We start from the raw sequence: 58,527 nt of genomic DNA, 5'->3' as shown, positions 1-58,527 counted from the left end.
TGCATTTTTTTTAACGACCAACTTATGGTAAACAGCTTTCATTATTGCAATATCAGTGGTTCATGGGTTATTTTCTGTTGACTATTACTGTCAATTTTTTGTGTTGAGTTGCAGGTAGGCAAGGCCACAGGAGCAGTCTTTATGTGGCGCGTATTTCTTGGAACAGAAGTCAAGTGTGCTTTTATTAACCTTCATGCAACGAGTTATTGCAGAGGCGTCTGGCGGCAAGGCATTTTTGTTGAGTTGTGTCCATGCGAGAGATTGCCAGAGGCTCTCATTCTTTCTCACAATCACTAGTGCTAAGTTGAAGCATCAAACATGGCTTGCTAGTACTTTCCAGGTCTAATTGTTTAGTTGAGGTTAAAAAATGTCCAAGAGGACCATAATTTCAGCATTGAAAAGGCAGCCATTGTCGTTGTAGCTGCCATAATTAAGACCCAGGGGAGCCAAGATTTCCATTTCATTTCATTTCCTCCAACCGTGCCCTCAAAAATTATGTTTTCTGGAAAGTTGGCGTCATTTAATAGCGCAGCAGTCGCACCAAAATGATGAAATGACTGCTCCTCGTCTGTGGCGCTCAGTAGACTATAAAGAAAATCCCTGCACAAGTGAGACTTGTCACTGGCGCCGAAAGGGGATGAAAAGGAGAACAGGGAGGAGGGTTGATGTAAGTCGCACCGGTGCGTCCAATACTCATGCTGGAGTGGGAAAGCGTGAGGCGCGCCAACCAATGGCGGTGTAGGAAAAAAGTAGGTCAACAGAAGAGTTGGGTGTGAGAGGAGTTCGCATTAGCGTTGGTTGTATATAGGAAGCTTTGGATTAGTGGTTCCACACATTCCATCCCAGCTACAACTATGGGAAGACCACAAGTAGTGCGTACTCCCGAGGAAGAAACTGCCTAACGCAAGCGTCAGCGAAAGTTGGTTTGTGAACAGGCTCGTCGTCGCAGGGCCGTCCCCAAAGTGCGCGCCCAAGACGCGGAAACATTTCGGCAGTGCCGCGACTGCTTGCGAAGTTTGACTTGCATGGTGTAACACTTGGTGTAACTAACACAGCTTCGCTGTTTGACCATCTTCACGGCATTGAAGGGGCGGTGATTTTTAAAGCTGGTCTTGAAACGTGAAACTTCTTTTACAAGTCAAACCTTAGACTAAGCCTATATGGGAATAATGGTTAGTACATGGATTTACCTAAACTTCGTTCTTATGAAGGCAGTATTTCAGCGCTTAGTAAGGATGAGGACAAAATGTATGAACACACTTCCTTGTCCTCGTGCTGGAATACTGCCTTCATGATGAACCAACAATGCCATCTTGCCACTCTATTCGTCCTTATGGCTTCAATCGGCTTAGTAACATTGTAAATTGTTCATTTGCAATAAAATATTGCATTATAAGTGGAACAATTCAAAATTATGTATGTGTGCAAATTCTTATTGCCTTCTGTGCTTAGAAATGCACAATTTTCAAACTTCAACCAATAAAGGTGGATCAAGCGTAGCGAATTAAGCCGCAAGAACAAAAAATGTCGCAGTTTCACTCGAAAGGCGAAGCATTGTGATAGCAAATTAGTAGAGAGCTATACGGAGTAGGGATAGTAGTTTTATCAGCTGTGTAAACTTGGACATGTAGCAGCACCAGCAATGCGCGGAACTATTGTCGACACCGTCGGAATTTTGCCCACGTTTGCTGCGAACGCACGCGGCGTTGATGACTGTTGCCGGTGCATCTGGCGGCGGCTCGGAGGTTTTCGACGAGATCAGAACGGGACACTCATCGAGCAGCGTCTGAAGTCTTTACCACCTTCTCACCTCGCAATGTTTATATATAAATATGCATTTGATGCAGCAGCTAAACATGGCCTCCCCTCCCTCCCCCCACGGCCTTTCGCACAATGTAAGAAGTCGCGTTTGCTCTCCGCCGTGCGTTCGCTTCACGTGAAAACGAGCGTCCCTTGCGCGCTTTCACTCGCACATGCAGCATACGGCACGCAGTGACGATTTCATCGCCGTTGGAGTTCATACGGAACCTCTCGGCAACGGCGACGCCGATGGCAGAAATCTGCTTGGAGTGTCCATATAATTGCTATCGCAATAATATACAAATTTATGTCATCATCATCATCATCAGCCTATATTTTATGTCCACTGCAGGATGAAGGCCTCTCCCTGCGATCTCCAATTACCCCTGTCTTGCGCTAGCGTATTCCAACTTGTGCCTGCAAATTTCCTAACTTCATCATCCCATCTGGTTTTCTGCCGACCTCGACTGCGCTTCCCTTCTTTTGGTATCCATTCTGTAAGCCTAATGGTCCACCAGTTATCCATCCTACGCATTACATGGCCTGCCCAGCTCCATTTCTTCCGCTTAATGTCAACTAGAATATCGGCTATCCCCGTTTGTTCTCTGATCCACACCGCTCTCTTCCTGTCTCTTAAGGTTAGTCCTAAGATTTTTCGTTCCATCGCTCTTTGTGCGGTCCTTAACTTGTTCTCGAGCTTCTTTGTTAACCTCCAAGTTTCTGCCCCATATGTTAGCACTGGTAGAATGCAATGATTGTACACTTTTCTTTTCAACGACAGTGGTAAGCTCCCAGTCAGGATTTGGTAATGCCTGCCGTATGCACTCCAACCCAATTTTATTCTTCTGTAAATTTCTTTCTCGTGATCAGGGTCCCCTGTGAGTAATTGACCTAGATAAACGTACTCCTTTACAGACTCTAGAGGCTGACTGGCGATCCTGAATTCTTGCTCCCTTGCCAGGCTATTGAACATTATCTTTGTCTTCTGCCAGTGGCGCACCGACGGGGGGGGGGGGATTCGGGGGTTGTAACCCCCCCCCCCTGAGGCCGAGAAACCCCCCCCCCCATTTTTTTGTTTAACCCTTCATTCCTTGCGCCTTTGAGTACTGCAACTAAGATGTAAGACTCGCAATCGTCTGCACACTCGCAAACTTGCGCAAAAATCGAATTTTTTGACAATTTCCCGTGAAGAAATTGAAATTAGTGCTGTTTAGATGGTATTGGCAAACTGTCAACCCCCCCCTGGCAGAGATCCTGGGTGCGCTACTGTCTTCTGCATATTCATCTTCAACCCCACTCTTACACTTTCTCAGTTAAGGCCCTCAATCATTTGTTGTAATTCGTCTCCATTGTTGCTGAATAGGACAATGTCATATGCAAACCAGAGGTTGCCGAGATATTCGCCGTTGATCCTCACTCCTAAGCCTTCCCAGTCTAAGAGCTTGAATACTTCTTCTAAGCATGCAGTGAATAGCATTGGAGAGATTGTGTCTCCTTGCCTGACCCCTTTCTTGATAGGTAACTTTCTACTTTTCTTGTGGAGAACCAAGGTAGCTGTGGAATCCTTGTAGATGTTTGCTAAGATATTCACGTATGCCTCCTGTACTCCTTGGTTACGCAATGCATCTATGACTGCTGGTATCTCTACTGAATCGAATGCCTTTTCATAATCTATGAAAGCCATGTAGAGAGGTTGATTGTACTCCGCAGATTTCTCGATTACCTGATTTATGACATGGATATGATCCATCGTAGAATATCCCTTCCTGAAGCCAGCCTGTTCTCTTGGTTGACTGAAGTCAAGTGTTGCCCTGATTCTATTGGAAATTATCTTGGTGAATATTTTATAGAACACAGAAAGCAAGCTAATGGGTCTATAATTCTTCAGTTCTTTAACGTCTCGCTTCTTATGGATTAGTATAATGTTGGCGTTCTTCCAGCTCTCTGGTACACATGAAGTTGTGAGGCATTGCGTATAAAGGGCCGCAAGCTTTTCAAGCATGATATCTCCTCCATCTTTGATTAAATCGACTGTTATTCCATCTTCTCCAGCAGCTTTTCCCCTGGTCATGTCTTTCAAGGCCCTTCTAACTTCAGCGCTAGTTATAGAAGGAGCCTCTGTATCCGGTTCGTCACTATTTTGAATGAAAGTAGCTTGGCTGTTTTGGGCACTGTACAGGTCAGTATAGAATTTTTCCGCTGCTTTTACTATGTCATCGAAATTGCTGATAATATTACCATGCTTATCTTTCAGTGCATACATCTTGCCTTGTCCTATGCCAAGCTTTCTTCTTACTGATTTAATGCTGCGTCCATATTTTACGGCTTCCTCAATCTTTCCCACGTTATAATTTCGAATATCCCTTACTTTTTTCTTGTTGATTAGTTTTGACAGTTCAGCGAATTCTATCTGATCTCTTGAGTTGGACATTTTCATCTTCTGTCGTTTCTTTATTAGGTCCTTTGTTTCTTGGGAGAGCTTACCTACTGGTTGCCTTGGTGCCCTACCTCCCACTTCAATTGCTGCTTCTGAGATCAACCTAGTTACGGTTTCATTCATTACCTCTATGTTATCCTCATCTTCCTGTTCTAAAGCTGCATATTTGTTTGCAAGCACCAGCCTGAATTGGTCTGATTTTACCCTTACTGCCTCTAGGTTGGCCTGTTTCCTCTCGACTAATTTCACTCTCTCTCTCTTCAAATTGAGAGAAATCCTAGACCTCACTAACCTATGGTCACTGCACTTAACCTTACCTAACACTTCTACATCCTGCACTATGCTTGGATCGGCAGAGAGTATGAAATCTATTTCATTCCTTGTTTCTCCATTAGGGCTTTTCCAGGTCCACTTCCTGTTGCTGCGCTTCCGGAAGAAGGTATTCATTATTCGGAGCCTATTCCTTTCCGCGAATTCTACTAACATCTCTCCCCTTGCATTCCTAGAATCGATGCCGTAGTTGCCAATTGCTTGCTCACCAACCTGCTTTTTCCCCACTTTTGCATTGAAGTCGCCCATGACTACAGTATTTGCACCTTTCTCATTGCTAGTTCAACAACTTCATAAAACTGTTCTATTTCTTCATCATCGTGACTAGAGGTTGGGGCATAGGCTTGTACTACCTTCATTTTGTACCTCCTATTCAGCTTTATTACGACGACTGCTACCCTCTCATTAATGCTGTAGAATTCATCAATGTTGCCCGCTATGTTGTTATGCACTAGAAATCCTACCCCGGATTCTTTCTTATCTGGAAGACCTCTGTAGCAGAGGACGTGGCCGTTAGTCAGCACTGTGTAAGCCTCACGAGTTCTTCTAACCTCACTAAGGCCAATAATATCCCAGGAAATGCCTGATAATTCTTCAAATAGTTCTGCTAAGCTAGCCTCACTCGAGAGGGTGCGCGTGTTGAACGTTGCCAGGTTCAGTTTCCATTGGCGGCCTGTCTTGACCCAGAGATTCTTAGCACCCTCTGCCACGTAGCAGGTCTGACCGCCGCCTTGGTCAGGTGCTCCGCAGCCACTGGGAACTGAGGGCCATGAGTTAATTGTCGGAGTCATGAGGGAGGTAGTGGCCGAATACTGCACCAGGGAGGCCAATTCCTGTTCTGGTGAGGGAGTGACTTTGATGAAGCTTAGTGGGCCTTCCTAGTTTGGTTGCACCTGAACTAGTATAGCCCCACTAGCTCTCGGCGATATATTTTTTTTTCTTGCCGGTGTCAGGCACCACTCCATGCCTGAAAATGTGGTGGACTGGAGTAGGATTCGAACTTACGACCTTCATATTTGAAGCCGGGTATTCTACCTCTGCTCCACGCCACCACCTCTGCTCCACGCGAGCAGTCCACGCGAGCAGTGCACAAATTTATGTACTAACCATCATTCCCATGCGATCGCAGTGCCAGAGTTCCCTCTTGTAATTTTAACAGAAAACTCTGACACGGAGCAAAGTTTGCAGGAATTGTGTAGCAAAAAGGCTAGGTATGATGACATTCGTTAAAAAGAAAGAGTGCTGTGCACGTTTCTTTTGACTCTGCTCACACACTACAGCTGCAGCAATTGCAGGAATGTAGCGAGAATTACGAAGTCCCAACAGCTCCAGCTTCTGTATACCTAAACTGGTTTGTAGAAACAAGTTGCGTTCAATTTATTTAGGCCGGCTTGATATTTGCCAATTTATTTTTCTAGGGTTTAAAGGGTTTGGACGATCATTAAATGTAAACGAAATAATAATGACAGGTTGGAAATGTCCTGTTAGTACTCCTTGAACTGAGTTCTGCAGGTGGCACAGAAAGAGAATTGAGGGGTGTGCTGTTAACTAACTGTCGTCCAAGTCTACAGCTGCATTGTACTCGGACACATGGTACACAATACCACTCAGTTTCAGTGATTTGACGAGAACCAATGCAGTCGGCATGACACGACCATTTGGTCATGTGTTCATGCATCTCGGGAATCTTTATTCTCCTATGCTCCACACTAAGCGGTAATGAGAACACAAGACCATTAAGCTTAGATGAGCTGTCGCAGCAGAACGCACACCATGACACAGCTGGTATTTCAGCCAAGCTGGAAAGCAGGGAACGCCGACTTCTCAGGCTCCAGCATGTCGGCCATGAAATAGATGGTGCCTGCCATGCCTGTTATTTGGGGAAAAAAATAAAGAGCATGTAGCTTGTAATCTGGTGCACGACACAAAACGCCTCACCTTCAAAGAGGGAGAATGGTCTGTCTGCGACGCGGCACTGGTGCTGCCCATAGTCGAAGCACCATTCACAGAACTGCATTGCACAGGCATTTTTTCTATATTTTTGCACAATTTAACTACAAAACAGTTGACAAGGTCAAAATATCGAGTGACTGTAGTATGCAATAAAGGGCTTGTGAGTTTGAAAGACACTATATGAAATGATTTACAGAATTTCTGATTAGCCAAATGCTGTGCAAAATAAGATGGACAGACAAAAATGGCTCTTCTGGCTAAATCGCTAGCTCATTTGTGCAAGAATTTTGCACAAGATGTGGCACTTCATGGTGTATTTCATTTAAAAGGGTGCAGCTGAAGCACTTTTTATCGAAGTTGAGAAATGCATTTGATGTTAAAATAACTATTTCGGAAATACTTAGCAGAACCGGAGTTATTGGTAATCAAAGATCACCTTTGGCCCCCTTCACGGTACTCCCGGTCCTTCTTCAATGCCTTGCACTGCAAAGGCTACGTCCGAGCGGGGTGGTGCCCACAACACTCACCTACTTCCAATTTTGGCGCCTATGATGTGCCAAACTCGGGCTATCCCTCAGCTTACAGTTGAGTTTATTGTGAATCATTCCTATGCTGTGCTACTGTGTACTAGATAGCTACGCGCAGCTATTCTCGCACCGAGTGATATGAATAGCACATTTCCTTTTACACTTATCTCTATGGCAATCACACAATTTCTGAGGGTCATACAAACTTAATCTTCATGTTCGCTCATGCAAGTACGTCGGAAGTGCACACATTGGCAAATCGGTGGATGCCGCACTCCGGACTCGCGTTGAAAGGATTCCCAGTGTAAGGAGCTTTGACGATGATGGCGACACACCTCGAGGGTGCACAACTCTGGAAGCAGACGACCTGTTCATCAGATGTTGGTGCTCGGGCCTTGAGTCACATCACCCACGGATGCCAATCGGAACATGCAGTTGTCAGCGAGCCGCAGCGAGCGGGCTTATCGTGGCACCCTGCGGCGGCCGCGGTATCTATGCTACCCTGAAGACGCAGCTACATGCAACTGCAGTAGCTAACTCTGTGCACAACATTGCTGGAGTGCGCGCTAGCGCCCATGTGCTCCAGTCTGGCCATGCTATGTGGTGCAGACCTGCTTTGTCCTGCACCAGCTTGACCGACGGATAGAAGCGACATATATTTTGTGCATTTTGCGCAATAGCTCAATACAAAGCGAAGTCTGCTAAGGCATCTAGCCAGAAGTGAGTGCGCAATGGCAAGCATATCTGTGGTCTGACCATAAGTTTCGCGTGGTTCGAGGCTAGTTGAGTATTCAAAACTAATCTCAACGCTACAACACCCATAAACAGTGTGGCCCAAAGTTTCATTCCTACAGCAGGAGGGCGTGGCCGAGCGTTAGTGGACAATAGTAGAGTTGTTGTACTTCCAGAAGTATGTAATTATTATCAAAATTCGAAATGCAGATTTTCACTCACTTCAGCCTGTTTAATAAACTGCGTCAATAAATATACACAGTAACGGTAGGAAGAAGCACACTGATCTAAATGCCCTTCTTGATTGATAACAGCTATTGACCAATTAGCGGCTGCGGATGGGAATCTGCTATATGACGAAATATGGCTGCACCGAAAAGAGTGAGGAGAAGGCTTCTGTTGAAAAGAGAGCATACGGCGTGCGGAGACGATGTCACCCTTGGACATTATAAGAAACATTGCGGCGACCACGACTGCAGAAATGCGCCTGGAGTGTCCACATCATTGCTATCGCAATTATGTAGGAATGGCACCCATACGCTGGTGCGTGACCCCCGTTCACGGAGTGAAATGTCACTAATTTTTTTAAATCGCTTACCGAACGAACAGGTGTGACTTATACACTGGTGCAACTTATATACGTTTTCTTTCGGAAAAACTGCCGTTTTGAAGGGGCGGCGACTTATACAAAGGTGCGACTTATAGCCCGGAAAATATGGTACGTGTAAGCCGGAATAGGTGTAAAAGAGCTCTGCTCTGGTCACATTAGTGGGCGCACCACAGAGACCACCTGCCGTGTGGTCTCACCTTGGCTGCCCGGTGCAGGTACTTGCAGTCCCGAGTGACCTGGTACATGCGCAGGAAGGCATACCCATTGCCTGCTGTGCCATGGCAAATGCCATAGCCCTTCTTGAGAATGCCACGGTGCCAGATGACATCAGCACATTTCTTGGCCAGTTCCAGATAGCGGGTCTCCTTGAACGCCTGCACAAACACGCAAACCCAAAGAAATCCCTGAGATTAACATGCAAGAAAAACATAACTGTTAATCTGGAGCGATTACTAGGTACCACAGTTGATATGCACTCAGAAAAAAATTACAGATAAAGTAGTGCTCACAGGAAAAAGACATTTAAATACAGATGGTATGGCATTTGCAAACAGAAAGCAACATGCAGGACAGAGGTACTATAATATATTGTGCCATGCATGATGGCACAACTAAGAAGCACAAGAAAGAAAAAGAAAGATGGCTTCTGGAAAGTGCCAGCACAATAAATGAACGAAATTGAGTTCAGTAGGATTCTCATTGGATAAAGGCAGCATTGTAAATAAATTAGTATGTAGTGAACTTTCCACTAAGAAATAAAGCCGTACGTAAAGACATTGTGAAATAGCAACGACAATTTCTAAAAAGCGCATAGATGTCGATACCACATTTCTCACTTATAACCAACCCGTGCACATAACTAGCACTGACAATTCAGGCCTATAAATATTACTCCCCCCCCCCAAAAAAAAGGAACAGCTTTTAAACATCTGCAAGTAACTACACCCGACAATTAAACTGAGTTTCTCTACTGCTCACTGTTTATTCAAGAGAGTGCAAATTGACATTTTGCGTTCAAGTGCAGGCTTAATGGCATATGCATAGCACATTACCGTAAAGCTGTACTTGAGGACAAAATTAGCAGTAACCAGTACACATACTTCACACTTTGAGTTGGTGAAGTTCTTGTAGGGTATATACACGTGGAAATATGGTATACAGCCATGACCCTTTCCATGAAGTAGTAAACCTCTAGAAATTTGTAAAAGAACTGGCATGCATATTTGCGTGCCAGATCTTCTGTTTTGAAGCTGTTAATAAACTACTTTTTTCTGTTAACTGAGCGGTTCTATTAACATACTAAACACTTCAACAGGTAGTGGAAGGCTGGCAAGCCTGGGGAGCAGAGCAGAGGCAAGATTCTTGACCGATCTCTTTCGACAATGTGTTAATGTGTATAATGACGTATCATCCAGCTTCAGCACAGCAATAGGAATTTTATGGCATCATGACGACACTGCTGTCAATTCTGACAATACTCTTGACAGCTACATGATGGGACCATAATGCTGCCTAAAAGAGCACCTGCTCACATACTTCTTTTGGCACATCCATTTCATAGACAAGTGGAACAGGCTAATAATGATATTCCCAAAAAAAGGCCAACTGAGAATCCAACTTCTAACTTGCACACATACATCAGGAAGACTGGCCCCCATATTTTTCAACACTCCTTCATTTGAGGTACAACCTCAACACCTACGAATGGAGAGCAACACCTCCCTTCAGTTAAGAAGACGCTTAATTTACATTAGGACTAACTTCGATTTCCTTATTCAAATATGTAAAATGCAGACATGCTCCCATTACACAGCCACTGAACTAACTTACTGCATTTGAAAGAGAAAACGAACTGCTACTAACTGCGAAGAGACATAGAACCTTAATTAGCACCTTGGAAAAACTACTTAGGAATGATTAATTTCGTAAAAAATTGAAGCATGAAGTTAATGCATTAATCACAGATATCGCAATTATGTAAGCTGCATCCGTAAGAGCGTCAGAAGCGGACAAATGTGATGCATCGGCTCACAGCTACATGAAATTGATATATTGTCAATGGGAGGCTTTATAAAAGTTCCATTCACGAACAGCTGTTATAATTATATCAGTTTTGTCTGCTATAGACGTGCCAACGGACATCATTTATAGAGTTGTATTTTTTTTCTCTCTCTCTCTTTCTTTTTTGTTAAGTTTGTTAAGTTTTTGTTAAGTTCTAAACTTGGCTCTCAAGATTTTTAAAATTGTGCTACATTCAGTATTTTTAAGAAAAGAAATGTCATTATGGCCTAGATAAAGATAAATATGCCCCCGACAATTGGTAGCTTTAGCTTTTTTCTTTGAAATGCAACAAATCTCAAATTCTATGCAGTGGACGCTGGCTAAGACGATTTTTTCACTGCCATGTATATATTTTTTCACTCCCATATAAGCTGCAAAGATGAAGCTTGCTCGAGAACTGCACGTCAATAATGCTTCTCTGCAATTTCTGAAGTACAACATCGCTAACTATCACTTTCAGCATCTACTGGAAAGCGTTGGAACAGACGGGTGGTCCTAAAGCAATTCCTCATCACAAGAGTCGCTGCGGAGTGTCACTGAAGCTCATTAACTGCATCAAGTGAGGTGCTGTGTTGCTCTGCGCTCCCAAAAGTTGAAGCTGCGCCACCTGTGTAGGAATGTCAAACAGAATACAGCGGTGAGACCATACACACCAAGTGTGCCAGCAGTAGCATGTGGATAGTGCCAGGAGCCCCATGGCACCAGTGAACCAGTTTGTCGGTGCTGCTTCCAATCGAGGAGGGGTAGTTGCCAGACGGGTACTGAAGTGCAGACAGCCAGTCAATGCTTGGTTGCACGAGCCTCGTCAGCTCAGCTTCAGTAAGCACGGACTGCACCTGGAGGCCATAAAATGCCCTGTAGACTATCAGCATGCCACCACTTGCCTCTAGTAATGGTTAACTCCTGTAATGGTGTACTGTTTGAAGTAACTGCTCTATGAGAGAGAACATATGTTTGTCTGACTGATAATGTTCAAAATTGCACATTTCATCAGCACATTACATAAAATCGAATTGAATGCCTGCTAGCCTGTGTGGCTGAAATTTGGAAGGAAGTCATGCAATGAGTGACTGAACAAAATATTATAGGCGTAACACTAAGAAACAGGAGAATGGCAGTATAGATTCAAGAGCTAATGCGAGTAGCTCACATTCTAATCGAGACAGATTAATAGATAGCAGTTAAGCAGGTCGCATATTGCATGGAATGATGGTTTATCAGAGTAAACAAGTAGCAACCAAGGGAAAGGAAAAAGGTTAGCACAGGATCAGATGGCTCACAAGAATGGCAAGTTTCCCAGCAGTGAACAGAGTCTGCTGATGCAAGAGAGTGCTAACTGGATATCAATGGAAGTGGCATTCATCATGCAGTGGACTTAAAGAGATTGAAAATGAGAGTGAATTTGCTTAATTAAATTGGTAAAATGGCAGATGTTTTACCTAATGACCAAACGGCCAAGCCTGCTCTCCAGTGGATAAAAAAATAATACTGCCCAAAATTGATCACTAGGTTGCACACCACCACCACCAGAACTAAACACAGCACAAGATTAGCACAATCAGTCCAAATTCTAGGTTTACCATTCTTGAGGATATTTTTCAGCGCAGTGCAGAGTGACCTGAAACACTTTTTGAACATAGTAAAAAAACGTTGCCCGTCTGTTAACGAGGCTCCTGTGAACATGTGAGCCACATATTATAGCACTGCATGCAGCAGGGAATTTACAATCTCGCGTCAAAAGCAGTGAATAGATGCTTGCTCTCGCATCCACAATGTCATCATCAAAAGTTGATCGAAAGCAGTTGGCCGACCAACGCTAATGGCTGATTTAATGATCTCGAGAACATGCTCAGCAATACATAATTGCTCATTCTGAGTTAAATAAATGAAAAATATATGACCTCAAAAAGACAGAAAATTGTTTTATTTTTGCACTGTGCGTAGCTCCGTCTGCTGTGCATGGTCTCCAAGATGGCAGCAGCATGCTGCATAGCGTAGTCTACTCCAGCTGCCACGGGGAGCCGCGACCCTTTCGTCGCAGTGACACTCAATTTTTGGCCACGGCTTTGGCAACTCTTGGCTTCTTCGCTGTGTAGCTTCTAGTGCACTAGCAGAGACGAAATGAGATAGAACGCCGAGTATCGGTGCAATAATTCGAAAAAAAATTTTTGCCATGAGATTCGTGGGATGACATACTTTAATAGTGAGGCCATTCTATGATTAGTCAGAAAAGTGTTTCAGGGCCCCTTTAAGATAGCAGACTGGATGCTCAATGCTTTAGTGAGCCATCACATTTCACATTACATTGCTAAAAGTGATTAACTAAGGATATAGGCCCTGGTAACAGCCGACCGAGCCCCACTTTGCTGGCCGACTATTCAGTAGAGAACTGCTTGCCAATTCAAGGGTAGGTTCTTGAGGAAATGTAAATGCGCTGCATGTTTTGCAAGTTCTCCCTACAGCATAATGAACAAAACTGATAATACCAGAATTCCTATCATCCAGAAGGCCAGTTAGGTGAACAGACTCGTGGATATGGTGCGTCACAAATCTTAGGAGAATTCGATGCTGCGATCATTCAAATGCAATAGAAATCATAGTAAGTACAGGCTTTGGACTTATCATTATTTTACTTGCGTACTGTACTGCAGATTCAATTCTTATCGAGTTTCTGGCTATAAGGCGCAGGTCACTTTACACCTTCCTGTAGCTTCGTAGCTTTGCACTATTGCCACCAACCTACAAAACACTGTGCAGACTGGACAGCTTTAATTTTATTATTTTTTCACACAATAATCTTATAACAGTGTTGTGGCACTTTTATAGGTAGTGGTCATGGTAGTGTAAGCAAGAGTGATGTTGTAAGCAAACGAAAAGAGTTTTCAATCAAAAACTCACAAAATTGCAACTTTGCTGTACTTTGCGTGGTGTGTGACATTTCTAGCTACACAATTTGTAGCGGGTGCGTAATAGAGTGTTTGTTGTCATATTATTTATGCAGCCAGGAGTACGTATTCCAGTTGCATTAGTTATATTGCGTGCTATGCCATAGAACCAAGCTGAGCCAGTTCTTGTTATTACCATCAATTCTTCGTTAATCAAAGTGCCACTGCAGAGACAAAGCTGGGCACCAGTGCTACATTTAGTATTTTCAAAGATATATATGCTAGTGACAGCTCCGTCCACACTACTTTTCAACAGCAATAGCTGCTTGTTCATTAACCTTTTGATGGCATTCCAATTAAAATTCTAATGGATAGTGTAAATTTACACAATGCATCTTTCAAAGTTGCTGCAATAACATTACAATTGCCATGACAGACAGCAAAGCATTTATGCGAAATGACTTGACAACAACCTGGAACAATGAATGAAAATGCAGTAGCAGTCAGAATGTAATGTCACATGTGTCTGGTAGATGGTAAAACCATAAAAAGAGGTGACACACACATCATTTTTACTGCTCACCCAGCAGCCTTGACAAGGTGTAATGTTATATGTGTCCCTAATTCTGGCACCTCGTTTTGATTAGTGCTGAGTAAAATGACAAGCCATTAAAACACCAATGCTTGCTTTTGCAGTTTTGATATTCTGCTCAGAACTTTGAGTTCTGGCAGAGTGGTACCACTAAGTCTTTCATAAAGGGACAGAGAAAAACCTGCAGGAGTGTCAAATATGACACTTCAACAAACACTTAAACCACTCTTATAGACACAAAAGCTCACCAACAGACCAGGCTGAGATGCTGGCACAAATGAGACCACACAAAGTTTCACTTTTTCCCATTAACAAACCTTGTTTTCCTGTTACCTAGTCATTAGGATGTACACTCTGATTATGCATTTGAAATGCAGAACACATGAAGCTGAGCAAAACCTTATCTTAAAACACCTTCAAACGTTGTTACTGCGGAGAAGCTGAAAGGCCTACCTGCAGCAGCATGTAGAAGATGCCTGCGAGACCATGGGCAGCACCAAGGTAGAAGGAGCCATGCCACTGGTACATGAGTGGGCTGCGGCTCTTTTCTTCAGCTGACAGCTGTTGTCCTGATGACAGGACAGCTTGCACCACCTGTTTTCACCGCAATAAATCACAATATGCTCCTAGCTCTGTATGTAATGGACATATGTGAGCCATGGAAAACTGAAAGAAGCATGCATTATAGAGCCAAAAGTCTTCATAACGAAGTGCACAGAACCTAGAATATCCTTTGTCGTGCAGGCAAAACTGTTACTGTTATGCAAGAATATATGTATACAATGTTGTAGAAAGCTCGACAGGCTGGACAAGTGGGTAGGGACAAACACTGAAGCCTTTTAAACAGCCTCTTAATGACAGAACGAGACATCTATTATGCTAATCCAAGCCAAACAAGTAACCAGCAGCACAATTTGTGCAGATGAAAACACATACATTAACTTCAATCTAGTAGAAAAACCAGACATATTGAAATGTTTGACTTCATGCATATCATTAAAAGTAACAGGAGGCTGGCTTGTGGGCTGCGATCAAACAACATTCAGCTAAACCTCACAGTAAGAAAAAGTGGTCATAAGCTGAAATGCCTGGTACTAAGTACTGATATATACTTTGCTGTGATGCAATTCCAAACAAGCTGTTCAGACCTACACTATACAAGACAAATCACAGCTAATGTTTATGATCACTGTTTATACGGTGCGTAGGATTATGTGGTAAACATGAAAACATAACATAAACAAATGTATAGGACCCAGTTAGCCTATAGATGGTTTTAAAGCAGTGCCTCACATTTCTGATAAGGCCATCATCAACAGCAGTCGGTGACACGTGCTTGCGGATGTACAGCAGTGCGTAGAGGTAGCCAACTCGTCCATACAGCAACTCATCAGGTATGTCAGCGGTGGAGGGCACCACATATTTGTTTAGGCTCAGAAGCCTGCGTTCAAGTAACAACAGAAGTTGTAAACAAACAGGGCTTAGTAGCATAACAGGCGTAACCAGGAAATTATCTTTCACCAACAGTGATGGCCAGGTTATGATGTACTGCAACAGTGGTGTTAAGGAACTCAAAGTACCAGGGCATGGCCTGTGACCCTTTAAGCTAAACTACGCGAGTCGATGCACAAGCGAGAGTTAATCTACAGGTTTATCATGCAGTAAATTCATGCTGTAAATGTTGTGTCATTTGCGCTGTATCATGCTGTAGGTTTACTGTTCAGTAAATAATGTCAGAGATACTACCAGCATCTGAAGTGGGCCTGAAATGCAAGAAGCTAATGTTGTGGAACCTCAAGTTAATGTACTAGTACCTGTACTTGCAGTCAAAATAACTACTAAACATTTCAATAAATAAAAAAAATTCAATAAATCAATTTTCCTGAGCTTTTGTGGTGCAAGTGATTGCACATGTTTCTTTAACACTTATTTTTGCTACCACACTGCGAATGAGCACCCCTACATAAAATGCGATAACAGTTACACGCAATAGAAACATTCACATTAAGCATAACTGCGAGTCGGCCTAGTTGGAACAGATTCATTTTTAAAACTTCGCGCAGATCTGTGGGTATTTAAGCAGGTGGTTCTTCGAAAATAAAACCAGTTGTTAGAAAGCGCTCGTCCTTGTGACCCTTTTTTTCGTCCCTGTTTCTTTGCGCACAAAAAGTTTCAAAAATTCACATTAAGTCAGTGCACCCACAAGATGATGAGAAGTGCAAGCAGAGCAGCATCACCACCACACCAACGGGGTGCTGCCAGCGTTTATGACTCAGTAAGATCTTGTTAATCACAAAGGCAGCCATGAAATTACTATAGTAAAGGACCATATCAGAGTAAACATCTAAAGTCTGAAAAACGCAACTATGGTAGATCACAGCCTACTTGGCAACAATACAGAAGTGCAAAAGTGCACACCCTGACGTAATTATAGGGCTTATCTATGCTCTAAGCCACTAGTCTGCCACTTATGGCCCACCGAGCCCTTTATACATCCTGCATAGCTCTTCTTAGCAGTAAGATATAACCTCACTTTCATAGATAGTGTAACCAACCAGTGGCAGCGTGTGCCCCATGTGCTATCGACTGAAAAAGTTTACGGACCACGGGATCTCAGAAAACACTAAATATCCAAGCAGCCGTTAAACGTAGCCAACAAAACCATACATCACAATGTTGTTCGCATATACCAGTAGAGGCTGGAAATTGGAATACCAGGCTGCGTTTTGAGGCTGCGGAGATATTCAGCTTTTTGTCAGACCCCTTGGTCCGTAAACTTTTTTGGTCGATAGTACATCTTCTTGAGCTACATGTTTTCGTTGGTTCCACCATGGTTATACTATGTATTATCGGTGTCAAATGAAATGCAAACAGCGGAGCGCGTGGCCGAAGGTACAGTTTGAGCCGTCTAGAAGTCATCATTAGAGGTAGTAACACGTCTTCGTAAGAAACAACTGTTCATTTCCTAGCTGTCCGAACATGGTGTTTGCCGTTTGGCACTGTGCAACAGAATGTTCAGGCACACGCCACTTGCGCCGCCGAGTGCCCCACTGCCCAACTGGGTAGTGCGTCTTCTTGGACAGCTTAACAACATCACTCGCAGGACGGTGTTGTTTGGTTCTTCTTAAACTCTCCAGCGCGTGTGTGCACGCACGCACACACGCACGCACGTACCCACCCACCCACACACACACACACACACACACACACACACACACACACACACACCACACACACATATATATATATATATATATATATATATATATATATATATATATATATATATATATCATATAGATTCACTCATCCGGTTTGCCTGCAGGGTGCAAGGACGCTCACCCTATACTGTGACATTTTCACTTCTGTTAATCTTTGATTTTTGTTTTCTCGCTTTCAAATAAAAGAGAACCAACACAAAAACAGGTCTTTAGAGTTACGTATCTATGTATTTTTTATTAAAGGAACACACCTCCTAATACTTACTTAGTGATGTTGCGCCTCAGATATGCGTAATATTTACTTTGTGATTGATAACGTTCACAAGTATGAACAGCCGTACCGTATCTATGTATTTTCTATTAAAGGAACACACCTCCTAATGCTTACTTAGTGATGTTGCGCCTCAGATATGCGTAATATTTACTTTGTGATCGATAACGTTCACAAGTATGAACAGCCGTACCAGTTTAAGTAGTGTGGGCGGTAAGCAAGTGGTCCAACTTTGGCCGGGTGGCTGAATCGGGTGACAGACAGACAAACAGACAGACAGACAGACAGACAGACAGACCAAATTTTCAGCGTTTAAGTTCCCCAAGAAAGACTATCGTCTTTAAAACAAAAATATTGCAGTATAAGGGCAGCATCATCGCACAGTGTGGTCAAACCGGATGAGTGAATCTATCTCTAAGATCACTGTTAGACGATACAAACTGTATCTACAGTTATGCTTCGGCCACACGCTCCACTGTTCCATGTTTCATTTGACGCTGACAGTACCAACTCACCCAGTGACTCTTATGAGCTCTCATTATTGCTGTGTTGTCTAACTTCAGCTGACAGCCGCATTTCTTGAACACATCACAGGGCAGCTTGCCTGAGGTTGTGTAGCATGTTTAAAGCCTGGATTTTCAAGCCAGCTTGAGATCCCTGCTCTACGCATTCATTTCCAACACACCATAGCACAGCACAGCAGTTCTTGGCATACCTTCAGTTCAGCTACAGCCATTACCTGCTGTTTCCACGAAAAGCTATGGGAGGAAACTCTCCATCGTTCTTGATCTTTTTCCCTGACTTATAACCGTTTTCGTTTTTCATATGCCAAATGGCCGAGTGCACACCGTAATGTCCCAGGATAGCCAACCAAAATGAAAAGCAAATTGAGTTAAAATAGGGGATGGTCTCACTATAAGTCAGCACCAAAAAGTCACTACCGACGGATGTCACATTCAACACAGAAATATAATATAGCCTTAAAAAGTTACTCATTAGTTCCCAAGTTGGTAAATTTAGACAACAAAATTCAGCTTCTTTTAATGATTGAGTAGGCTAGCGGTCGTTAGGCAACGCCCATTGGGAGATCTGGCATAATGTTCATGGTGCTTGCATATTCTGAGCATTGTCAAAACCTGTTTTGCAATTCAAAAGGCCTGCAAACTATATCAGCTGCTCCTTGTTTGTTTTTACTGAGGCCATCCGGCCTACTATTGTCGTCACAGGGGTCTGAAATTTAGAGTTATGGGCTGCCCTTAGTGTTCCTGGAAAAATGAACATTAAAAATAAAAGTATGTTCTCTCTACGAGGTCAGCCATCCTTCTTGATTAACAGCACACATATACTGTGGTACTATTATACATATACCGTACTACTATTATACATATACCGTGGTACTATTATACTGAGCTATACTCGCGGACAACTTTCTGTGGCAATGAAGGGTAGCTACAAGGCGCAGCTACTGCACATGTGTTACGGCGCCAAGTTGTCTGGCAGCGCTTTTGGTTTCTCAGAACAGATGCTGAATCGACGCAGCTTCCATGTGCGACGGTTACGCGTTTGCCTTGACGCGGAAGGAAAAAGCCACAAAATAAGTCAACTTTAACACTCAATGGTGTATTTTGTCTTATTTAGCTGTTGTAAATAGGGCATTTATGTTTTCCTTCCCAGCTTAAACTAATACAGATGAAAGTGCAAGACTTTTTCGGAAGCGCCCTCGCTTGTGGGCGCTTTGCCTTTGTAGCTTCCTCTTCATTGCCACAAAGTTGTCCGCAAGTATAGGCGTGATTATCTGGCTGTGAAAAGAAGTCATAATCTATAAAGAACTGCACTGCCGAAAAGCATCTATGAGTACCTTCTGATCAGGTTGTGAGAGTCCTGGGACCTTCCAAGGCGATTGTAGAGGTCAGCTCCAACGGCCAGAGGCCCCGGGTCACCACAGAGGAAAGAGAAGCGACGCTCCTTAAGGTTCGAAAGCTGCCTTTCTACCAGTGGCAGTGCCCGGTTCAAATATGATGTGTCTTGCAGAACATCATATAGGCGCATATACATCAGAGCCACACCTGCACACGTGCAGCACAGACCTTTTCAGCTAGCCATTCTTTGTCAACATACTGCTCTCTGTATGCAGTAATCACGACAAGTCGGTGTGCAGGCTAAGCTGCTGTACAGATATGGAGACGTGCGTGATGCATCTTGTTCCTTCTAGGCTCAAATGTCAAATAACCCAGAAAGAGCTCAGGGGAAGTGAGAGTGTACACTACCAGGCAGCAAGGACATCGCACTAATGTAAACCATGCCCTCAAATCAGCGTCTCCGTGACTCGATGCACCATACTGCTGGGGGAAAGGGGGGAGACCTTCACCACCCAAGTGTAGCACACGTAGCACTGCGGAGCATCACAATAGTTACCAGGAGAAAACTCCCGCCACACTTTGCATGTGTCTCTCACTAGCAATCGAAGTACTACACAAGGCAGTGAGCAAGTACTCCAAATTAAATAAAGCAAGCACATTCTGCCACCTACGTGACAGCAACGTTTCTGAGAACAAACTTTCATTATTTTATCTGTTCCTATGCTACGCCAATGCATTAACCTATTTCTCCATTGGCAGGTACATAAGATCTAGGTACATAATCACAGCACACGAGTGCATTGTCAACAGTTGTGACATCCGTTACTCTTCTCCAAACTGGACTGCTTATCTCAGTGGACAATGCCCCCTAGAAAATAACTTTAATGGCAATGGAAGCCAGGTCTTTGTACATTTGCAATGCCTTTATAAGGTCCCTGTATAATTCAAGATAGTGTCATTCCCCCTTTCCTGCTTGTTTCCTTCTCCAGCACCCACTGCACTTGTCATCAATATCATTGGTTCCACGAAGTCTGTCAAATTTGGTCCTTTTTATCGGCCAGCGGATTCACCAAATCCGCTGGCCGATTAGAGCAGCAACGAATTAGAGCAGCAAGATGAAAGAATGGCCTTCACAATACTGCTACGGTCGACCAGTACCTCTGAGGACAAGGAGGGCAGCTGTGCCTTAAAAAATGACTATTTGGAGCTTGCGCGGGCTGCTGCCTTTTGAACTGTGCGACATATTTGTTTGTACGGACCTCATGCAAGGACTTAATGCCTTTCTGGCGTGTACTAGCTGGCTCCTACAGAATACAAGAAATATTTTGGTTGCTAATTTTGTTTTGTTCATCACATATGTGACATCAAAATAAAACAGCGGTGGAAAGCAATTATTCATTTAAGTCATGCTAAGTAAGAAGGAAAACACAAAGCAAACTCAGAGCCCCCCCCCCCCCCCCCCCTTTTTTTTTTTGCCAACATTCCAACGCGCTCACAAAACATCAAACAAGAAGGGGGTGACAGGTCTTCCGGTACTTCCCATCTGAATGCGCCGCGAAGCACCACTCGACCAGAACAGCCATGTACAGAAAAGAGGCAGATTCGGAATAACCACGTGCGCGTACCTGTAGTGCCTGTGTAGACTGAAGAATCTGACCAATCGGTGCGTTTCGCGAGGTTGCGCTCCAGTTCTCGAAGAAGATCAGAAAGATTCCTCCGAATGTCCTTCTGAAATTCTTGCGTCCACTGCAATGAGTAGTAAATGATAAGGTCGCCCTACAGTTAAAACAGGACATGTGCGCGATCCAAAGTAACAAAATTATTCGCTGAAGTGACTGACGGCATCCTCCATGGGCGCCCGCACATCAGAGAAAAGCGAAACTGTATGCTCACCCTGCCATCAGGAAGCACCACATCTGACTTGCCGGCGTGATAGTCACTGAATTCGTTTTCAAATGCCCGATCACTCATGCCTGCGAAGCCAAAGATGCGCCGCAAGATATTTACACAAATGCTGCAGTCAAATACCATACTTTTCCCGCGTTCTAATCAAGCCAGCTACGAAAACGGCCTGCATGTATTGGAGGATGCAACAACAACAACCACAGCACGAGATGCTACAGCCAACGCCTGAGGAGGCATTGCTACAGCTACGTGTCCTGACGAACAGCGAAGGATAAAGTTGTTTTTATCATTATTATTTTACATATTTTGCCGCAAAATGGGCCGCAGAGCCAGGGACGCCGAACGCGCACTACAAGGCAAAACATGACGCTTCTCCGCGGGATCAAGCTGCTGAATGTTTATGTGTATAAACGCAGTTTATCAATCAAATATGACACTGCGCTAATATTTGCATAGTTGAGGCTTACCGCCGATATCTGTTGCAGTCGTCCCAGCAAAGCAATTAATTGACAGGACGTTTTTTAAGGCGCGAACACCATCACACCGTTAACCGCACCGCCGCCCGAAAAACACACTGGCATTCGACGTCAAAACTAGCTTCATTTTCATTGTCGCTATTTTGATGGGACAACTTTTGTTGGCTTTACAAACTGATGCTAACGCTACATCTTTTGCACTATCGCAACACGCATGCATTGCGTTCCTCCATACATGCATACGCCTGAATTATTGGACAGCGCGAACGGGCGCTCTTGTTGCTGTTGTCGCTCTTGTTCTTGTTACTCATCCACTGCGCGCGTTATTTAAATGCGGACTAACCCCCCCCCCCCCCCCCCTCCCTGTAGCTTCATTTTCCATACATGCATACGCCTGAATTATTGCACAGCGCGAACGGGCGTTCTTGTTCCTCATCCACTGCGCCCCCCCCCCCCCCTTCCCGTTTAGAGGTGGTTTAAGAAATGATGTAGCGAGGCACGTATGTCAGGAAAATCACCAGCTACAGTGACCAGCTACATGTAAGTACACTAGTTATGCCTGCAAGTCCGCAAGCATCAAAGCAAGCTCCGGAAAGCAACCTCCTGTAGAGAATGATGTGGCCACATATATGCTAGATATCCAAAATTTTGAGCTGCAACACATTCTATATTCAGCTAGTCTTTTAAAAATGGTCTTGCTGCCACTATACACAAGCATACACAAAAAAAGGGGGTGAGGGGGGGGGAAAGAGAAAAGAAAAAAAAAATGCTTTTAAACGTAAAAGATTGAAATACCTGAACGTACAAGTTGCACATAGCCATACAAGCAGGGACGTAACAAGGGGGTGCACACCGCAGGCACTGTGCGCTCCCATTTTCCCTTTACTTCATCATTTCTACATTTCAGCTAAAGGATGTCATTTACGTTATGCTTTCCTTGGTTTTGTTTTCTGTTGGCTTCATATGATGATGACTAACAAAAATCGAAACCCTCATACCCCTTCTTGTTCAGTGTCTTTCTGCTATATTTTTAAGATATTTGACTTGGGACAACCTTAAGCTGATAGAGCGAATTTATCCAGCAGTATACTGTTGATTTGGGACTGAAAGGATTAATAAAAAGTGCTGTAGTAATACAGCTATTACCAATGCCCTTTTGAATCATTGCTATCAGCTCTGCGTTGCGGGCCATACGAACAGCTCGTATTCGATATTAGATACCTACTCCATACATGACATGAGAAAGGACACCACGTGACATTTCAGTGGCTTCCTAGTCACTGCGGTGTCATAGGGAACGAAGATGCCGATAATGCCGCTCGGGCAGCTCTTGACGACACACAGGAAGAGGCCATACCACTCTCACGGTCCAACGTTGCCAGCAGACTTCGAGTGCTTGCACAGGAGATCACACTCTCTCTATGGTGCACACCAAGCGGCCAGACCAACCGGAGCAATCATAAATACCACCTGCCCTCTTTGATGCATCTCTGTGTGCCAACTGGACTCCGCCGAAGAGAGGCCACTATGCTTTATCGCTTATGGCTAGGGGTGGCATTCACTAAATCTTATTCATTTCTGATTGGAATGGCAGACAATGCTTTTTGCAATGCCTGTCTTTGTGAGGAGACGCTAGAACACATTCTATGCGACTGTCCTGAATATAATGTTCAGAGACAGTCCCTAGCGTCCGTTCTAGCGCACCTTGACAGCAGACCAATGTCAGGTGAAGTGATTCTCACATGTCGTCGACAGAAGACATCGCAGCTGAAGGCGACGAAGGGGTTACTTAGGTTTTTAAAAGAAACGGGCTTGGACAAGCGGCTGTGACAATGATGTCACGTACCATGCAAGAGTGACGGACTGTGACTGACGATGTGTGTGCTCCCCATCTTTCATTCCCCCTCATCCCGCTCCCATGTGTAGGGTAGCAAACCAGTTGTGCTGAACTGGTTAACCTCCCTGCCTTTCCTTCTCCACTCTTTCCTTCCTTCCCTTTTGAAAATGAAGCAGTATGAGACACCAAGTTGATGAATTTTTGGCGATCAAAACACTCGTGCTAATATGTTGTAAGAAATGCTCAGGCAGAACTGCCAGCCAAGCAACCCTGGCAAACCCCACTCATTGCTTTTGTGATGACAATCTAAGCACCAATACTACATGCTTTGGTTGGCATTCAGGTAGTAGATTTCAACAGTGCTGCCAATATTGTGGATTGATTGCCTAGCTTTCACTTTTGCCCAGAACAAAGCCCAACCTTGGGACTGGTCACATTGCCACGTTTGAACAATAAGCGTACCACAGCTTCTAAAGCATCACCACAGGCCGAGTTGCGCCTTTCATTTGTGCTTTCTCCACTTGTTAGGCTGTTTTTTCTCGTGCCGCTGTCAACTGTGGAAAGCTACAATGCAAGTTGTCTCTTAAACACAGCACCATCATGAACAAATTTCATTTAACTATCCAATTTGGCCCTGTGTCAACAGCATTGAATTATGCCCAACCAGATATTGTATTGAACATGCTGACAAAGAGCAGCTCCCAAGTGAGTTACTAGCCTGAAATGACAACTTGAAGAAATTTATTATTCTGTATGAACAAAGTGTGTGCTGTCTCAAAAAAATAAATAAAAATAATAATAAAAAGAAAGAAAAAATATATGCAGATGCAATGAACGTGTTGGAAGTCGTTAATTAAATGCTGTACAACTACAGTGGAATCTCGTTGATACAATTCTGCATAATAAATTTTTTCGTATAGTATACCATTTCTTTTTCTTATATACGATTATGTTCAGATAATACAATTTTCGGATATGTTTTATTTTCCCCGTGAAGATCGTATCAACAAGATTCCACTGTAACTGCGATGAGTACAGTCTGTTCCATCCTATACAAAACCTAAACTCATGCAATGTTTATTTTCATCCACCACAGAGGTCGCACATTTAATCTCATGCATTTTTAAGTTTATGCACTACACTGCTCACAAACTGTGCTGAAATGCAAACAGCCAATCGGCAGATGCACAGTGTGAGATGTCTAGGCAGCAATGCCACGAGGACGGAGGTGATGCTTGTCGAGGGAAGAATGGCGACGACAGGTTTATGCACAGAAAAGCACGACGCATATCTAAATAGATTCGATATCCTTGTGTCACAGTAGTACATGCCCATTCTTGGAGATGGGCAAAGAATGGACATGTACTCAGTGGCACTATACCCAATGGCCAAACCAAACAAAATATAATCGCCAAATAAGCTGCTGAATATCACGCGCCAATGTACCAAGAAGTCTGTATGCTTTAGACTTTAGAGATACCTATCAGCCAACATTATAAGTACAAGTTTTATATCGTAAATTATTGTTTGATTATGCAGAATAAAGGTGCACGCACTGGCACTACTTTGTCGGTCAGCATACAAAGCTAATACAAGCCTGTTTGCTTGAGCCTATATTCAGTGCACATATGTTTATACATATCCACAAATTTATCCAGCGAAATACCAACGTAGCAGCAGCCACTCCAGACCGCTGGGGGGTTAAACAAAAAGGTTTGACGTTAAAAATTACAAGGACAACAATGACCAGAATGGAAAGCTGCAAGTGGCCAAACCTTACCCACTGACGAGTAGCACATTGACCCCTAGGTCAACTTCACAGCCCTCCATTTGGCCCTTCTTTTCTCAGTGCGAACTCTCCATTTAGTCGGCAACTGGTTCTGTTTGCAAGTGGGGTGCCATTTTGTCACCTTAGATCACACATTCTCACATTCAAGCCAAAATTTACCTTGCCTGATGCACAAAAAAAGATTAGGGGAACTCAATATTTAGTAGACAAGTAACAGCCATGTAACGTCAACAGATGCACAAGTCAACGTGTCCCAACTACCACCTAACGCAAACAGACAAAGCGCATGGAGGGCCCTTTTGTGGTATCCACAGACCCTGTTGGTTGCTCAAAGGTAATTTGGGTACCTCACGATTCTTACACACACATGCACACTCAGATACACGTACAAAAACATATGTAAACCAAGGGACAGAGACTGTTACAAAACAGTAAAATTTCACTGTACTCAATTCCCTTACATTTCTACCCATGCTTTGTCGCTGCTGAGAATATACTTCAGAAGTACTTGAGCTTGTTCAGGTTTCCAATCAGCTGGCAGCTGTTCCATCTTGGGTATGCAGGTATATGTGCCATCCTGGATGCATCATAAGGCCCACCTATACTTCAAGCTAATGAAGCTATGCTGGCACTTGAGTAATGCCCATTCACCCGTTCGCAGCATTTCTGATGTTCTTCACAATGAATCATACCAGAACAGGTAGCCTGCATACCACTCGAAATGAACAGTTGCATTGGCCGGGCCAACCCTGACATTCACATTTTTGCTCTTGAGGCTGTTTCCAGAATTTGTTATGCAGATTGGGAACAACTGAAAATGATAAACCCGCCTAAAATGTCTTCTCACATCCACTATCAGAAGGTTTTAAAAGGCTTCATACAGATATGTGATATTTTATGTCCTTCACAGTTTTCAACTGTTGGCTCTGAGCTGAAAGTATGGGAGACAAAACTATGTCTATGACAAAGAGGTTTACACACTAAGAATGCGGAGAAAGACTTTTTTTCATATAAGTAGCTCGATGCCCCGACAGTGTAAGATATGCAAATGTGTCAACTAAGTTATGGCCTGTATTTACTGCTGCAACTATGCTACGCTGCTGTTCCGATTTGTTGGATGAAAACTATATGGAGAACCCAATGAGGCACATGCTTTAGAATTGTGGCTTTTCACACATCCGCAGCACCAGAAACACGGGTAGCATCAAAATTGGATGAGCAGTATCTTTAGCGTACGTTACAGACCATTTCAACTAAAGTTCAATGATGTCACCTTAAGCCGTTAATAGAGAACGCTCTCCAAAAGCATTAGGTGCTCTACTTCAGTGCATTCACTGACACAAGGCATCAAATGAAGCAATCATTTCTTTTTAAAGAAGCTACTGCCATTACACCTTAGTATGCAACATTACTGAACATAATAGCACGTGACACAAAAAAGTCCAAAAGTCAACTCACGCAAAGTCTGATGTGTCAATTTTATTTGTCAAATACTGAATGCTGCCAATTGCTGCACTACATGAGCCCACACATGCGCCACACAAGAACACTGATTTAAACTTCATCTCCAAGGAGACACGAAAGCACTGGTTCTCTTGTTTTTTGGCACAGAACAAAAATTTTACAGCAAAGTTATCATGCACTCCCAGGCAATCCAATAAAGATAGATGTGAACAAAATTTTAGTCATAAGAAAGATGTATATAAACGCACATAGTTATATGTGCAGTGCCCTTGACAAGGCCATAATCCGAGAGATAAAAAGAAGCCCCGAAATCGGGCAAAACCAATCACAACGCTTGCGGCTACTACACTGAACACAACAGTGGTGGCACTCCCTTAAACATAGGACGTGCCAATCAATGTATACATGCTTCTGAAGTGTCCCCGCACAATGGCGCGAGCTAATTAAAAACGGTGCAAAACACAGAAACAAGTACGGCAACAGTGAAGCGCACTCCAATCATTCGGAAAAATTCTCGGCTCTAGTGTTTTGCGAGTCACTGCTGACTTGGTAAAAAAAAAAAACACTGCGGCAGTTGGCCAAGTGAGAGGATCTGCTCCACTCTGTGTCCAGCAGGGTGAAAAAAATCTACAGATGCCCAAGGCACGAAAGGCACACACAGCTCTCTGCCAGCACAACTGCATGGCCCGTCGCATGGTGGCCCCACCCTCCTACCCCATTTTGCTTGCCCACAGATTCTGGCCACGAATCTGGCACAGGAGGAGTGCAGAAGATACACTGCCACGTAGAATATTGCTAACACAGAAACAGTGTGGCCAAACAAAGAAACAAATTATCAACAGGAACTGTGCTGTCACTCATCAGCAGGTATTAGTGACTGTACCAAACGACCACTGCCGTTTTTTCAGCTTGGCCTCAAAAAAAGTGAGGTTACAAGGCTGGAAAACTGGAGACAGCAGTGCCGTCGTGGCAGAAGTGCTGACGACATGACCCGAGGCTTTACAACAGGCATGTCACGTGCAGTCAACAATAAAGCAACAGCTGGAACACTAGGAAAAAAAAAAAAAAAAGAAAGAACAACAACGAGAATAATAGAACGCTGGTGGGCGAGTGGACATGGCTAAAGTATGGTGCACTTCTTTTTGATGGGGCGTGGCTTCTTGCGCGGCCCATTGCTGACGGCCTTCTCGGTCTTCTTTCTGTTACGAATTTCCCGCATCAGGTCAAAGAAAACCTGCACAGATGTAGCAAAGCGTAGGTCTTGAGAATGCAGCACGGATAAGTTGAATTAGCCTTAGTAATTGCCTTGTAAAGAGAAACAACAGCTTATTAAATGATAAGTTCCATTCCAGGTAGCAATTCCACTGACAAGAAAGCTGCGATGGTGACTACTGCTTCTCAGATGTTCTGAAGCAAGTGATGTGACAAAGTGCAAGGAACGCTATGACCAAATACATATTCAAAATGCAGGAACCATGTGTAACAATCTGAAGAAGTTATCAGAAGGCACGAAGTGCAAAAGAGCTCGAGTGTTTCACACCTTAGGCATTTAAGCATGCAGCATGTATTTGAGATGTGACCTTTAGTGTTGGAGCTACATAGAGCACTTCTCAACTCCAGACTTCAGGGTTAGAAGACAGTCGAGCTCCCTCTTTCTTTTATATTCCACTTCTTATTTTTTTTTAAGGTGTTAGCCTTTCGGCATCAAAAGCTTTCTACACATGACTGTGAAGCCCCGTCTTCTGTATAAAGTTAAAAAAGGAGTGGAATGGAAATATGATCCTTGAGTTCAGTTGAGCAAGTTGAGTCGAGCTTTTTTTCATACAACCTACATAGGTTTTCATGGCCAGCTATGCAATCCCCTAGTCTGCTACTGCGTGTGTGAGCTCTCTCTTCTACACCCCCCCCCCCCCCCCTTGTCTTTTCCTTCTTTCTTTCAATTGCCACAGACATCCGAAAATAAATTCTTGCTGGGCTAGTTGGTGAAACAGGTGGGAACAGACCTTCACCTTGTCTACCCTGTCTGTATGTGTGTCCATCTGTGCCTATCATCCATTTAGCAATAATTCTTGCTGGCAGTGACCTACAGTGGAATCTCGATAATACGAATCTCACGGGGGTCACGAAAAATATTCGTATTAGCCGAAATTCGTATCATAGTGCAGAACTGGCTACAACGTGGCCTTTTCCGACTCCCGTTTACCCTCCCATAGAACTCCATGTATATGCATACCGCTTACAGTGAAGCCGCGCGAGACGAAATACCGGTTATAATGCGGCTTCCGCGGGAAAATCTCGCTGACAAGGGCGGTAGCAATCACGCTTCTCAACGAGATGTGCCCACCGATGGGAGAGGAGATCAACGAGGGTGATGCGGAGGAGGAGCATGAGATGTGAAGCATGAGTCCAAGGGCAATAAAATCGTCGCCACGCGCCATATGTGCAAGTGAAAGCGCGAGGGGAACGCGTGCCTTCACGGACAGCGAACGCACAGCGGAGAGCAAACGCGACTTCCGTCACGCGAAAGGCCGTGGGGGTATGGGAGGGAGGGAAGGGGGCGATGCTGTGCTGCAGCACCAAATGCATATCTTGCAACCGGGCGCAAGGATAACTGGCGACGCAATCTCCCATGCAAAAGGAGCAAAGCAGGAAGGCAGCGCCGGAGGGAGGGAGGCTTCTACTCTGCCAACAAATGCAATCTTGTACTTTGCGTCTGTGCCAGCTGTCGGTGTTGTCAGCGCGCACCGTATCTTGAAAGCGATCTCCACACGGCTCTGACCTTTGTATGCGCTGTGCTTACGCCGCTTAGTTTCCGTTGAAGCGATAGACCGCACGAACCTTCGCTCGCTGCGGCGGCCACGCTTCCCAATGCCTGCGTGGGGAAAGGCACAAAAGCAACAAAAGCGCCACCGCTTCTAACTCTTCGCGCCCAGTCACGGCCTCCGCGGTGTCCGATGCCACGTCCGCGTCTCCGCACCAAAAGAGAAAGGGAGAAAGCGCGTGAGTGCGTGCTGTTCTCTGTCGCGGCCGTCGGTGGGGCGGCGCTTATTTGTATCAACCGACGTGGGTTGAAAATCAATTCGTAACAACCGTTCTCTAGCATGTTGCAAAGTAATGGGGCTCGGCCGGGACCACAGAAAAATTCGTATCATCCGGAAATTCGTATTAGCCGTGATTGTATCATCGATATTCCACTGTAGTGCTTGTCAAATGGGCAGCTAGTCAAGATTTAATACTAGGATGAGAGAAGGGGTGGGTCTCAACGAGAGAAAACCAGCTTGAACAGGGCTCACCTTGTCGACGTTGGTGCGGTTCTTCGCGGAGGTCTCAACGTAGGGGACACCCCACTGGCGTGCCCGTTCCTGCGCCTCCTCGACGGACACCTTGCGGCTGTCCTCCATGTCCGCTTTGTTCCCCACAAGGATGAACGGTATGTTCTCGTCGCCTTTCACCCGCAGAATCTGCTCCCTGCATGTGGCACATTTGCATCTCTTAACACTCACTGCAGCATGGTTGATAGGATGTGACATTGCAAAGCAACACAGGAGCTATGAGAGACTGTAGAAAGGGGGCTCCAGAATCATTGTGCCTAGGTGTGGGTTAACAGCAATATTTCCCAATTTTTAAACAATGTGATAATGACTTATGTACATCACACGATACATACAACGCCATTCAGAACTGGACATCTGGTTACTGAGCAACATATATAAGAGAAACAAACAAAAAGTCATCATGTCTGAAGCTCCGTCACAATGATGATATGTGGTGTTCGATGGCGCAAGGGCCAGATATGACCAAAGAGTGCCAAAGCCTTGTCATGTGATGACAGCAAGACAACCCATGAAGACCATGTCACTGAATTCACAGAGTGCTGTGTCTGTTCAAGAAGGCAAAGTGTGATACTAAAGCACCGCACATCTTATTTTAAAGGGGTACAAACACTGTGAGATCGTCTAAATAAATTGCCTCATCCGAATCAAGGAAAATTCATAAGCTCCCAAAGGCAAGGCACACTTTATAAGCATAAGTTAGCTACTCTATGCATTTGCTCAGCAACAGCAGCAGAATCGTTAGAAACAGTGACCACTTGCACCTGCCTTTCTCCTAGTAGACTCCAATGATTGTCGTTATCCTTATATTCAAACAGAAATTCATATAGTCAAGAACTTCGAATAGTGAATTACGGAACTGAATACCAATTCAACAGCAAGGACTGCTCTACTTCTACAAAAGATTTCACATATTTACACACCCCTAAATTTAGATTATGTGTGATTATGAAATCTACTGCCTACTTATGCTGACAGACTGACCTCACAATGAGTCTCACTATGGAACCACCACAAATATTGTCAGAAGTTCTTGTTATTAGTGGTATGAATGAAAACTATTCTTGAAAAATGTTTGTTGAATACACAGATTTGATTTCACAGATTTGTTTACCCAGAGCAATTTACCTGATGCTCAAAGTGTGCCATAGCATGCGCACAGCCTCAACACTTTACTCTAAGCTAATCACTGCACAATAAAGGTTCAGCGCTTAAAGCATCATGGCAAGATCAGTCTATTTTGTTAACAGTGCCATACCCTGGCTTGGTTTCCTTTTTAAAGGGGCAACTTTAGCCTTGAACACTCCCTGCTCAAATACTACATGTGAAATATAGAAGTGGGCCAGTACTGAACCAATCTAAATGAAATTGATTACACTTAAACGAAAAAAAAAAAAAAAGCTTTTTGTAGTTTACACACAAATCTTTCTTTACAATTTTTTTTAACAAAAATTGCCAAATTTCTGAAAGAATGCAAGCACCACATGCATGAGTCTTCATGACAAAATAAAATGCCTTTCAGAAATGCACTGAAATATAAAAAGCTGTGAATAGGACTTTTGCACGAGTAAACAAAATAATTACTTGTAAACTGTATATATTGCATATTTGCCTGCTGTCAACGCTAATATAGATGCAGTTTACCGAATTGTGATAATCTGTTTTTGGTGTAAAGATAGAAATTTGTAAACACTTTTTCCCTCCCCCCCCCCCCCCTCCTAAGTAAGCAATCACCGGCAATATTTCACCAAAGTTAAAAGCATAAAACAAAAATTTGGCATGATTCCGGAAGCCTTGAGTCCCCAACCACTCCTGTAATTCTAGTCTTTGTTAACATTGCTTGAAAAGACAATTTCAGTTTTCAACTATTTAAGAAAAAGGAATTGTAGTACTAATGCATTTGTACCAAGTATAAAACAAGACTTTTCCCGAAATTTCCCACCTCAAAACGTGCCTTGTGTATATTTGGGTTTGTGGCACGTATTATCATAATAGATATATTTTTTTCTTTTTCAGAGAGACCGAAAGTCCCCCCTTGCGTAACATTTGCGGTCACATTATTTACATGCAAATACGGTACTCATTATCTGCCCACAAATGCTTCAACAGGCCACCTTATAAAACAGTTGAGTACATAGTAGTGATGTATAACTATTGGTAAATGACTACTGATAGTAGAGATAGCTTTTCAAAACAACTGATTGTGTTGAAAAGACTATCGATAGTATTACTATTGATAACACCATTGATAGTATTACGACAGTACTCTATGGAACTATCGTAGTGTAAAAAAAATATTGTTTTACTATTGTGTGCTGCAACAACCCAGAGTGGCACGATCGTTACTGCCGTGTGCATAGCACAGGGCTCGAAACATGCAGGGAAATGTCACCAGGATTATGTTACAGTGTTTTCGTGCAGCAGTGTTTACGTCGAGTGACCTTACATTATTGATATTGCACGTGCACTATCGAAAATATACTACCGATATCAATATTAATAGAGTGCTATCGATTAGCTCACTATCGATGGTGCTATCGATAGTTTTGCATCCCTAGCACATAGCCGCTAAAATCCCAATCATTCGTAGCAATGTATGTCCAGAGGCCAAGTACCTGAACTCTGTTGTTGCAGCAAAGTTCTCTGGCTCCTCAATGCTGAAGACACAAAGGAAGCCTTCGCCCGAGCGGAAGTAATTGTCCCGAATGGCAGCATAGTCCTCCTGACCGGCAGTGTCTAGAATGTCGATTTGAACCTCCTCCCCATCGAGGATGACTTTCTTGCGGTACGAGTCTGCCTTGGTTGGCTCGTAGTCCTCGACAAACTGAAACAAGCAACACACATTCAATAAGGCTTGCTACCAGTACTTTCATTATAAGCTACATACTGGCCTAAAAGAAACGCTAAACAAATTTAGCTGAAAACGTCTGTTTGCAACTGGCAGTTTTATGGTGCTATTCAAGAAGCATTATCACACAAGAAACCATTATCACAGGTTTAGAAACAGACAACCTGCGAGTATTTGATGCAAAAAGCTTAACACAATGTTCTACTTTGCCATCATTAAACTTGGCATTTAAAAGTTCACATCGGTTTCTCGTGTATGAGAGTACTCATTATTTTATTTGCAGCAACCTTTGGCAGCTCCCACAGAATTTCCCACGAGCAGCAACAGATACTACAGACATCATGGCATAATTTACAACAGGTGACAACCACATGGGCAAGCACCGCCAAAAAAAAAAAAAAAAAAATTAAGGCTTTGCTTCAATGTGCAAGTTTCCTGGAATGCACCAATTGATTGCATCTGGCCACAATGGTAAATGTTTGCTTAAAGTGTGTACAATAGCGGTAGCTGATGAGTCACACAAAAGGCACTGCACCACAAAGGCTCCTACCTCGTCGTACATAAATTGAAGTGTAAGTGCCGACTTGCCAACGCCTCCGCTGCCCACCATAATGACCTTGTGCAGCGCAGGCTGGGCATTCTTTGTTTTGGACATGGTCCCGTCTTGTCAGAAGCTGATGCTGCATGTGCAAGCAGAGGGGGCAAGTAAATATGAGGCAGCATGCAGGGCCAATATAAAGGACATTTGCTCTATCATTGAATTGTCAGACTGCAATATATATATATATATATATATATATATATATATATACACAAAAAAAAGTCAATGGTCCTGGTGCTGAAAGCGATGCACAACATCCCATTCAGTATCTTTGGATAGATAGATGTCTCGACCACCCCCCAAAAAAAACTTTGGTACTATTACTAGACAAAATTCATTGGCTGGAACTGTGCGAGATGCCCAATTAGCTTTATGAGACAATGCAAATATGAAATGCCTCAAGCATTACAGGCACCTTGCTTGGCAATATTTGAACAGGTATATGTGAATGTTTTCTCAGTGGCAGATTGACTGACCAGATTTGACCAGATTAAACATCTCTGAGCTACACTTTGGGTACAATGGGCAACTTAGCATAGGGAATAATTCAGACATCTAGAGTTTGCTAATAAGCACCAAAGACCAGTACAGAGACATCTCTGCACTCTGCCCATGTTAAAATGTGGCAGCCATAACCAGAATTGGCCCGGTGACTGCACACAGGAACAGAATATCACTGCCACTGAGGCACCCCAGCAGGGGCATATTTGCGTAAAAACTGTTCACTCAAACCTGAAGCCACATTTGTATACAGGTAATTTTGAAATTTGTTCGAGTGCTCAGATAATGTAATACAGACTTGGCTGCGATATCAGAAACAGTAAGCCTAGAATGATCTGCTACGCTCTGAAATACTTTCTTGTAATTTTACAGTCCCGCTGTTAAGCGAAGTTTCGCAGTCGTTTTCATATGGTGAAGCAGCCAGCAATGCAACCTGTGTCAGAGTCCCAAACTTTTCTTTCAAACGTAATTATCGATAATTACAAAATAAAAGTTACCTTGCGTATACTGCACTCAAATAGAGAACTTCTTCATGGAGTTTTTTAGCCAGTAATCAGCAGTTATTTTCTTTCCCCACGTCACGTTTTATCGTCTCCATGCGGGAGGTCAGCTAGGAGTTTGTAGGGCTACAGCGGTGAAAGTTGCCAGCACCATCCTGCAATGCAGCCTGTAAAGGGGCCTCGAAGCTGCCATACGACCAGGGCTTCAGTGATGAATCATCTCACTAACGACAACCAGCAAACAGACCTCTAGCACTTTAGAAGGGTATGAGAACTCTCTAATACAGCCCCTCTGTCTGATGTATCAGATCCTCAGATTGGCATACATCTGCACAGTAATTTTTTTTCAGCATGTGCGACCTGCATTCCAGCAGCATTACCTGGTACCTATGTTGGCTGCCATGCTGACTTGCACATCCTGTTGTTATATATAGAACTTTGCTACATGTGCCTGCAACATTTGTCAGACTCAACATTTACTTCCTGTTTGATTTCCTCATGCTGCCGGCGACTGCATTAACAAGATCTGGGATTTCAGTTGCCTCCCACTGCTCCTGGCAATACTTATTCACCCTGCAATGAACATGCGCACCATTACTAAGGCCTCTGTGCTGTTTGTTGATGGGCACTTTGAAATAAAAGATGAATTAATGTATTGTGGCTCCCGTTCCTCAGGCCTGAAACCCTGCAACTTCTTTCTGATCTGGTGTCATAATACTGAAATGTGGTGTTCAAAGGCTAATATGCATATATGCAATATAAACTAAGACAATAGTTAATTTTTAAAGCAGGTCATGTACAGCAACTATTTTTAAAATGCAATTAGCATTTCTCTACAGTTTAATTATTCACAATATGCATAGTTAATCAAAATGATAAAGACAAAGGTTGACATGGGTCATCCTGAAATAAACCAAAACTGCAAGCTTTCTATTGCTTTACTGACGAGGGAACGGCAACTTGCACTGCTGCCATTCAAGTTTCCTTAATTCTTATATATTTCAAGATAACAGATGAATAGAACAGCCGACATAGCTCTGCTTATTTCAATAAGCAGATATCTGCTTTTGCAAATATACTGGCCAGCAGCTGATAAATACTATTCTAGTAATGCCTCGTGGTGATTACCGACATTGGCAGAACTGAACACAGAGAACACCATCAATAAAAGAGATGTTTCTGGAGCAAGGTTTTATAAGGACCAAGTATAGTACTGAAGCCTTCCATTCTTCAACACATGTTGTTAAGCACTATAAGCAGGCAGATAAGCACTCCAAGAGTGCAATGTACATTGGCTTTGCACACAATCACTGTTTGTTTTATAAACATCAATACTGATTGGGGCTGCAAGTACTCCAATCATGGCATCTAGCCCACACAATTCAGGTTTATCTACTGTGCACTCGCTTGTGTAAATACCAAAAGTGCAGGCACATGAAAGAGAAAAAAATGAAAGTAACATGGCAACTATTATATCTGCGTCACTGATGAAATGGCTACTCTTGCAAGACGCAAACAGCCCCCCCCCCCCAGTAATCTTCAGATTAACTGGTCAATTTCATAGCCATACTGTGAAAGTACTCTAGCCACTGCTTGAATATAGTAGTTGTAGTGGCTCCAAAATATGGTTCATTACCCACATGGAGATTTGCAGCACACAAGGAGACGAAGAGTACACACAAGGGCACATGAAACGGATAAACAGAAAATAAAACAACATTGAGTGACAATGATAACAGAATTTCGACTGGGTATAATTATCAAAGAAAAAAAAAATGCACCATGATCGGAACCCCTAGCAGGGTAACCTTCTGGATGCTTCAATGAACTTATGGAGAGCTGCTATAATGAACTCGTGGCATTCCCCTAATGCACACCAGCTGATGTGCACCAAGTGACAATGGGTTTGATCACGATAAAGTGAAACCTCGATCACTGGTTAGAAACATGAGGAACTTCTTTATTCTGGTGCATTAGAGAAGTAGCTGCCTCATATAACATATGCTAAGGCCACAAAACTGTCATTTTGATTTTAGCCCGATTAGTATTCATACGATCATAGCAGCATCAATTTAGCATGAAATCCAGCAGACTAATGTTCAATTATTAGATACCTGCATTAGGCATTGTATAAGGAAATGTTAAGTTACACTGCCTTGAAGACAAATGAGATGTTCCCCCTAAAGTTAACGACCCTGCACAAGCTCTTCAGGCTTCACCGCAACAAAAAAATATGGAAGCCACTGCCACTGACAGGCACCTGGACAGCGAAAGGTGCTGAAATGAGGTGAAAACCATTCATATTGTATGGTCAGTCACATTATGGTAGTGCGCTTATTTGCTCCATAAAGGTTGCCACCAAATAGCCTCACCCATTGTGACAAGTGAACATTCGTTTTGTATATTCTCATTGCAGATGCTGAACAGTTTTTTTAATTACTTTCCGGTAGAGTTCACAAGCACACAAGTAAATTTCGCTGCTCTTGAAACTAAAAGAGAGGGCGAACTTTAGCTATCAAATATTTAATACGAAACTCGTACAAGAGGTCTTTCGAGGCTAAAGCAATGACCCAGGGCTACTGTTTAAAAGCCAACAAAGAAATCGGGATTTGCGATCTCTGGAAAGCTATGCTGCACACGACGATGAGATAGCCAACAATTACCACGTCGAGTGCATTGTCCAGACGACAGGGCGGTATCAAAAAATGTACATTGCGACTCGACTGAGCTGGCTGCAAATAAAGTGGTGTAATGTGCAAGACGACGATCAGCACAGCGTGCATCCTGCAAAGATGTAGCGGCGTTATCGTGGAGGCTGACACACCCCATTGGAACGAAGACAAGAAGAAAAGAAATGCAGCTTTGATAAACAGCGCACAGCAGACAGCTCGGATGACACAGCACGCACTTCGGCACGAATGACAGATCGGCGCTCTCTCGCGGCCAGTGACTAAAGCCAGGGACTAGGGCGTACTGCTCACGCCTGTCGTGAGAGCCGCGCGCAGTTACTGAAGCGCAGAAATGGGCACACACGCAAGTACTCGGGTGGCGAAGGAATACGCGCGCTACGCTGACCTGGCAAAGGCATCTAAAGGCGGCCGGGGCACAGGGAAACGAGGCTGTGCGACCGCCGACTTTGATAAGCGGACGCTGCAGAATCCACAAACCGAGTGACAACTGTGAGCGCCGCTCCGGCAGCCGCGAATGACCGGACAGGCAAATCCAGGGTAGCCGGTCGCGCGGTAACTTGGATCATCCAAATGGCCAGTTTACGCAATCGCTGTACCGGAAACGGGCTTGCCGTGCCACTGTGCGCAGAAAACGTGCTAACATCGCTGTTAGAAACTGGCGATCACGATCTAGTGACGTACACCAGTGCTGGACGAGCGATGCGCGCTTGAAGTCGTGCTGAAAGCTCAGGCACGGGCGGCTGCTAACGCCAGGGCGTCACACCAGCAACTACGCCCAGCAACCACCCTGGGCGACCGCTACAGTTTCGTTGCAATAGATGCATCACGGTCGCCGACCACATTTATCCGCCGTGACTCGTGGTTTCGAAGAACGAGGGGAAACCAGAATAAAAACTTTTTTTTCCCTTATGCAATCCGCGCGCAGGACAGACCCGATCCGCCTCCAAGAGAAAAAAATCCAGCCCAAAATGTCGAAGTGACACATACCTTCGTACTCCTTAGCGATGTTTGAAATCACAGATGCGTTGATGACGGCAGTAAGCGCATAGTCGGCCAACGGCTTCTTCAGAGGAGTATTAAACTGCCGGCAGATTGAGCGTGTCAAACGACATACCTGTGGCACTTCACGCCATAAGCCATGGACGCTGTAGGAACTATGAATCATGGGAGATTGCTTGCGTTACAATGGTCGACGGCAGATAGCGCGACGATCGGGAGAGAAAGTATGTGGCGCTGTCGTCGAGGTCGATGTTGAAAAGTACACAGAGCAGACCACAGTGGTTACGGTGGTCTGCTAAGGTTATGGTTATTTGTGGTTAGTTTCCCATTTACAAAGAAATTCACGGAAAAAGAAAACGGGACAAGAAAGACTGGCAGACACCGCGCTAACTGGAAAATACACTTCATGTGCTAGCATCGCTGAAAATCGTGTAAAGGTGGCTGGGATCAAGTTCGCTCTTGGTCTTCTTGGGAATATATTTGTATAATAAATATTTTACATATCCAAGTCTATCGTGCATGTCCGCCTGCCCTCAAAACTACTCAACAACGCAAGATCGTCAGTGAATGTTACATCAAATGTCTTGCAACTCTCAGATGTGCCAAGAACAGAAAAGAAATGGTGGGAGCATGTAAACGCGCATTGTGAATATGAATCTTCATTGTTGCAGACACCTGTGAATTACTGTCGTCCTTTCAAGGTGCTCTTATGTTGAAAATCGTCCAAGAAGTCGCCGTTTTCGAGCATGAATTATTTTCTTTATGACGCAACTGCACGATGCAACGTCCTTTACTACAATATAACGTCTGACGTGACGCTGGCTCGTCGAAAAGAGCATTTGATTCGTTCAATTCGATAGGTTGCAAGTGTGAGCTGTGTTCTGTTGATTTTGCACGCATCTACAAGCGCATTTCCTTTCGGACAAGCACCAAGTGAACTTAATGTTGCACCAAGCGCCCTAACATCCGTAATCACGTGGACGTGGCCTCCGATAGTCGTATAGCCTCCGAGATCCGGCAATGCATACATACGTGCACATATCCACGTGTGCCCTTCACGTTTTGCCACTCCGAAGTGAGTATCATTTGATCAGCAATGCGACAGCCAGAACGTTTCACAACAATTTCCAGACTGTATTTATTAAAATAAATATTGTGCTTAATGACGTAGTCAATCAATGCGTCCTATATATATATATATATATATATATATATATATATATATATATATATGTGTGTGTGTGTGTGTGTGTGTGTGTGTGTGTGTGTGTGTGTGTGTGTGTGTGTATTTGACATTGCAAAATAACGATGGCGCGCATAATTAACACAAGTATCGTTCACTGACATTATTTCACCGTCTTTGTATCGCGTGAATGTAGGCGTTTTGCTCTTATTGCATAAAAATACGGCCCGAGCCACCAGAGCAGTACACATTTACGCCAACATTGATTTAACGTTGGCTAAAGTCGGCCGCAGCGATGTCGGAGACATCCGGAAGCGAATTCATTCGGACGGGCCTCTTCTACATGTCTTGTACCCTCTAGGAAAATTTGCAGAAAAGTGTTTGAAAAAGGTGCTCAGGCAGCATGTTTTCTCGTTCAACTGAATTTTCCGCCCATGCTTGTAAATCCCCTATTTTCCGAAATTCGGAGTTTTGCATTATTCTCAAAACCCGAAAATCTTAGATCAATTCATATCTGAATACTAAAATATCAAAACACGCGAAGCACATTTTATTTTTCCTAGAACGTCTGAATGGACAAAAACGTATACGCACAAGCAAAATACTTGAACACGGAACACCTTTAATTTTGCGTATAACAACCTTAGCTTAAAGCTTATTGTAAAACACGCAAGCATACTTTGCGAGATTGCTGTCAGTGATCGAAGCGCGCTCCTTTCTATTGACGACTCTCAGCTTTGAAAACGCCCTTTCAACGTTAGCGCTAGAAACAGGAAGCGCCAGAAGGCGCAGCGAGAAAGCACTGCAGCCACTGGACATTGTGAAGTCTCCAAAACGACAGGGAAAGTCGTCAGTTTCAGGAAGCACTAATTGAGAAATAGGCACATAGGTTTCGAACACGCAGGGAAGCTCATGCTTCACATTTGGGTTCACAATTTGAACACAGTACCAAACGATTCTTTGGTGTACTGGAGTTGATCGCACAGGTTCCTCTCAGATGTCTGTCTCCACTTTTCGGTGACAGCAGCGTAGTATCCGTTAAAGTCTGCAACAGTCGTTAAGCGTTGATTCTCGTCAAGGAGGTCCAACATACTTGTGACATCTGATGCGAAGACCTCGGTTGGATCCCGTCACTGACTGATGAGTGCGTGCAAACGAACCCCCAGTATGGGATAAACTTGGTATACCATGCAGGGTACTCTCTGCCTCAAGTTCCTTAATGATTGAGATCACGGCACACGCATTGGTCTTCAGAAACCTCATCGTAACGAGCAAGTCATGCACAGCTTCAGGCGATGAAACAAGACTCCTGAGCTTCACACACTTCGTTCCCTTAGCTTCATCGCTTCTCAAGAAAGACAATATGGCGCGCCAGTAGTCCAAATTATCTTCTAGAGCTTCATAAAAAGAGAGCCACCGCGACGGACATATGGTTTTCAGCGACTTGATGGTCATATCCATGGCCAAGCACACAAGACCAACCTTACGGCGCAGCTCCCGCGACGATTTCAACATGGCAGGAAAGTGCACAACAAAATCGTGAACTACGTTGAACGAGCTCGTCCTGATTCCATCTTCCGGAGCGTTGTTCAGTAGGTGGCACGGATCTTTGAAGTGAAGCGCCTGTAAATCGGGGTTGGAGAGTTGCAAGTCCTTGTGAAGCTTCTGCACGTAGGAAACTGAGTCAGAGCACAATACAGCTACGTCGCCTAATGTCTTTCCAACCTTCTGAAGGGCGGTTTGTATCAACATGCCAATTGATACTGCGTTACACTGCTGCACTATTTGCAAGTCGATCATGAGTGTTCTACGTCCAGGAAGCTCGTCATCGTAGAATGTAGCAAGCACCGCCACGGCCGGACGTCCACGAAGTTCCGGTGACTCGTCGATGGTGACGGAAATGGGCTCGTCTTTCAGCAAAGAGCTTATCGTCGCAAGGTCTTTGTCACTGACCTCATGTAGGTATTTCCGATATAGTTGGTCACTACTTGGCATCGTGCGTGCCGCCTGACACTTGCTTCGAAAGAGACTGCCAAGAGGTCCATCAGCCTGGTGCAGTGTAATCCCAGCATGACAGAGTGCACGGCAAAACTGGTGCGGGATGTCATTCGCATCTTCTTTCTTTGAGCGGGCCCGAGTGATGCATTCTTCAAGCGAACTTTGCTGTGGCGAGTTGCCTGTGAGATAGGAATAACAAGACGATGTGAACAAATCGGACTCCAACCATGCAAGTCTGTTTAGACCCTGGCATAGATGTAAGCGTGCACGACGAAACCTCGTGAAACTGTACGAAGCATGCTGCATTCACTCTCACGCAGCCGTTAATTCAAAGCACCAACCCTTCAGCAAGATCTCACCTGTGTCTGCGTGGCGCTGCTTCATATGGACGTGGCGCTGTGATCGTAAATCCTCCGCAATTCTCACGGCGCCCTTGCCGTTGGCAATGCTGTCACACGACAAAGCTTGCAAACAATGACTCCTTCAGAGGACGTCGACTCTTCGAAATCGCTATACTCTTTTACGTAGTCGCCGCAAAGCTTTCGTTTTCTTCCCATTTTGCTCGCGCGAAATTTCTCTTGACGCGCCACAGAAATGCGGCATGTGAGCATACGAAGGTTTCCGTGAGCAGGCTTTCCACGCTTAACCCTCACTGTCGTGGCTGTCTGAAACTGTTCTCTCTCGCGCGCGCGTACGAGCAGACCAATCACACACACCCAATACTCCGCGTGGCTGCAATTCACTCCAATGAAATCTCTTGAGGGGGGCAGCGGGCGGCGAAGCCGCTGTCGCCTGGCGCGCCTTCGCCAGGGGACCGTTTATCAAGATGCCGACGCGTGCTTCTGGTGCGCCTACATTCGTTGACCTGTTGACATCTCTCGCTTCGTGCGCGACAATGCCGTTATTAAATGTGCGATGGGTGCGGTCTCCGAGATACGCGCGGTAAACTTTAAATCGGTCATACCAGAAGTTGTATAAATGAGCGCTTAGAACTTGCCCTTTCGATAAAGAACGGAACCAGATCATATTGTCCCTTGAAATCTGGAGTTTATCGGATAAATCCGAATTTTAAAAAATTTTACCGGCGAATGTTTATCGGATTTTTTCTGATAAAACCGAAAACACGGAGCCCTAGTAATAACGTAAGTCTCATTAAGTGGCGCGGAATGGAGAGACGTACTCGAAGATAACAGTGGCAGGGGGCAGCGAGACAGAGCGCCGGCATCCTGATGTTTTTTTCCAGACTTGTACACAACGTCAAAATCGTAATCTTGTAATCGAACCACCCAGCGACCAAGGCGTCCAGACAAATTTTTCAGTAACGACAACCAGTATAATGGGTGATGGTCGGTTATGACCGTGAAGTGGCGTCCATAAATATATGGTCGAAATTTTTGTATGGCCCAAACTACTGCGAGGCATTCCTCTTCTGTGATCGAGTAGTTCTGTTCGGCAGCCGTTAATGTGCGACTGGCATAAGCAACAACTCGCTCTCGTGCAGTGGTATCACGCTGTAGAAGGACAGCACCAATCCCATGGCCACTAGCGTCGGTGTACAAACAAGTTGATGCGTTCTCATCGAAGTGACACAGGACGGGGTCGGATGTCAAGGCTTGCTTGAGGGCTTGGAAAGAACGTTCACAGTCGTCTGTCCAAGTGAGAGCAGTGCTCGACGTCAGCAACTTGTGCAGCGGCGACGCCATGGCAGCAAAATGACTGATGAAGCGGCGGAAGTAAGAAGCCAGGCCCAAGAAACTTCTTAACTGTTTTTGATTTTCAGGGCGAGGGAAGCGAATCACGGCAGCAACCTTGTCAGGATATGGTCGAGCGCCATCTTTACTGATAAGGTGTCCCAACACTTTGATGTTCTTTCGGGCAAAATGACATTTCTTTGTGTTAAGTTGGAGTCCAGCGTTAGAAATGCATGTTAAAACGTCGTCCAAACGCTCAAGGTGGTGACGAAAAGTTGTAGAAAAATAACGATGTCATCTAAATAACACAGACAGGTCTTCCACTTAAGGCCGCGTAAAACTGTGTCTATCATGCGTTCAAATGTTGCAGGAGCATTACATAAACCGAAGGGCATCACGTGAACTCGTAAAGTCCATCTGGTGTCGCAAAGGCTGTCTTGTCCTTGTCCGCTTCGTGCATGGGTATTTGCTAGTACCCAGATCGAGGGTCTAGACTTGAGAAATATTCAGCGTCCTGGAGGGAGTCAATGGCATCGTCAATTCTTGGCATCGGATATACGTCTTTGCGCGTGATCTTATTAAGTGCTCGATAATCGACGCAAAATCGCACACAGCCGTAGTCGTAGGTTCTTGTTCGACCAATGGACATCGTTTCCCCAGCTGACATCACCAGATTCCCCCTGCTGACATCATGACGACCGCTGGGGATACCGGAAAGGCGAGGGGAGGAGGAGGGCATTGTTTTTTTTTTTTTTTTTTTGGTTTTGTGGCGCGCCCGAGGCGCGTAGCGCTGCAGCGGTTGGCATCGTTGACCGTGACCGCATGCTGAACTCGATGCGCGTGTTTACTTGAAATGTTCAAAAAATATCTGAGGCGGTTTAGGGGCCCTTTAAGCACGTCATCAGCGTTGTCTGCAATGATTTTTCGTTCTGCGGAAGATACGCGATACGGGCGACGGCGTACAATCGAGCTGCCTTCGGTTTCGATGCGATGCACAGCAACGGAAGTGCGCCGCAGATGCTTGGAGTGAGCGTCAAATAAAGCGCTGTGTTTTTGCAGTAGTGTAATAAGGTGTTCTTTCTGCGCAGCAGTCAGATCGGGATTTATCGCGGCCGTTAAAGCAGTGGTCGCAGCATGATCATCAGTTGTGGTAGACAAAGGCGGTGATTCGGTGTGAAGGGGTACTAGCGAAAGAGGTTTGGTATCAGCAGAGTATGGAAGGACTCTGGTATCAGTAAAGCAAGTCAAAGTGGTGCCCTGGGTGAGTACAACTGGGGAAGAAGTAGGGTCACGAACAGCCATCAACGCTCTACCGTCGTGAAACCGTACCAGGCTAGGAGCAATGCTAAGCCCACCAGATATGCACCGACCACTCGGTGAGGAACACATCACCATTCACAATCGTGTCGCAAGTGAGTGTTAGGCTACGCTCAATGCCCGGGGTAATGAAAGAGTCGGTGCACGCGACGAAGCGCAGGATGTGAGAATCGACAGCGCGGACGAAGATTCAGTGTTCTTCATATGAATAGTTCGCTGACGGCAAGAAATAAAAGCTGACGCTGAGGACAGGAAGTCCCATCCCAAAATCATTGCGTAGGTACACGAAGATAGCACGACAAACTGAATGTGGTGAAGGATACCATCAATGAAAACACGTGCAGTGCAAACACCGGAGGGCTGAATAAGAACTGCATTAGCAATACGTAGGGGAGGACCATTATATGGAGTCTTCACTTTTGCAAGCGAGAACACAAGTCAGTACTAATAACGGAAAGCGATGCACCTGTGTCAACCAAGGCTTCAGTCCGTAAACCTTCAACAAACACCACAAGTACATTTGACGGGCGCTCCGGAGGAGTTTCAAGTTGCCCAAAGGATGCAGCTTTCCCTCCTGAAGCTCCGGGCGGTGATCGGAGGACGAAGTAGCCGGTCGAAGAGGGGAAGAGGAGCGCAGCATCGGTGATGGAGAGCGACGACGCAGGAAGCGCAATGAATCGGCAGCGTTGAATTCCTGCGGAGAAGGGGGAACGTCGAGGATAATAATTGTATAGTATGAACGCCGACGTTGTGGTACAGGCCCAGAAAACTCATCCCTTTCAAAACCGTCATAGCCACGTCTTTCATCTTGCTGACGGCGTCGGCAAAACCTTGAAATGTGGCCACGGATGCCGCAGTAATATCAAACAGGTCGAGGTGGACTCCATGCGTTGTAAGACTCAAGAGGTGGTGGTCGCGCAGTGATAGGATTCAGGTACCCGTGCATTGCAGGTGCCTGCTGTGGTGGCTGCTGGAAGGGTGGCACCAGGGAGGCAACCTGAGCATAAGTTGGCGTAGGGATGGGGTGCGGGTTCGGGCTTAGCGGGCACGTCACGGCAGCTATCTCTTCTCTCACGATATGGCGTAGGCCGCCACCAGGAGATGTCATATGAACTTCAGGAGTGGTTGACGAAGCTTGGGCGTGCAGTTCCTCACGGATTATGGAGAGAATCAGAGCACGTAGCTCGCTATCGTTGGACGCCCTGAAATCAGACGTGTCAGGGTATAAGCGGATCATTGTAAGCTCATCCAGGCGCTGACATGTACTGATGATGTCTGCGACGGTAGTGGGGTTCAGCACGACAGGAGCATTGAATGCCACAGTCACAATACCCTTGAGCAGGTGGCGTACACGGTCACTGTCAGCCATAGAGCTGTTCACGCGGCGGCACAGAGCGAGGACGTCCTCTATGTACGAAGTGTACGACTCTCCCGTGTGCTGAACACGCTCAGCAAGCTTCTTCTTGGTGATATCTGAGCGGACAAAAGAGTTCGCGAAAATCTGTCGTAGGTTAAGTTTAAACGTGCTCCAGTTTACGAGATCGAGCGCATGGTTGGAAAAACTAAGTTTTTGCGACGCGGTGAGATAGAAGACGACGTGCCGCAGTTTTGCAGGTTCGTCCCAGTGATTAAAGTCACTCACGCGCTCGCATTGCTCCAACCAGTCTTCAACGTCGTCACCGCGAAATCCATCAAACACCGGTGGATCCTTTTGAGGGGTGGTGACTGTCCAAGAAGGGATTGCCGCCGGAGCAGGCAAGGTGGATGTCGCGGTATTGGCCTGCTGGTCTTGGGACATGGTCGAGTGCAGTTTGAAGAGGCGGCGACCCGAGCGGAGCTCCAGGGATGTAGCGTAGGTGAAGCTGAAGCGAGACTGGGGGCGAGAGGACCGAGGAACCGGGCAGCACACTCCACCACTTGTGAGACAACGTTTGATGATGATCATGATGATGATGATGGTGATGATGATTAGGCGGTCACTCTCTTCTTTATTCTCTAATGGCGAATTCCATTGGGAGAACAGGAGCACTCAAAAGCACGCTGAAAGTGCTCGTTCCAGAGGCGACGTGTTTCAGTGGTCGAACAGGAGTGGGAGGGCCGTCATCCAGTGGTAGAACAAGAGCAGTTTCGCTGCGCCGAGAGCAGCCGGGAGCAGTCCGGACTGCTCTCGCCTGAAAAGCGGAGTGCGGAGGAAGTCACGTGACTTAAACCGTCATATCCTCATTTCTTTTTTATTTGCTTCTGCAGCCGGCGCGCGCGGCGGAAATCCCACTTCGCAATCTAGGACTGCCATTAAGCAGTTCAGTTATACTCTCACTTGGAGCCACGGTGTAGGATATAGCCACGGGAATGTTTGCCGAGCCATTTATAATTTTCTTTGTGATACAAAAAGATTGCCTCATTAATTTTTTCCCATTTTCCACGATTGATTTATTTATCCTTCAATAAATTATAAATTTAACATATTCAGAAAGTAATGTCACAAAATCACAATTATATTATTATTAATATGATTATTCAAAATTTACGTCTATCCTTTACTGTATTTAATTTATTATTAAATTCTTATTACTAATCCTATCTTGGCAAGGCTGATTAACTTATTATAGACTACTTAATTATTTTATTATCGTTTCGTTTCCCATCTTAAATTATTCACTTATTTTCCTTTAATTTTTTATTACTCATTTATTTCAAAACAAATTTATCTTAAACTTCGATCATAATACCACCCGGTTCGTGGCCTATCCCCCACAGTGGGTTGTGCCATTGATTGAGGCATCATCATCATCATCATCATCATCATCATCATCATCATCATCATCATCATCATCATCATCATCATCATCATCATCATCAGCGCGCGGCGGCAATGGCGGTTGGTAGCCAAGCGTAGTTGGTGTTTTGGCACCGCTATTTTTGACGTCGGTGATACGAGCGAGCTTCGCAGCGATTTAGCGATAGATCCTGGCATTTCTAGTCCGCCTTGCTTCTCGTTGGATGCGCAGGGGAGAGCGGCAGCAAAGCGTCTTCGCCTTGCTGAAGTGCTTGAGACGCTTGGCGGTGACCGCAGCGAAAGCTACTGGAGCTCAACTTCAGATTCAAGTTGCAGTTTCAGAAGATGATCTTCGCAGGCCGAAACATTGTGGGATGCGTCGGCGCTGCACAAAAGTATGTAGTACGTGGCCGCAAACGGTGACAGCGTTACGCCCGACAGATTACAAGACGATCAGGCATGTTCTGCCGCTCTCCTGCGAGAATGGTGGGACGTCGATTGCTTTAGTCACATGGTACATTTCTCCTCACACGTCCCCCTCCCACCTGCTCTCCGAATGCACGCCGTATTCCAGTGGCGGGTTGAGTGTCCCTGCTCTCTGTGCGATGTCACCCGACTCCGCACTGCGCAGCGCCCTGCTCCTGTTCTCTCAATGGAAATCGCCATAAAGCGAGAGCCCCACCACCAGGCCCAGAATGGTGATGATGAGTATATACAGATGAGAATATGAAGCGCATGAATAATGCTCACATATATGTATAGTATGTATGTTATGTAGTATGATGTATGTATGTATGTATGTATGTATAGTATGTATGTATGATGTATGTATGTATGTATGTATGTGTATGTATGTATGTATGTATGTATGTATGTATGTAGTATTGTATGTATGTATGTATGTATGTATGTATGTTGTTGTATGTATGTATGTATGTATGTATGTATGTATGTATGTATGTATGTATGTATGTATGTATGTATGTATGTATGTATGTATGTAGGTATGTATGTATGTTGTAGTATGTATATGTATGTATGTATGTATGTATGTAGTATGCATGCATGCATGCATGCGTATAGATGGATGAATAGGATGCAAGTGGCGCTGCGGAGACTTGCAGCCAAAATAATTACCGCATCTCGAGGCGATACGGTACGTCGGTGTGTGTGTGTTGAAACAAGTGCCGAGGCATTCAGTTGCACCCCGGCCAATTCCGAGCATGAGCACGACGCAGAAGAAGAATGACGCAAAGCGGCGAGCATCATCGCATTGGCGGAATCGTCTTTTTCGCTGGTCGGCCGCCTCATTTCCCAGGGAGGCCACCGGGACCTCTCGAACAGGGCAGCCTCGATTCTCGAAGCGGTTGCGCACGGGACTCGCACGATGAACCCGGACGGGGCACCTCGGCCCACGTAGCTTCTTCCTGCTCGCAGCCCGTGCGGGAGGCCGGCCCTACCTGCGGTGACAACACCGTTCGCGACCAGCGCAGTTTCGAACGACGGGCCGTCAGCGCTGCCCTGCGAAGAGAACCGGAACGGCAAGTGGATTCCCCTCGCTTTATTTTTAAATTTCTTTTTCCTAGCCGAGCACAAATCCAACTGCAAATCTTTCTGGCCCAAACTTGTCCGAGTTTACAGCAGCCAAGCAAGCCAGGCTTGGAGACTGACATTGGCTTTGCGATCGAGTGCCAATCTTGGGCCATGGTTGTGCTGACACGTGATGACAACCTAATAATGAACAGCGAAAGCGACGGCGCGATGTACATACAAACAGGACGGATCCGTCGACTATCAACTAACCTTTATTCGGAGACGCGCGCAGTGCATGTACTGGGTGTTTCAAGAAATGTGTCCGAAATTCCTTAAAAATAGGAGAGCTGAGATAAATGATTTCCTCCTGATTGCTTTTATCATGGAGTCAAACTTGAAAATGACTCAATAAAGTAATTAAAGAAGTAATTATGCAAATTAGACCAGTTACCTTTTTAAGGTAAGAGAGCCATGCGATTGATCCGCAATGAAATACTTGAAGCGCGCCATCCGAGGAGCTGAGAACCGTTTCCAGAAATGCAAAACGTTAAAGCTGCAAATTTTTACAGCGTAATGAATTGCGGCCAATTTCACGCGTATAAGCGATGTTGAACAGCCGAAGAGCGCAATTGGCACGTCCTTCTGGTAAATGTACATACATACATACATACATACATACATACATACATACATACATACATACATACATACATACATACATACATACATACATACATACATACATACATACATACATACATACATACATACATACATACATACATACATACATACATACATACATACATACATACATACATACAGGGTGATCAAAGTTAAGTTGACAGGGTTTTTTGTAATTAGGCGCTGAGTACGTACGTGACGACCGCCTCTACAGTAGGGTTATGTGGCGAGGGGGACACAAAGTGAGATGATAATTATCGCTGTTAGCAGTGCAATTAACAAAAATTGAATAGTTAACTTTTGAATGGCTGCAGTAAACAGGCACGTTTGTATTGAAAAGTTAGAGGCAGTCGTGTTTCTACAGAGTTCCACTTGGCAGAATTCTTCTAGCGTATCCGTGCTTTGAGATATCGAACTGCAAAGTTTAATTGCCGTTCGCATTATTACGCATGCAAGACAGTGACGACCGGCGCAAAGTTCCTCCCTTATCTCGGTATAACAAAAGCTACCGTCGTTACAGGCTGCGCGGTTCCGTCGTTTGCCTATGCCTCGTCCCCGTTGTCAGACTAAACGCCGTACGCAAAAGGCGCGTCACATAAGGGAGGCGCTTTGCGCCGGTCGTTCTGCTTCTCCGTTGGAAATTGTTCCAAAATTTTGGGCTGCTAAGTTGGAGGTGCGGCCTTTACACGGTTGCGGCCCTTGCACGAGTCTATACTGTAAACACCCACACAGAACCACAATATGTTTTATACGCTGATGATGCATCAATGTTTCTATAAGGTAAAGACTACAACGAACTTCACTCGTTGTTGCTTGATTCTCTTTCAACTGCATAAATGGTCTGAGATAAATCATTTAGAAATAAACGTGAACAAAAGGACGATATTGTATGCAGACCAAAAAAACAATCAAGCAAGTACGTGGATGGCGTTCTTAACCTCTTACATAGAGAGACCGCTGTAGAGTTGGTTGGTATATAGTATAAAATGTCTGGTTTCGTTTTCGCAAAACATTACTTGGAATGACCACATTGACTACGCTTCCAAAAAATTGGTCCCAGTCGTTGGCATGACACATCGGTGTAACCCTTTACTCGCATTCAGAATAAAAACTCTTATTTACAATTCGCTAATTAACTCATACATTTAATAACTACATCCTAGTTTGGGGAACTACGAAATTCACAAACATACAAAATATTCTTCCTTAAAAAAAGTTTATAAGAACACTGCTTAATGTTTAGGACGGCTGACATACATCTGACCTATTACCTGTTGCGAATGCCGATGGTCCGTGTGACCACGAAGGTTCCATGCATTGTGCCGTGCCAGGTGCCGAGAGGAGGAGATATTCAGGGACATTAGAAGACTGTTTTATATACACTGTACATGGTATATTACAAGATGGGCTCCATGATATTGGAGCCGTCTACGTGCTAACATCTTTGCATGTAGTAGCGTTTACATCTCCGAGTGTTCTACATGGTCGAGCGTCTCTCCATGGTCAAGCCTCTCTACATGGTCAAGCGTCTCTACATGGTCAAGCCTCCCTCACAACACTCAAGTCCCCTGTTTTATCCCTTTCGTTTCCCTCTTTCACTCGACGAGGGAATACACTGCAGTCCTTTTAGCCAATCAGCATCTTGGATCAGGTGGCCATATGCCGCACGTGATGTGTCGTCGTTTCCCGCCGGGCTCCGCCTCCAATCTTGCTAGGTCGCCCCCGAACACAGGCAGCAGTTGACACCTTGGGAACCGAACGTTGATGTCGTTCCCCCGGGATTGCCAGACACTGGCCCCCTTCAAGATTCGCCTCTCCATAGCGGTCAGTTCGCGGAACCAGGGAGGGCGGTGGCTGTCTCGAAAGGGCGCCAGGCCTCGTCGTGGTTCGGGCGGCGCTGGTAATTCACGGGACCGCACCAAGGGGCGACGCTGCCGTTTAGCCACTCAGACGCGCCAGGTTGGCGCGTCTGAGTCGGCGCCGGCCTCCTGTGTCCCGAAGGACCGCCAGACACAACATCCCACAGGCAGATTTACTACCCATATATGGCAAACCAGCTCAAACTAACTCTATATTTGACTTTCAAAAGAGAAATAAAAGAAAATCGCAGACTCCTGAGCAACCTTGCCGGGCTTCAACACAGCGTGACGTCATGTGCCACTCGACATGAAGAAATTTGGAAGGTGCATGCATGGTAACTGCAAAAGCGAATTACTCAAAAGAAAAATTGTCAAATAGGCTGCCTATACTACACTTTTTTGAATGACCACAATAGAACTGGAATTGATACTCGATGAGCTACACAACGAAGCCTTGCAATTCATTTTTCTTTACCGTAAATGAATCATTTAAATTTGAGTTACAAATCACCACGTTACTTTTTACTTCTTTCGATGCACGTAAGTTTGGTGCCAATCAACGCATTTTGTTAAGTTTTTGTTTTCCTTTGTTTTATTTCCGTCTGGTTGATACTTGATTGAGTGGCAGGGCGAAGGAAATTGGATTCATTAGTTTTCCGCTAGCCCCCTGAGGCGCACGTGGAGGAAACAGCAAGCGGCGTCCAGCGTCTCAATTTTCGAGGAGAGAGCTTATACTCTCTCTCGATGCACATCCCGGAGGCAAGTCAACCGCCCCGGACTCTCGTTAATTCCCTATAGCGTACGTTCCAAATTTATGGATGAAAAAAAAGATTTTCTCTGCTCGCGTGGACGGGTGTGTTGGAAACCCGACTGCAAGAGCACGGTCGACGCTCACGCGTTCAAAGGAGTGACCAGGCAGTCTTTTCACATGCGCACGGTGGCTGTTGAACCGCAGGCGAAAAGGAGTCTCTGTCCTATATATTCCCGCTGACGCACCTCGCACTCACTGAATTTTGTCCACGAGGTTACTGGAATGGAAATCAATCAATCAATCAATCAATCAATCAGTCAATCAGTCAGTCAGTCAGTCAGTCAGTCATCAATCAATCAATCAATCAATCAATCAATCAATCAATCAATCAATCAATCAATCAATCAATCAATCAATCAATCAATATAATTTAGGGGTTTTACGTACCAGAACCGCGGTTTTATTATGTACATAATGCACAATACACGGGCGCTATTTTTTAAACCTTTTTATTCCGCTCCCATGAAAATGTTGCCGAACTCGCGACTTCGCGCGCGCTCACCAGTGCAACGCCAGCGCGGCGGGTTGTGAAGTAAACCGGAGCGCTCCATTAAAGCGCCTCTCACATGTATCAACGTCTGGAACAACGTTACTAGAACAAGCTGATTCTAGTAACGTTGTAGCATAGCTCATGAGTTGCCTCGGGACTGTTACTCGTCATAAATATATATATATATATATATATATATATATATATATATATATATATATATGTACACAAGCGTAATAGCCATTTTTATTTAATCTTCCTTTAGTTCTGCCGTAACTGGCGTGAGAACTTGTGCTTACATGAGCTGCAAACATCAGATTCACGTCTTCTGCACACCTCTCACACGGCCAGTCTATAATCGAACTAAATTACCATCTGGGTCACAAAGCCTATAAGTCAAACTTGCTTTGAAACGGTGACCGCGTGGAAGTGCGCTTGATCTGTATAATGAGCGCAATCTGCTTTGATCCTAACACCCTCGAAGAAGCGGACATGACAGCTTAAGAAAACAAGTTAGTCAATTCACAAAACACATTCTTTTCATATGCACATCGACAACTGCAGGACTAATTGGCAGCATGGTTCCTGAGCGTGCCGCAGTGTCCAAGAGCTTGCCCCAAAAGACGTCAGAGAGAGAGAGAGGCAAATCTAGGGCGCATAGTATATACGAATTCTGGAAGCTTCAACTACACGGGTCTCCTTGTCGAGAAGCGCGCATCAAAGACGTACCACGGGACTGCCAACGCTCTCGAGCAGCGCGGCTTGTGTTACTCGTATACGCTTGAAACAGAATAGTGTGTTTGGGTTCTGTGCGGAGAACTGCCTCGACATTGGATGCTCGTTTACGTACACAGTACAGTGACGAGACAAAGTTGCAGCTGTTAAAAAAAGAAAAAAAAAAAAAAAAGCGAAGGTGGACGGCAGTGGCGCAGCTTATAAGAACACTATATCTTGCGCATTTGGCATTTTATTCAGTAGAGATACCAGCAGTCGTAGAGGCATTGCGTAATCAAGGAGTACAGGAGGCATACGTGAATACCTCGGCAAACATCTACAAGGATTCCACAGCTACCTTGGTTCTCCACAACAAAAGTAGAACGTTACCTATCAAGAAAGGGGTCAGGCAAGCAGACACAATCTCTCCAATGCTATTCGCTGCATGCTTAGTAGTATTCAAGCTCTTAAGATTGGGAAGGCTTAGGAGTGAGGATCAACGGCGAATATCTCAGCAACCTCTGGTTTGCATATGACATTGTCCTATTCAGCAACAATGGAGACGAATTACAACAAATGATTGAGGGCCTTAACCGAGAAAGTGTAAGAGTGGGGTTGAAGATGAATATGCAGAAGACAAAGATAATGTTCAATAGTCTGGCAAGGGAACAAGAACTCAGGATAGCCAGTCAGCCTCTAGAGTCTGTAAAGGAGTACGTTTATCTAGGTCAATTACTCACAGGGGACCCTGATCATGAGAAAGAAATTTACAGAAGAATAAAATTGGGTTGGAATGCATACGGCAGGCATTACCAAATCCTGACTTGGAGCTTACCACTGTCGTTGAAAAGAAAAGTTACAATCATTGCATTCTACCCGTGCTAACATATGTGGCAGAAACTTGGAGGTTAACAAAGGAGCTCGAGAACAAGTTAAGGACGCACAAAGAGCGATGGAACGAAAAATGTTAGGCCTAACGTCAAGAGACGGGAAGAGAGCGGCGTGGATCAGAGAGCAAGCGGGGATAGCCGATATTCTAGTTGACATTGAGGAAAAAATGGAGCTGGGCAGGCCATGTAATGCGTAGGATGGATAACCGGTGGACCATTAGAGTCACGGAATGGGTATACCAGGAGAAGGGAAGCGCAGTCGAGGACGGCAGAAAACAAGGTGGGGGTGATGAAGTTAGGAAATTTGCAGGCGCAAAATGGAATCAGCTAGCGCAAGACAGGGGTAATTGGAGATCGCAGGAAGAGGCCTTCGTCCTGCAGTGGACATAAATATAGGCTGATGACGATGATGATGATAATGATGATGATATCTTGCGACTACGATGAAACCCCAATGCGCTCCCTTTTAAGTTCTTTACTCCATGACCGAAACGGGCTTTGAGCCGACAGCACCGTAAAATATGTTTTCTTTATTTGGTTCAAGATAGAAACAGCGCCTCCGAACAGGACACACGCAGCAGACGACACGTACGAGGGCTCGCTCGCCGTGTGTGATGTAGTCTATTTGTATGTCATATTTCCTGGCGCATCGTTTGTTTCTTATTAACCTAAGTATAAGCACCAACCGGCCCAAGAATATCGCTCTTCTCACTCGTATGCTCACAGCGGAGGGAACTAAGACCCGAAGCCGAGGCGGCTTGAGCAACGGTAGGTTCGCCCAACATACACGTACGTCCCGAGAAAAAGCGCGAGCCACACAGGCGTCACACATCGATTTATGTATTTTAAGCATGAAATGCTTTTAGCTCCCGTTGTTGGCGACCTTCAAGTGACCTTGAACCAAAAACCAGAGCCGTTATCCGGGCACTCAACCGGACTCAAAAGAGACTATCCGGACATCACTGCGAGAACAAGACGAGGTCAACTGGGCAACCAGTCAACAATTTTTAAAATGCGGTCTCTGGCACCCAGCCCTTTTACAGGACCGCATTACATACGCTAGTTACTGCCAAAACAAGGCACAAAAAAAATATTGCTTCCGATTCCTTCCTAATGTTTCTTCACAATATCACTAAAGCTGTAACTTTTAGCACGCTGATCTTTTATTTGTCATTTCCAATAGCGACGTTCAAAAGGCATATACAGGGCACCGTACACTTGATTGTCATCTTTTGGCGCTGAGACAGAGTTGCCTGTGCTCTTTTCAACGCCAGCGGTCCGTGAGCTGGCCCCACATTTGCAGCCTACCACTTCGACGCGACAAGAAGAAAAAGTAGCGACAGACGCTGATCGCGCTGCACTGTTGGAAGAAGTACAGTTACTGTATATGGCTCCCCTGCGGGAGCCGTATAATATATACAGTAATTCTAGGAAGCAGAAAAGCGGTTGAAGGCGGCGGCATCACAGGCTGCAAAAGACGCCATACGTTAGACATTTCATGTTTACATCTACTCTCTATTACGGGAGAGCCAGCAATTTGATTGTCCTCAGAAACATTAACGTGATGACTCTGGTTTGCGAAAATCACGTACTTGTTCATTCGGTTTGTAAACTGCACGCGCTACAACTTCATGACTTTGCGTTCTGAAAATGGCTGAGTGGAGTCGTACTATAGATATGCACGAAACTCTCGCGTGTGTCATGTCAAATTATCGCTCCAGTGCGCAACGAACAGCATTCTCTACTGCACTGGGCACACTTAACAACCGTTCGATTTTGAAAAACATAATTTTCGGGCCTTCAGTCGAGTACGGCATGCGGGACAGACTGTGGAGCTCGTTAGGCCCGCGGCTCATCACGTGTTCGCAAACAGTTTCGTCTTCCAGGTCTTCGTTTTGTGCGATAGCAGTTAAAAGTTCGAAACGGCGTTTGCGGTGTCCATCCGCTGCCCAGCTGTTAACGACCTCAGTTGTTGCAGGTATGCGATGGCTCATGTATACACTTTACGTAACACATGTTTGGTTCATGCACACACGCGCAGCATGGTTTAACATACATACACAACGTGATCACTCAACGCAGCAATAATGTTATATGAACGTAAACGAAGGAAGTAAATATCAATTACTCTAATGGTTCAAAGCCCAAACGGAACACATAAAAGCAAGAGAAGACGGCACGACTAGAAACGTGCTCTCCATTCGAGCTTCCCGGCCAAGTTACCCGTATTTCTACACAGCTGAGACATAAATTACTCGGAAAGGAAGTAATTAAACCCGCCGAAATTGGAAGACTACATAGTGATACGCGTACATGATGGAAGAAGGAAAAAAAAAAAAGTAAGGGTCAACCAAATGTCGACGCTAAAGAAGGCAAGATCGACGTACGCGTACATGGTGCACGGTTGAAATGATTACGCGTGATCAAATGTTAATAATATCTCTCTATACGGTCTCTTTTTCGAGATAATCATTCACTCATTTTGTATCTTATTGGTACCGCATTTCACGCGCAATTACGTGGACCTTGTCTTGTTTAGTGTCGGCTCTTGGTAAATTGACCCTTTCTTTTTTTGACCGAGAGGCCAGGTGGGTCGATTAGTGTAGACTATGGTGCAATGTGGTGAACTTTGGACTATATTGGCGCCAATTAAGCCCGCAACGTCAATTTTACATGCTCTGTGACTAATTCTCGCTTCTTGTGGGCACCGGCAAAGCCGCCTTCCCGACGGAATTGCCTCGCGCGAGCACTGCTTAGTCCAAGCGAACTCGCTCCCTTTCTTAAAGTGTGCCTTACGGTGGCTTTACCTCAACGTGGCTATGTCTACGGCGGTGCACCCTGTACAGGGTATAGTGCAATGTGGTGAATATTTTACTATAATGGCGCTAATTACACCCGTACTGATAAGTTTAACCACACTAATTCTCGCTTTTTGTCTCGCTGAGACATTCATTCTGGTACATATTGCGACTCGCTACGACGCTGCGGATGCGCAAGAGGACCGTTTCTTCTTCTGGAAGTGGTTACAAGATACCCAGATCTCAGATATGCCTAACTGATGTGAAAACCTGCCCCCCCCCCCCCCCCCCACCAAAAAAAAAGGAAGAAAGAAAGAAAAGGATAGGAGGGAGCATGACGTCAGGCAGCTAGCATCCGGCAAGCCAACCGCTTCTCAGGCTGCCACTCTTTCCCTTTTGGGCCTATATGACTCTGGAAGTAGGCCCTCCATGGTTGCCGGATATTTTTCAATGCATTGTTTGGTAGCTCTTATATAGTAACGCCCTTGTCACGATCGACATTCGCCAGCTCATTTCCGTTCTACTTTCTCCCATATACTACTCTCCGCTCGCTCGGCTGATAGAAATTCTCATGATCATTTAATTTTGATTACTAGGCTTGGTTGTAGGTGTTTGTGACTAGGTTTCAAGATTGTCATGTGACACTATATACCTCCCAGTCTTTTTCCTTCGTTCACGCGGCGTATACAGTGGTCAATTGCACCATGTCACCTACACTGACGGCTCACACACGCTGAAACAAGATCTCGCTATCGTAAGCGGCATATACGACGGGCGTCCAATACGTATAGCCGTGGCGAATGTATGCGGCTGTGACTGAAATGCCGCAGGCGCCATGACACCCTCCCCGGCGGAGCCACCGCGGAGCAGACCGCACTCGGTGCCGCCGAGCGAGCTGAGCACGTGCCAGGCGTGCCTGACCATCGTCGTGCTGGCGCTCCTCGTGGCTGCGTTGTGTCTGGCCACGCTGCGGCTGCTGCGCTCCGTCGACAGGGAGGTTGCTCCGCTGCCGTCGCGGGCCGACGCTCCGAGCGGGAACCTTCACTTCCCGCTGGACGGCAAGGGCGCACCTTTGCACAGAGGTTGAGGACGCTCCCTGAAGAGAACGCTATGCCCGGCGACCTGCAAGCCCATGCCAGCGATAAAACTTTGGCCTTGGGTAGTTGGTTCATTCCGAGACTGTATAGACAGAGCTGGCAGTAAAGGCGAGGAAAGGAACACGTATATACAACAACGACCGGAGCACACTAGACTTCGAACATAGTATATGCGAGACTTCCAGAATAGCAGACTTTCGGCATAGTCCTTGTTGTATACGTATTCCTTTCTTCATTCGCGTTCTTACACGCGGTCCTGTCTCTATGCCAGCGACCGCGATGCAAGCCTATTCCCACCTCGATCAGCCTAACTTTACGTGAACGATCGAGGGCTAATACAAGAGATAGACCTGTGCGCCGGTCGAGGTAAGCATTAATTAAAGTTGCAATATAATTATACAGATTCCTTAACGGAGCAGCGATCGCGGCTCTTCTCGGGACGCCCTCTGCGCTGCATCGGTGACCA

The 58,527-nt window shown here is 45.0% G+C and overlaps 2 protein-coding genes across 2 annotated transcripts; both read right to left on the bottom strand.

Moving 5' to 3' along the window:
* Window positions 1-6,178: 6,178 nt before the first annotated feature.
* Window positions 6,179-21,858, bottom strand: LOC119442020 (lanC-like protein 2). The gene is made up of 10 exons (XM_037706728.2): window positions 21,651-21,858; window positions 21,172-21,251; window positions 20,904-21,024; window positions 19,278-19,485; window positions 15,221-15,368; window positions 14,381-14,521; window positions 11,104-11,286; window positions 8,587-8,763; window positions 6,506-6,578; window positions 6,179-6,437 (listed from the first exon to the last, which is right to left on the bottom strand). Exons 2-10 carry the CDS (start codon window positions 21,247-21,249, stop codon window positions 6,358-6,360), a joined length of 1,209 nt encoding a protein of 402 aa, XP_037562656.1. The 5' UTR covers window positions 21,250-21,251; window positions 21,651-21,858; the 3' UTR covers window positions 6,179-6,357.
* Window positions 21,859-26,749: 4,891 nt separating this feature from the next.
* LOC119442021 (ras-related protein Ral-a) lies at window positions 26,750-38,383 on the bottom strand. Its single transcript, XM_037706730.2, has 5 exons — window positions 38,209-38,383; window positions 33,480-33,609; window positions 32,697-32,905; window positions 30,043-30,217; window positions 26,750-27,983 (listed from the first exon to the last, which is right to left on the bottom strand). The coding sequence occupies exons 2-5, from the start codon at window positions 33,582-33,584 to the stop codon at window positions 27,870-27,872; spliced, it is 603 nt and encodes a 200-aa protein (XP_037562658.1). The 5' UTR covers window positions 33,585-33,609; window positions 38,209-38,383; the 3' UTR covers window positions 26,750-27,869.
* Window positions 38,384-58,527: the final 20,144 nt, after the last annotated feature.

This window comes from Dermacentor silvarum, chromosome 2 (genome assembly GCF_013339745.2).
Source record: "Dermacentor silvarum isolate Dsil-2018 chromosome 2, BIME_Dsil_1.4, whole genome shotgun sequence".
In the NCBI taxonomy this organism is placed as follows: Eukaryota; Metazoa; Arthropoda; class Arachnida; order Ixodida; family Ixodidae; genus Dermacentor; species Dermacentor silvarum.
The sequence above is the reverse complement of the archived record's forward strand: the minus strand, read 5'-3'. Positions and strand labels throughout refer to the sequence as shown.

What these genes read in the sequence shown, in the direction of transcription:
- LOC119442021 (XM_037706730.2), bottom strand. Translation starts at nt 33,584, where the DNA reads ATGTCCAAAACAAAGAATGCCCAGCCTGCGCTGCACAAGGTCATTATG. An exon ending in TTCAATTTATGTACGACGAG is followed by an intron (nt 32,906 to 33,479) that starts GTAGGAGCCTTT and finishes TGCTTGTTTCAG; the next exon opens with TTTGTCGAGGACTACGAGCC. An exon ending in GCTGCAACAACAGAGTTCAG is followed by an intron (nt 30,218 to 32,696) that starts GTACTTGGCCTC and finishes TGCCACATGCAG; the next exon opens with GGAGCAGATTCTGCGGGTGA.
- LOC119442020 (XM_037706728.2), bottom strand. Translation starts at nt 21,249, where the DNA reads ATGAGTGATCGGGCATTTGAAAACGAATTCAGTGACTATCACGCCGGC. An exon ending in AGTCTACACAGGCACTACAG is followed by an intron (nt 19,486 to 20,903) that starts GTACGCGCACGT and finishes GCACGTGTGCAG; the next exon opens with GTGTGGCTCTGATGTATATG. An exon ending in TGCTACTGCTGGCACACTTG is followed by an intron (nt 8,764 to 11,103) that starts GTGTGTATGGTC and finishes GTGTTTGTGCAG; the next exon opens with GCGTTCAAGGAGACCCGCTA.